Raw genomic sequence first — 72,089 nt, forward strand, 5'->3', positions numbered from 1 at the left:
CGCCGTCGACCCTCCTGGACGTCCTATAGTGTCTGGCATTGAAGGTCTATCTGACCCTATATGTAAATTTATAGACTATTTTTTAAAACCTTTAGTAGAAAGTTTACCATCTTACGTGCACGACACTACGGACGTCCTCATGAGGGTCGACGGCATCTCAGTGGATCAACATGTGTTGCTGGTCAACGCTGATATCCAAACCCTATACACGTGTATTGATAACACCCACGGTCTGAATGCGGTCCGTTTCGTCTTGGGGACCTCCGACCTGGACAGCTCTGTATGTGAACTAATCCTCGAGCTCTTGCGTTTTGTCCTCACCCACAATTTTTTTGTTTTCAAAGATGTTTTTTATTTACAGAAGCGCTGCACAGCCATGGGTGCGGCCTGTGCGCCCTCGTACGCTAATCTCTTCCTTGGCTTTTGGGAGAGATTGCTTTTGGCGACGGGGGCACGGGGGCTGCTGACCATGTGCTTTGCTGTGCTGGCTTCGTTATATTGATATTTTTTTCATGTGGGGGGGAACTTCGCAGCAGCTCGAGGATTTTATGTTTAAATTAAACATGAATCCATTTAACATTAGGTTGACTTACCATTATCATCCCACTAGGGTTGACTTTTTGGACGTCACTCTGGAACTCGACATGGCTCGATGTATCCAGACTGACGTCTATCGAAAACCAACTTCTGTTAATGCTTTGATTCGTGCTGACTCAACTGACAATCCTGCCACTATCAGAGCTGTCCCGGTCGGACAGTTCCTGAGAGTGAGACGAATCTGCTCATCCGACCAAAAATTCTGTACTCAAGCTGCTGATCTGCAGTCCCGCTTTCAAGCACGCGGCTATAGCCGCAGGAGCATTAAGCGTGGCTTTGATAGGGCTAGGAAAACTCCGTGTAGTGACCTGTTATACACAACGAAAAAACAGAAAGCAGGAGCTAACAATGACATGATCTGATTCACTGGTACATATAACCATGAATGGCAAAATATCAGGGGCATTCTGAATAAACACTGGTCTATTTTGAAGACAGAGCCCGCCCTGGGGACCAGTTTGGGAGATTATCCCGCCATGACCGCCAGAAGAGCCCCGAATATCGGCAATCTTCTGGTCAGGAGTCACTATGTTCCACCTACCAAGAACATTTTTGGCACTCGGGGACCCCTTCTGGAGTGTTTTGAGTGTGGCCACTGCCTGGCTTGTGCGAATGTCCAGCGCACCTCTACTTTTGAAACATCAGATGGCCTCAAGCAATTTAAAATCAGACAGCACATTAATTGTGGCACAAGCAATGTCATCTATTATGGCACATGTGCTTGTCCTCGGATTTATATTGGCCTCACATCTAGGGAACTGAGTGAGGGTGCGCGAGCATGTCCGGGACATTCATGCAGCCAGGACGGTTGTCAATCCCTCTGAGCTGAAGACAATCCCGCGTCACTTCAGGACTTTTCACAATTGTGACGCGGGGTCTCTTCGAGTCAGGGGGATCGAAAGTCAACACCTGGGGGTGAGGGTTGGGAACTACAAAAAACTTTTGGCCCAACGAGAGACAAGCTGGATAGTGCGCCTCAATACTATGGTGCAACATGGGTTAAACGAAGCATTGAGTTTTACCTCGTTTTTATGAATCGGCTATTTCCTGAGATTCATGAAATCGTCCCCCTTTTTCTTACCAATGTGCTCTCTCCCCGATCATGGTTTTGGATCCGAATATTGTTCTTAATGTGTTAATTTTTAAATCTTCTTTATTATCTTTACAGTTTTTTAAATCTTATGACACGGACCGGAATATTCCCATATATATCTACATATGTTTCTAGCTACATCCTATGTTTTTTCAATTCAGTCCAGCACATTGGTGATCTTGTATTTAACATCCAACATGAACGGATTACTTCAGCATGAGAACTTCCTGTCACGGATACCCCTCAAAGACTAATAGTGACTTGTGGATTACCACTATATCGGATTATTTTCTAATGTCATGTATTTGAATATGGGGTTAAACCTTGTACTGATATGTATCTTCTGTACTTACTCGGCTGTGCGTGTGTGCGCTGTTCTTGCTGCAGCTCCTCCCCCTGCCACGGCGTTTCCACAGCCCTCTGCGTGTGCGCTGTGAATTTCATTCCCGCGCATGCGCGGTCGTGCTTGACGCCGGCAGCCGGTGTAGGACCTGCGGCTTGCAGTGCGCACGCGCCGCATATGCTGATGTGATAGGCCGGGCCACAACATGTGACCGGCCCTAAATGATTACTAATGGGATAGAAAGGTCCTTGCCTGGTTATAGAGTTATCCCCTTGAAAAAGCTAGATACCAACAGGCGAAATGTGCGTTGGGGCGCTCGTGGATGCAATTCGGTGCCCTCAACCCCATTGATTGTTTGCTGGTAAGCGTTGCTCTGGAAATATATATATATACATATGTATGCACAGACCATTTGGTCATGATATGTTTGCACTTTATTTAGAGCACGCTTTATATACCTCAGAGACTTTGCTCATTACTGGGGGGTGGGTGGCGCTTGTGATCTTGCACATCATCCTTTTTCTCTTTTACTTTTTGTATTGTATGTATGTCACCTGACTAGTCTACTATATAAAGCTGAATGTGTGTGTGTGTGTGTGTGTGTGTGTGTGTGTATGTGTGTATGTCCGGGATTGGCATTTGCACCGTCGCAGCTACAGCCACAAAATTTTGCACAGTCACACGTCTGGACCCCGAGAGCGTCATAGGCTATATTGTGAGGTGAAATTTTAACTCCGCGCATTCCAATTCACCAAACAATTTTGCCCCTATCTACATAATGGGGAAAAAAGTGAACAAATTGACAGCTGCCAGATGTGAACAAGGGGGACTTAAAGAATGAGAGCGATGGCGCCAAAGAGTATATACCGTACAGTTGCTAAGGTGGGACCCCGACATGGGATACTCACCACACACGGGGATATGAACACACACACAAAATGCGCCACACACTACCACGAGCTTGAACACATATACCACCCTCAGCACACATTTCACCACACATACACCAACCTCGCCACATAAACGTCGAAACACAAAAGTCGCCGCTCAAAACTCACCACGCGCAAAACTCGCCACATGCAAAAAATAGGCTCATGCAAAACTCGCCACAAGTGCAAAACTCACCTCATGGAAAACTCGCCACACGCAAAACTTGCACATGCGGAAAAATTGCCACATGCACAAAATTTGCAACACATGCAAAAGTTGCCTCACACAAAACTTGCACATACTCAAAAGGCACCAGACATAAAACTCACCACGTGCAAAACTCGCCATGCGCAAAACTTGCTGCACACAACTTGCTACACTAACCTGTCACATGCAACTCGACACACAAAAAGTTGCTACACGCATGTTGCCACACAAAACTCATCTCACAAAAGTCGCTACATGCATGTCTCCACACACAACTCAACACACACAACTTGACAAACGAAACTCGCCCTAAAACACACACAAGTCTGGTATTAGCCTTCAAAAATAAAATTCTGATTAATAAGCAGACAAACTACAAGAGCAACAAATGTACCATATAGGAAATACGGCAGCTGTCAGTCACATAACCTGTCTATTATGTGTATGTGTGAGCTAATATATACTGCCAGGGGGAGGGCTTCCTGTTGGCTGGGGATTTATCAGGCTGCCAATTTATCTTACAAATACTGAGGTAAAAATACTGAGCAAATAACGTGTTAACGAGGTCTAATACAGGAGATCACACAGGTATATACTATATACAGGGGAGATGACACACAGGTATATACTATATAAAGGAGGAGATGACATACAGGTACATACTATATACAGGAGGAGATGACATACAGGTATATACTATATGCAGGAGGAGATGACACACAGGTATATACTATATACAGGAGCAGATTACCTACAGGTATATACTATATACAGGAGGAGATGACATACAGGTATATGCTATATATAGAAGATGACATACAGATATATATTATATACAGAAGGAGATGACACACAGATATCTAATATATAAAGCTGAATGTGTGTGTGTGTGTGTATGTATGTGTGTATGTCCGGGATTGGCATCTGCACCGTCGCAGCTACAGCCACAAAATTTTGCACAGTCACACGTCTGGACCCCGAGAGCATCATAGGCTATGTTGTGAGGCAAAATTTTAACCCCGCGCGTTCCAATTCACCAAACAATTTTGCCCCTATCTACATAATGGGGGAAAAAAGTGAAAGGAAAAGTGTTGGAGGCGTCGCAGCTACAGCTACAAAATTTTGCACAGTCACACGTCTGGACCCTTAGAGCGTCATAGGCTACGTTGTGAGGTGAAATTTTAAACCCGTGCTTTCCAATTCACCAAACAATTTTGCCCCTATCTACATAATGGGGAAAAATGAAAGGAAAAGTGTAGGAGGCAAATTGACAGCTGCCAGATGTGAACAAGGGGGACTTAAAGAATGAGAGCGATGGCGCCAAAGAGTATATACCGTACAGTTGCTAAGGTGGGGCCCCGACATGAGATACTCACCACACACGGGGATATAAACACACACACAAAATGCGCCACACACTACCACATGCTTGAACACATATTACCCTCAGCACACATTTCAACACAAATACACCAACCTCGCCACATAAAAGTCGAAACACAAAAGTCGCCACTCAAAACTCGCCATGCGCAGAACTCGCCACATGCAAAAACTAGGCTCTTGCAAAACTCGCCACAAGTGCAAAACTCACCTCATGGAAAACTCGCCACACGCAAAACTTGCACACGCGGAAATATTGCCACATGCACAAAAGTTGCAACACATGCAAAAGTTGCCTCACACAAAACTTGCACATACTGAAAAGGCACCACACATAAAACTCGCCACGCGCAAAACTCGCCATCCACAAAACTTGCTGCACACAACTTGCTACACTAACCTGTCACATGCAATTTGACACACAAAAAGTTGCTACACGCATGTTGCCACACAAAACTCATCTCACAAAAGTCGCTACATGCATGTCGCCACACGCAACTCAACACACACAACTTGACACACGAAACTCGCCCTAAAACACACACAAGTCTGGTATTATCCTTCAAAAATAAAAATCTGATTAATAAGCAGACAAACTACAACAAATGTACCATATAGGAAATACGGCAGCTGTCAGTCACATGACCTGTCTATTATGTGTATGTGTGAGCTAATATATACTGCCAGGGGGAGGGCTTCCTGTTGGCTGGGGATTTATCAGGCTGCCAATTTAGCTTACAAATACTGAGGTAAAAATACTGAGCAAATAACGTGTGAACGAGGTCTAATACAGGAGGAGATGACACACAGGTATATACTATATACAGGGGAGATGACACACAGATATTTACTATATACAGGAGAGATGACACACAGGTATATACTATATAGAGGAGGAGATGACATACAGGTGCATACTATATACAGGAGGAGATGACATACAGGTATATACTATATACAGGAGGAGATGACACACAGGTATATGCTATATATAGAAGATGACATACAGGTATATACTATATACAGGAGGAGATGACACACAGATATATACTATATACAGGGGAGATGACACACAGGTATATACTATATACAGGAGGAGATGACATACAGGTATATACTATATATAGGAGGAGATGACATACAGGTATATACTATATACAGGGGAGATGACACACAGCAGGTATATACTATATGCAGGCGAGATGACATACAGGTATATACTATATACAGGAGATGACATACAAGTGTATACTATATATAAGGGAGATGACACACAGGTATATACTGAGGTGAAAATGAGAGGTGTGAGGTGAAAATGAAAAGGTGTGAGTGCAAAATGAGAGGAGTGAGGGAAAATAGTGGAGTGATCAGAAAATGACAGATGTGAGGTCGAAATGACAAGTGTTAGGGGGGAATGAGAGGAGTGAGGGAGAAAATGAGAGGTGTGAGGGAGAAAATGAGAGATGTGAGGCGGAAAATGAGAGGCATGATGGGAAAATAAGAGAAGTGAGGTGCTATAACTAACCACAGATATTTACTATGCCCAGGCAACGCCGGGCTCTTCAGCTAGTATACTATATACAGGGGAGATGACACACAGGTATATACTATATACAGGAGGAGATGACATACAGGTATATACTATATATAGAAGGAGATGACATACAGGTATATACTATATATAGGAGGAGATGACATACAGGTATATCTACTATATAAAGCTGAATGTATGTGTGTATGTCCGGGATTGGCATCTGCACCGTCGCAGCTACAGCAACAAAATTTTGCACAGTCACACGTCTGGACCCTGAGAGCGTCATAGGCTACGTTGTGAGGTGAAATTTTAACCCCGTGCTTTCCAATTCACCAAACAATTTTGCCCCTATCTACATAATGGGGAAAAAAGTGAAAGGAAAAGTGTTGGAGGCGTCGCAGGTACAGAAACAAAATTTTGCACAGTCACACGTCTGGACCCTGAGAGCGTCATAGGCTACGTTGTGAGGTGAAATTTTAACCCCGCGCTTTCCAATTCACCAAACAATTTTGCCCCTATCTACATAATGGGGGAAAAAAGTGAAAGGAAAAGTGTTGGAGGCGTCGCAGGTACAGAAACAAAATTTTGCACAGTCACACGTCTGGACCCTGAGAGCGTCATAGGCTATGTTGTGAGGTGAAATTTTAGCTCCGCGCTTTCCAATTCACCAAACTTTTTTTCCCCTATCTACATAATGGGGAAAAGTGAAAGGAAAAGTGTTGGAGGCAAATTGACAGCTGCCAGATGTGAACAAGGGGGACTTAAAGAATGAGAGCGATGGCGCCAAAGAGTATATACCGTACAGTTGCTAAGGTGGGGCCCCGACATGGGATACTCACCACACACGGGGATATGAACACACACACAAAATGCGCCACACACTACCCTGAGCTTGAACACATATACCACCCTCAGCACACATTTCACCACACATACACCAACCTCGCCACATAAAAGTCGAAACACAAAAGTCGCCGCTCAAAACTCACCACGTGCAAAACTCGCCACATGCAAAAAATAGGCTCACGCAAAACTCACCTCATGGAAAACTCGCCACACGCAAAACTTGCACATGCGGAAAAATTGCCACATGCAGAAAATTTGCAACACATGCAAAAGTTGCCTCACACAAAACTTGCACATACTCAAGGCACCAGACATAAAACTCACCACGTGCAAAACTCGCCATGCGCAAAACTTGCTGCACACAACTTGCTACACTAACCTGTCACATGCAACTCGACACACAAAAAGTTGCTACACGCATGTTGCCACACAAAACTCATCTCACAAAAGTCGCTACATGCATGTCTCCACACACAACTCAACACACACAACTTGACAAACGAAACTCGCCCTAAAACACACACAAGTCTGGTATTAGCCTTCAAAAATAAAATTCTGATTAATAAGCAGACAAACTACAAGAGCAACAAATGTACCATATAGGAAATACGGCAGCTGTCAGTCACATAACCTGTCTATTATGTGTATGTGTGAGCTAATATATACTGCCAGGGGGAGGGCTTCCTGTTGGCTGGGGATTTATCAGGCTGCCAATTTATCTTACAAATACTGAGGTAAAAATACTGAGCAAATAACGTGTTAACGAGGTCTAATACAGGAGATCACACAGGTATATACTATATACAGGGGAGATGACACACAGGTATATACTATATAAAGGAGGAAATGACATACAGGTACATACTATATACAGGAGGAGATGACATACAGGTATATACTATATACAGGAGGAGATGACACACAGGTATATACTATATACAGGAGCAGATTACCTACAGGTATATACTATATACAGGAGGAGATGACATACAGGTATATGCTATATATAGAAGATGACATACAGGTATATACTATATACAGAAGGAGATGACACACAGATATATACTATATACAGGGGAGATGACACACAGGTATATACTATATACAGGAGGAGATGACATACAGGTATATACTATATATAGAAGGAGATGACATACAGGTATATACTATATAGGAGGAGATGACATACAGGTATATACTATATATAGGAGGAGATGACATACAGGTATATACTATATATAGGAGGAGATGACATACAGGTATATACTATATACAGGGGAGATGACACACAGCAGGTATATACTATATACAGGGGAGATGACATACAGGTATATACTATATACAGGAGATGACAAACATGTATATACTGAGGTGAAAATGAGAGGTGTGAGGTGAAAATGAAAAGGTGTGAGTGCAAAATGAGAGGAGTGAGGGAAAATAGTGTAGTGATCGGAAAATGACAGATGTGAGGTCGAAATGACAAGTGTTAGGCGGGAATGAGAGGAGTGAGGGAGAAAATGAGAGATGTGAGGGAGAAAATGAGAGATGTGAGGGGGAAAATTAAAGATGTAATTGGGAAAATGAGAGGCGTGATGGGAAAATAAGAGAAGTGACGTGCTATAACTAACCACAGATATTTACTATGCCCAGGCAACGCCGGGCTCTTCAGCTAGTTTATAATAAAGTACCCGTTTTTAACCCTATATACTCCATTTTCCTCCAATTTTTCTAGGCTTTCATATGTGTTGCACTGAGAAGAGGCATCCGTTGGGCCACTCTGCCATAAAGGCCCGACTGGTCGAGGGCTGCAGTGATAGTTGACTTTGTGGAATTATCGTCCATCTCCCTACTGCATCTCTGGAGCTCAGCCACAGTGATCTTGGGGTTCTTCTTCTTTCAACAAGGCTCTTCTCCCACGATTGCTCAGTTTGGCTGGGTGGCCAGGTCTAGGAAGACTTCTGGTGGTCCCAAACTTCCTTCCATTTAAGGATTAAGGAGGCCACTGTGCTCTTAGGAACCTTGAGTACTGCAGAAATTCTGTTGTAACCTTGGCCAGACCTGTGCCTTGCCACAATTCTGTCTCTGAGCCCCTTGGCCAGTTCCTTTGACCTCATGATTCTCATTTGGTCTAACATGCACTGTGAGCTGTCAGGTCTTATATAGACAGGTGTGTGCCTTTCCAAATCAAGTCCTATCAGTTTAATTAAACACAGCTGGATTCCAATGAAGGAGTAGAACCATCTCAAGGAGGATCACAAGGAAATGGACAGCATGTGACTTAAATATGAGTGTCGGAGCAAAGGGTCTGAATACTTATGACGTGATATTTCAGTTTTTATTTTTTTTTAAATATGCAAAAATTTCTACATTTCTGTTTTTTTTCAGTCAAGATGGGTGCAGAATGTACATTAATGTGACAAAAATAAACTTTTTTGAATTTACCAAATGGCTGCAATGAAACAGAGAAAAATGTATATAAACGAATGATGACTGTGTTCATGTAGTTGTCCCTCCTGGAAGGGGGGATAAATATTTCTCAAACATTTATGGCATATTCCGATATAGTCTGTTGTAAGACAGTCATTGGTAATCTTGGATGCCATGGCTTTGTCCAAAGACTATGGCTATAGGGGAGACATATAATCTGTGTCCGTGAAGCCACAGTTATCCAGATTAAAAAAGAGAGGAGTGCGGTGAATTCTGGGCGCTGCCCTTGATAACGGTTAATCCAGGCGATTAAGTCCAATTTATTGCAACGTGTTTAGAAGTAGCCTTCCTCAATCATAAGCTACTCCGAAACGCATCGAAATACAATGTAAGTTTTATATACCGTACTTACCTCCTGGACTAACCTTTGACATCTGCAGCGCCCAGGATCCTCCGCACTCCTCTCTCCTTTACTAATTTTGTCCTCTCTCCGTTTTTTGTTATCACAGTGGCCGGAGCAGCAGCCACGATTGGATTATACATCCTCTTTACCTAGTTGTGCCTGATCAGGTGAGCGCCCGACCCCCCAACTCACCCTGTCCTGTTACAAACTGTGTTACACAGGGGGGCGCTTCATTTTTATCTCTCCAAGTTATCCAGACTAGACTTTGTCGACCGCATCTTATGATATTACACAGTAAGATTACTACTCTGTTAGTGCAGCTGTATTTATTAGGAGTATCTCACCCATCAGGTCTGAGAAGGGAATTTACATAGAGACTTTTCGTACCTTCCGTTACTTTCCAGTGCAGCAATCATTCATTTCCTAAATGTAAACTGTGCCTTTAGACTGTGATTGAAATAATGAGAGAAGCCTGCATTACCAATATCGCCTGCCGGCACACTTTAGTTTTGGTTTGTTTTACATGCGGTATAATGTGCATATTTACTGACAGCCTGAGGTTTGTGTTAAAATCCCTGTGGAAAGAATCCGCTCTTTGCAAATAAATAGCTGCGCTAATAAACCCGGCAGCACATTGTATTTAAAGACAGGTGTTATATATTGCCGGTGTCAACCTCATTTTGCAGGACACATCTCGCTGGGGTGCGCTAAGTAATACCTCCCTCATATAAGCATATTACTCAGCAATTTATCATTATTTACTGACACACAACGCCGCCAGACTTGTTCGTTCCGGCTTGTATAAGACCGTAACCTTGAAGTGATTGGCCTGGTAGAATATGTCACTCATCCTATTATTTAATGGTGTTTTCATAGGTATTGTTCGCCTCCTAAAGCCGCTGTCTGCATATGGCGGTGACATCCGTGGCAACTGTTGGACCTTGTCACCGATTCCACTTATATGTGCAGAATTCCTGACTAATGAGGGTTTTTTTCCTCTCTGACATGAGAAGCGGCATCAGTCATGCACATGTATAAACAGACACACATGTAACCCTAAACTGAGCAGAGGCTCCATGCTCCAGTCAGGCCTGTCATGAAAATGATTAATGGCCAAAAGGCTCCAAATTACCTTCATTGTCAGCTCTGTATTGTTAGTTCTGACAACTAATGAGCTCCGACAGCCCTTCCTTTCTCACACAGCACTTAAAGAGCGTGTGATTTCTCTCTCCAACCTTTAACTCCTATGCAGCCAAGAAGTCACAGCTTTCCCCTTCACTATTTAATGCCGTAAAAAAAAGGCCTTTCTTGGCACCGAGGAGTTGCGTTCCCATTGCTTGGCTGGAAAAAATCATAACTGCATCACTGTCATCATTTAATTTTAAAAGGTGAGGATAAAGATACTTAAGGCTTGATTTGGCAATGATAATAGAGACATACACAGATGGGGCATAATTAATTCAAAATGAGCTCTGTCTCTCGGTGCTAGATCTTGCCTTCTTTCAAAGACCACCATTGTAGATTTTTGGACAGAGAAATTGTAGATTTTCGGATGAGAAATTACCTATGCATAGTTGCCCTACCTGGTGCCATGCACTTGCGTTCCCCGCTCAGATCAGCACTATTTCGTCCAGATTCCATGATGGTTACTGCGATGGAATGGGGAATGCAGTTGTGAGTCTAGACCACTATTATTCAAACTCCAGTCTTCACAGCCCACCAACAGATCATGTCTTCAAGATTTCCATAGTATTGCACAGGTGAGGGAACCTGTGGCAATTTTTGATGACTTGATACTTCCATCACCTGTGCAATACTAAGGAAATCCTGAAAACTTGATCTGTTGGTGGGCCATGAGGACTGGAGTTTGGGAACCACTGGTTTAAAATATGCCTTCCCTGTGCTATCACTGTACTCTTCATGCCCCATTGATGGCGATTTTGGAAGCTGGAGGAAAGGAACATTGATCTGAGAGGATAGGCACCAGGTAGGATGACTATACATGAGAAATACAAATTACCTCTTCAGAGAGGAAGATAACTAGAAGTCTAGTGTCTCCTACTGGAAGTGGCAAGCCTAACAGTCCATATCAATTCTTTAATGAGCTTTGCCACATGACTTAGGATAAAAGTCAAACCAGAATCTCAATTTGCGCACTCGTGTTTCATTGTGTTGCCCCTCATTAGTGTAAAGTATGAGATCTTTGGTTTACGAGAGGATTATGTCTGATGTGTAAGATATTTCTCCTTTTGGAGAGTGACATGCTTAACATGACAGCATAAGGAGTCTTCAAGGCAATGCTCCTTTCTCTAGTACCAACTACATGCGAAATATACTTTTCAAGTGAAATGGTTACTTTTCAGTTCCAGAGTGGAGGGTTGCTTTAAATTGTAGATCTGATTTAAAGCTACTTGGACTACCTTTAACATAAATACAATACTTTAAAGCTATAACCACAAGTATATTTTCTGTGGTTGCTTCTGCATCCTATCGGACCACTCTTTAAGGTGGTCCATATATTAAATATTAAAGTGTAGGCTACAAATTTTTGTTAAACAGCCCCCCCCCCCCACTATAAAGATCCTCCACTTACATTTGATTAAAGTTTACCAAGCCCTTTTAAAGGTAACCTGTCACCTGAAAAATGCTATTAAAATGCACATATGGGTTTAATCTGCAGGTTAATAGCATTGTGGACCTACCTGCCCATCACCGATAGTTAGAGCCCCATTGCTGGGAGGAAATTAGCTTTATTCCTTCTGGCAGCGTTCGAGTTTCAGTCATGTGGGGGATGCTGACAAGGGTTCAGTCACAGCTCTGTAAATAGACAGCGCCCTCTGACTGACAGCAGGATCATCATCAGGGTTGGCTGTCAGTCAGTGCTGGAGGTGCAGTTACAGCTGCCGGCGCTCACTATACACAGAGCAGTGACTGAAGTCCACCCTATGACAGAAACCCGAAATGCTACCGAAAGGAATAAATATCATCTCCTCACGGCAGCGGGGCTCTAAGTACCAGTGCCGGGCAGGTTCAGAACACTATTAACCCCTTAATCCCATTGGACGTACTATCCTGTCAAGGTGACCTGGGGCTTAATTCCCAGTGATGGGATAGTACGTCCAGCACGAGCAGCTACGCTCACGGACTATAGCAGCTCACATTCGGCACTATGTGCCAGGAGCGGTCACGGACCGCCCCCGCCACATTAACTCCCGGTACACTGCGATCAAACATGATCGCAGTGTTCCGGCGGTATAGGGAAGCATCGCGCAGGGAGGGGGCTCCCTGCGGGCTTCCCTGAGACACTCGGAGCAACGCGATGTGATCGCGTTGCTCCGAGGGTCCCCTACCTTCCTCTCCCTGCAGGCCTCGGATCCAAAATGGCCACGGGGCTGCATCCGGGTCTTGCAGGGAGGTGGCTTACCAGTGCCTGCTCAGAGCAGGCATCTGGAAGCCTCCCTGCTGTGCATGTCAGATCGCTGATCTGACACAGTGCACAGCTAAGTGTCAGATCAGCGATCTGTCACTTTACTGTGATGTCCCCCCTTGGGGCAAAGTAAAAAAGTAAAAGAAAAAAATTTACATGTGTGAAAAAAAAATAAATTCCTAAATAAATAATAATAATAAAAAAATATTGTTCCAATAAATACATTTCTTTATCTAAATAAAAAAAACAATAAAAGGACACATATTTAGTATCGCCGAGTCCGTAACAACCCGACCTATAAAACTGTCCCAGTAGTTAACCCCTTCAGTGAACACCGTAAAAAAAAAAAGAGGCAAAAAACAACCCTTTATTATCATACCACCGAACAAAAAGCATGCAATCAAAAAGACTGATATAAATAACCATGGTACCGATGAAAATGTCATCTTGTCCCACAAAAAAACGAGTCGCCATACAGCATCATCAGCGAAAAAATAAAAAGTTATAGTCCTCAGAATAAAGCGATGCAAAAATAATTATTTTTTCTATAAAATAGTTTTTATCGTATAAAAGCGCCAAAACATAAAAAATTATATAAATGAGGTATCGCTGTAATCGTACTGACCCGCAGAATAAAACTGCTTTATCCATTTTACCAAACGCGGAACGGTATAAACGCCCCCCAAAAGAAATTCATGAATAACTGTTTTTTGGTCATACTGCCTCACAAAAATTGGAATAAAAAGCGATCAAAAAATGTCACGTGCCCAAAAATGTTACCAATAAAAACGGCAGCTCGTCCCGCAAAAAAGCAGAGACCTCACATGACTCTGTGGACCAAAATATGGAAAAATTATAGCTCTCAAAATGTGGTAACGCTAAAAAAAACATTTTTTTGCAATAAAAAGCGTCTTTTAGTGTGTGACGGCTGCCAATCATAAAAATCCGCTAAAAAAAACACTATAAAAGTAAATCAAACCCCCCTTCGTCACCCCCTTAGTTAGGGAAAAATAAAAAAAATAAAATTTATTTCCATTTTCTCATTAGGGCTAGTGTTAGGCTAGGGTTAAGGTTAGGGCTAGGGTTTGGATTACATTTACGGTTGGGATTAGGGTTAGGGGTTTGTCAGGGTTAGGGGTGTGGTTGGGATTAGGGTTAAGGGTGTGTTTGGGATAGGGTTTCAGTTTGAATTGGGGGTTTCCACTGTTTAGGCATATCAGGGCTCTCCAAACGCGACATGGCGTCCGATCTCAATTTCAGCCAATTCTGCGTTGAAAAAGTAAAACAGTGCTCCTTCCCTTCCGAGCTCTCCCGTGCGCCCAAACGGGTTTACACCAACATATGGGGTATCAGCGTACTCAGGACAAATTTGACAATAACTTCTGGGGTACAATTTCTTTTGTTAACCTTGGGAAAATAAAAATTTGGGGGGCTAAAAAAACATTTTTGTAGGAAAAAATGATTTTTTATTTTCACGGCTCTGCGTTATAAACTGTAGTGAAATACTTGGGGGTTCAAAGTTCTCACAACACATCTAGATAAGTTCCTTGGGGGGTCTAGGTTCCAATATGGATTCACTTGTGGGGGGTTTCTACTGTTTAGGTACATCAGGGGCTCTGCACATGCAACGTGACTCCTGCAGACCAATCCATCTAAAGGTACCGTCACACTAAGCGACGCTGCAGCGATACCGACAACGATCCGGATCGCTGCAGCGTCGCTGTTTGGTCGCTGGAGAGCTGTCACACAGACCGCTCTCCAGCGACCAACGATGTCGGTAACCAGGGTAAACATCGGGTAACTAAGCGCAGGGCCGCGCTTAGTAACCCGATGTTTACCCTGGTTACCATCGTTAAAGTAAAAAAAACAAATGCTACATACTTACCTACCGCTGTCTGACCCCGGCGCTGTGCTTCTCTGCTCTGGCTGTGAGCGCCGGGCAGCCGGAAAGCAGAGCGGTGACGTCACCGCTCTGCTTTCCGGCCGCTGTGCTCACAGCCAGAGCAGAGAAGCACAGCGCCGGGGACAGACAGCGGTAGGTAAGTATGTAGCGTTTGTTTTTTTTACTTTAACGATGGTAACCAGGGTAAACATCGGGTTACTAAGCACGGCCCTGCGCTTAGTTACCCGATGTTTACCCTGGTTACCAGCGAAGACATCGCTGAATCGGTATCACACACACCGATTCAGCGATGTCTGCGGGGAGTCCAGCGACGAAACAAAGTTCTGGACTTTCTTCCACGACCAGCGACAGCACAGCAGGGGCCTGATCGCTGCTGCCTGTCACACTGGACGATATCGCTAGCGAGGACGCTGCAACGTTACGGATCGCTAGCGATATCGTCTAGTGTGACGGTACCTTAAGTCTGCATTCCAAATGGCGCTCCTTCCCTTCTGAGCTCTGCCATACGCCCAAACAGTGGTTCCCCCCACATATGGGGTATCAGTGTACTCAGGACAAATTGGACAACAACTTTTGGGGTCCAATTTCTCCTGTTGCCCTTGGGAAAATACAAAACTGGGGGCGAAAAAATAATTTTTGTGGAAAAAAAAATAATTTTTATTTTCACGGCTCTGCGTCATAAACTGTAGTGAAACACTTGGGGGTTCAAAGCTCTCACAACACATCTAGATAAGATCCTTAGGGGGGTCTACTTTCCAAAATGGTGTCACTTGTGGGGGGTTTCAATGTTTAGGCACATTAGTGGCTCTCCAAATGCAACATGGCGTCCCATCTCAATTCCAGCCAAATTTGCATTGAAAAGTCAAATGGCGCTCCTTCCCTTCCGAGCTTTACCATGCGCCCAAACAGTGGTTTACCCCCACATATGGGGTATCGGCGTACTCAGGATAAATTGCACAACAACTTTTGGGGTACAATTTCTTCTAGTGCCCTTGGGAAAATAAAAAATTGGGGGTGAAAAGTTCATTTTTGTGATGAAATATTATTTTTTATTTTTACGCCTCTACATTATAAACTTCTGTGAAGCATTTTTTGGGTCAAAGTGCTCACCACACATCTAGATAAGTTCCTTAGGGGGTCTACTTTCCAAAATAGTGTCACTTGTGGGGGGTTTCAATGTTTAGGCACATCAGTGGCTCTCCAAAAGCAACATTGCGTCCCATCTCAATTCCAGTCAATTTTGCATTGAAAAGTCCCATCTCAATTCCAGCCAAATTTGCATTGAAAAGTCAAATGGCGCTCCTTCCCTTCCGAGCTTTACCATGCGCCCAAACAGTGGTTTACCCCCACATATGGGGTATCTGAGTACTCAGGACAAATTCTACAAAAACTTTTGGGGTCCATTTTCTCCTGTTACCCTTGGTAAAATAAAACAAATTGGAGCTGAAGTAAATTTTTGTGAAAAAAAATTAAATGTTCATTTTTTTTTTAAAACATTCCAAAAATTCCTGTGAAGCACCAGACGGGTTAATAAACTTCTTGAATGTGGTTTTGTGTACCTTGAGGGGTGCAGTTTTTAGAATGGTGTCACAATTGGTTATTTTCTATCAGAGACCCCTCCAAATGACTTCAAATGTGATGTGGTCCCTAAAAAAAATGGTGTTGTAAAAATGAGAAATTGCTGGTCATCTTTTAACCCTTATAACTCCGTAACAAAAAAACATTTTGGTTCCAAAATTGTGCTGATGTAAAGTAGACATGTTACTTATTAAGTATTTTGTGTGACATATCTCTGTGATTTAATTGCATAAAAATTCAAAGTTGGAAAATTGCGAAATTTTCAAAATTTTCGCCAAATTTCCGTTTTTTTCACAAATAAACGCAGGTAATATCAAAGAAATTTTAGTACTATAATGAAGTACAATATGTCTCGAGAAAACATTGTCAAAATCACCAGGATCCGTTGAAGCGTTCCAGAGTTATAACCTCATGAAGGGACAGTGGTCAGAAATGTAAAAATTGGCCCGGTCATTAACGTGCAAAGCACCCTCGGGGCTTAAGGGGTTAATCTGCAGTTTACCCCAATATCTGCAGGTTAATCGCATTTTTTCATGTGACAGGTTTCCTTTAATTTCTGTGAGACAGGCCCACTATCTAATGTGTATTCAGGCTACTGACTCTCTAAAAAGATATCAGGAGAGAGATCGGGCATATTTTAAATTAAACCACTCAATCAGTGACCACTTGCAGAGCACTGCATTCATGTATGTAGGGTGTCAATTGAGATGATCACTATCTGATATGAATAGCCATGGATTATACCCATTTTTTTTAATGATCATTTATACAAAGGATAGGAAATAACTTGCTGATTGGGGTTACAATCTCTGGGAAAGCACCGACCCCAGGAGCAGGGCTCTCCTTTGAAAGAAGCCATGGCCAACGCCACGCCATGAATGTTCGCCAACGCTCTATTCGTTGTCTTTTGATCTGAAAGCAATTAGCGCTTGACCTCCTCCAGCAGTCCTGTATATAATAAATCAGAGGCGTGCATGTGTTCTTTGGGTTCAGAGGGGAACCTTGCCAACCCTTTAAACGGTTTTTTTAGTAAATTGTTTTGGAGAATTGCATATAGCGAAATTGCCCAGAATAGATCAGATGCCTTCTGTCCCAATCCTAGGTCGTTCAAAGAGCAAAATCAATGCTGTGACAAAGATGCAACTTGGAACCAACCTCAATAATCTATAGCGCCCAAAAGGACAGCCGAACCTACCGCTGTAGTGGGCAAGGGATGATTGAACACTACACTATTAATAATAATAATAATAATTTTATTTATATAGCGCCAACATATTCCGCAGCGCTTTACAAATTATAGAGGGGACTTGTACAGACAGTAGACATTACAGCATAACAGAAATACAGTTCAAAACAGATACCAGGAGGAGTGAGGGCCCTGCTCGCAGGCTTACAAACTATGAGGAAAAGGGGAGACACGAGAGGTGGATGGTAACAATTGCTTTAGTTATTCGGACCGGCCATAGTGTAAGGCTCAGGTGTTCATGTAAAGCTGCATGAACCAGTTAACTGCCTAAGTATGTAGCAGTACAGACACAGAGGGCTAATACTGCATAAAGTGTATGAGAACATGATGCGAGGAACCTTTTTTTTATTTTTTTTTTTATTATAAATAGGCCACACAGGGATCGTTAGGTTAATGCATTGAGGCGGTAGGCCAGTCTGAACAAATGAGTTTTTAGGGCACGCTTAAAACTGTGGGGATTGGGGATTAATCGTATTAACCTAGGTAGTGCATTCCAAAGAATCGGCGCAGCACGTGTAAAGTCTTGGAGACGGGAGTGGGAGGTTCTGATTATTGAGGATGCTAACCTGAGGTCATTAGCGGAGCGGAGAGCACGGGTAGGGTGGTAGACTGATACCAGGGAGGAGATGTAGGGTGGTGCTGAGCCATGGAGTGCTTTGTGGATGAGGGTAGTAGTTTTGTACTGGATTCTGGAGTTGATGGGTAACCAGTGTAATGACTGGCACAGGGTAGAGGCATCGGTGTAACGGTTGGTGAGGAATATGATCCTGGCTGCAGCATTCAGGACAGATTGGAGCGGGGAGAGTTTTGCAAGAGGGAGGCCGATTAGTAGAGAGTTACAATAGTCCAGACGAGAATGAATAAGTGAAACAGTAAGAGTTTTTGCAGAGTCGAAATTAAGAAAAGGGCGAATTCTAGAAATGTTTTTGAGATGCAGGTAAGAAGAGCGAGCCAGTGATCGGATGTGGGGGGTGAATGAAAGGTCAGAATCAAGGATGACCCCAAGGCAGCGGGCATGTTGCTTTGGAGTAATGGTGGAACCGCTATTCATCACTATTACATATTTTATAGTACTGGAGTAATTTATTTTAATATCTATAAACAATTACATACAGTGTGACTGCTCACAATCTATGGATACCGCGATTTGTGTCCTCTCTCCAGTAATTACTTGTAATCTTAAGGAAAACCTAGTAAGACATGTTAAATTCCCTACAATGTCTCTATAGGAGAAATGGAGAATTACACAGCTACCGATCTAAAGTCTGTCCATATCATAATGTAAATACTGGCTCCACCAGTGTCCCTGTCTCCTCTTTCACCTTTATTAAGCCATAAGTCTAATGGCATATGTGAAAATGGATTTTCTAGACTAAACAACCCTTTGAATAACTTAGTTAATAATTGTAAGCAGGCAGTTGCTATTCCATATGGGTGATTTAAAAGAAGGGGGTATACAGACCCATATTGTTCCAGTCATGTGGTTTCTCTGTTTCCTGCTCTCTTGTAGTTTATGCTGACTTGTGTCTATTTGTTTTGGGGCGATTCAGGTATGATGAGATACAGAACTGTAGAAACATAAGTGTTGTTGGATTCATCTCTTTGTCTGAACTGCCAGTTGCTCCTAATAGGCTGTTAATGGCTTTCATCAGGATCGGAGCGCTGCCTTGACAGTTCCTATGATGGATGTCTTCTATGGAGACCAGCAGCATTATTTAACTGGTTGAGTTCACAAACAAGGGCCTGCATTGATGTTCTGCCTAGGTGAAGGTTGTTGATGTCTCCAGAGTGCTTTGCTGAAGTTTTGTCAGTGCCATTTGGGAGTACCAGTCTCATGCATGTAAATTACTAGTCCTCTGGTCAAAAAAATAAATGAAAAGGTAAACTACTGACTAGGTTTGTTCTAATGCTTGTAAAAGGGGTAATAAATTCTGATTTTAAAATATATCTATGTATTAAATTATGTTCTAGAATAATAAACCAAATTGCCCTACTTATACACCACCATTCTTCAATACTGTCTAGGTCCATTGCCAATTACATTACTTCCTTTTGAGATTGCACGGAGGAAACCCGCCCAAACACGGAGAGAAAATACAAACTCCTTGCAGATGTTGTCCTTGGGGGGGATTTTAACCAAGGACCAGTGTGCTGCCCACGGCTTTTATCTTAAGTCATGTAGCAAGGCTCATTGAAGGGTTGATATTGACTTTTAGGTTTGCTACTTCCAATACGTGGTACTAGAGTTCAAGTCCTCTTCCTTTCTGAAGAGGCATTTTGCTTATTAAATTTCCCCGAGTAGCATTGAATGGCCTATTATTCTCCTTACAGAAAAAGAGAAATGTTACCTCTTAGACTCCAGTCAGAGGCCTCTCCTACGTCCAAACTAGATCTAATGATTTGCACCGAGAAGGGTCAACACCCTGAATCACGGGTTTGTAAATTGAGATTCTTATTTGACTTTTATCCTAATTTATGTGGTTTGTTAAAGGGTGGATATTGCCTTTTATGATTGCCACTTCATATGGGTGGGCACTAGATTTCAAGTCTTCCTCTCTGAAGAGGCAATTTGCATGGTTAGTACACACTATTTCTGACCTCATCGGACCAAAACTGATTGCAAAGTTTACCAGTATTAGAAGCAGTAAGCGATGCAGGTGGAGCGACCACCATTAATGTGTTGCTGCCAATACATAGTGACAGAGGATGTCCCATCTGCAGCACATTTTACTCTTTTTGCTTCTAATCCTGATAAACTTTGCAATCAGTTTTGGTCTGACAAAGGTCTGAGATTGTGGACTGAAATGTTACATATGTTCTGTTTTTGAATTGCAAGAATTAAAACTGGTCTCACTTCAAATCTTTATATATTGGAGTTTTGCGTTCTTCATTATTTATCTATATATGGAGTAGAATAATAATAATAATAATAATAATTTTTATTTATATAGCGCCAACATATTCCGCAGCGCTTTACAAATTATAGAGGGGACTTATACAGACAATAGACATTACAGCATAACAGAAATACAGTTCAAAACAGATACCAGGAGGAATGAGGGCCCTGCTCGCAAGCTTACAAACTATGAGGAAAAGGGGAGACACGAGAGGTGGATGGTAACAATTGCTTTAGTTATTTGGACCGGCCATAGTGTAAGGCTCGGGTGTTCATGTAAAGCTGCATGAACCAGTTAACTGCCTAAGTATGTAGCAGTACAGACACAGAGGGCTATTAACTGCATAAAGTGAATGAGAACATGATGCGAGGAACCTGATTGTTTTTTTTTTTTTTTTTTTTTTTTTAAATAGGCCACACAGGGATTGTTAGGTTAATGCATTGAGGCGTTAGGCCAGTCTGAACAAATGAGTTTTTAGGGTACGCTTAAAACTGTGGGGATTGGGGATTAATCGTATTAACCTAGGTAGTGCATTCCAAAGAATCGGCGCAGCACGTGTAAAGTCTTGGAGACGGGAGTGGGAGGTTCTGATTATTGAGGATGCTAACCTGAGGTCATTAGCGGAGCGGAGGGCATGGGTAGGATGGTAGACTGAGACCAGAGAGGAGATGTAGGGTGGTGCTGAGCCATGGAGTGCTTTGTGGATGAGGGTAGTAGTTTTGTACTGGATTCTGGAGTGGATGGGTAGCCAGTGTAATGACTGGCACAAGGTAGAGGCATCGGTGTAACGGTTGGTGAGGAATATGATCCTGGCAGCAGCATTCAGCACAGATTGGAGCGGGGAAAGTTTGGTAAGAGGGAGGCCGATTAGTAGAGAGTTACAATAGTCCAGACGAGAATGAATAAGTGAAACAGTAAGAGTTTTTGCAGAGTCAAAAGTAAGAAAAGGGCGAATTCTAGAAATGTTTTTGAGATGCAGGTAAGAAGAGCGAGCCAGTGATCGGATGTGGGGGGTGAATGAAAGGTCAGAATCAAGGATGACCCCAAGGCAGCGGGCATGTTGCTTTGGAGTAATGGTGGAACCGCACACGGAGATGGCAATGTCAGGCAAAGGTAGGTTAGTAGAGGGAGAGAACACGAGGAGTTCAGTTTTTGACAGGTTTAGTTTCAGATAGAGGGAGGACATGATGTTAGAGACAGCGGTAAGACAATCACTGGTGTTTTCTAAAAAGGTCGGCGTGACAACAGGAGAAGAGGTGTATAATTGGGTGTCGTCAGCATAGAGATGGTACTGGAAACCAAATCTACTGATTTTTGTCCAATAGGGGCAGTATACAACGAGAAGAGGAGGGGGCCTAGGACTGATCCTTGAGGAACCCCAACAGTAAGGGGAAGGTGAGAGGAGGAGGAACCAGCAAAACATACAGTGAGTAGAACCCATGAACCAGGAGTGCCGTATACAACCCCTGGCTGAAATAGTTGGAATAGTGTATGCTCAAAGGATCAGAGTGCAGAAAGATTGTGCTGCTACCATAGAAAAGGAGGAGTCAGCATAAGAGCTGTAGACACAAATCGGTCAGGGAGAAGTCTCGTACTGCAGATTTGTTGCAGAAATTTCTGCGACTGAAAATAAGTTCCAGCTTCAGTCTTTTACAACCCCTGGCAAAAATTATGGAATCGCTTGTCTTGGAGGATGTTCATTCAGTTGTTTAATTTTGTAGAAAAAAAGCAGATCACAGACATGGCACAAAACTAAAGTCATTTCAAATGGCAACTTTCTGGCTTTAAGAAACACTAAAAGAAATGAAGACCAAAAAATATGGTAGTCAGTAATGGTTACTTTTTTTTAGCCAACCATTATGGAATCACTCAATTCTGAGGAAACTATTATGGAATCTTTAAAAACAACAAAACATCACTAGTATTTTGTTGCACCACCTTTGGCTTTTATAACAGCTTGCAGTCTCTGAGGCCTGGACTTAATGAGTGTCAAACAGTACTCTTCATCAATCTGGCTCCAACTTTCTCTGATTGCTGTTGCCAGATCAGCTTTGCAGGTTGCAGCCTTGTCATGGACCATTTTCTTCAACTTCCACCAAAGAGTTTCAATTGGATTGAGATCTGGACTATTTGCAGACCATGACATTGACCTAAAATGTCTTTTTCCAAGGAATGTTTATGTTTTCACAGTTTTTGCTCTATGGCAGGATGCATTATCATCTTGAAAAATGATTTCAACAGCCCAAAACATCCTTTCAATTGATGGGATAAGAAAAGTGTCCACAATATCAAAATAAACTTGTGCATTTATTGAAGTAGTAATGACAGCCATCTCCCCAGTGCCTTTACCTGACATGCAGCCCCATATCATCAATGACTGTGGAAATTTGCATGTTCTCTTCAGGCAGTCATCTTTATAAGTCTCATTGGAACGGCACCAAACAAAAGTTCCAGCATCATCATCTTGCCTAATGCAGATTTGCGATTAATCACTGAATATGACTTTCATCCGATCATCCACAGTCCACGATTGCTTTTCCATAGCCCGTTGTAACCTTGCTTTTTCTGTTTAGGTGTTAATGATGGCTTTCGTTTAGCTTTTCTGTATATAAATCCCATTTCTTTTAGGTGGTTTCTTACAGTTAGGTCACAGATTGACTCCAGTTTCCACCCATTCGTTCCTCATTTGTTTTGTTGTGCATTTCCTGTTTTGGAGACATGTTACTTTAAGTTTCCAATCTTGATGCTTTGATGTCTTCCGTGGTCTACCAGTATGTTTGCCTTTAACAACCTTCCCATGTTGGTTGTATTTGGTCCAGATTTTAGACAGAGCTGACTGCGAACAACCAACATCTTTTGCAACATTGCGTGATGATTTACCCTCTTTTAAAACTTTGATAATCCTCTCCTTTGTTTCAAATGACATATCTCGTGTTGGAGCCATGATTCATGTCAGTCCACTAGGTGCAACAGCTCTCCAAGGTGTAATCACTCCTTTTTAGATGCAGACTAACGAGCAGATCTAATTTGATGCAGGTCTTATTTTTGGGTATGAAAATTTACAGGGTGATTCCATAATTTTTTCCTCAGAATTGAGTGAATCCATAATTTTTCCCCGGTACTTGGTTTAAAAAAGTAACCATTATTACTGACTACCACATTTTTTGGTTCTTGATTTCTTTTAGTGTTTCTTAAAGCCTGAAAGTTGCCATTTGAAATGACTTTAGTTTTGTGCCATGTCTGTGATCTGCTTTATTTCTACAAAATTAAACAACTGAATAAACATCCTCCAAGGCCGGTGATTCCATAATTTTTGCCAGGGGTTGTAAAAGACTGAATCTGGAACTTATTTTCAGTTGCAGAAATTTCTGCAACAAATCTGCAGTACGAGACTTCTCCCTGACCGATTTGTGTCTACAGCTCTTATGCTGACTCCTCCTTTTCTATGGTAGCAGCACAATCTTTCTGCACTTTGATCCTTTGAGCATACACTATTCCAACTATCCTAAAGGTACCATCACATTTAGCGATGCTGCAGCGATCCAGGCAACGATGCCGATCGCTGCAGCGTCGCTGGAGAGCTATCACACAGACAGCTCTCCAGCGACCAACGATGCCGGTCCCATGGTAACCAGGGTGAACATCGGGTTACTAAGCGCAGGGCCGCGCTTAGTAACCCGATGTTTACCCTGGTTACCAGCGTAAAAGTAAAAAAAAAAAAACACTACATACTTACCTTCTGGTGTCTGTCCCCCGGCGCTGTGCTTTCCTGCACTGACTGTGAGCACCAGCCGGAAAGCACAGTGGTGACGTCACCGCTGTGCTCCGCTTTCCAGCCGGCCGGCGCTCACAGTGCAGAGAAGCACAGCGCCGGGGGACAGACACCGGAAGGTAAGTATGTAGTGTTTTTTTTTTTTTTTTACTTTTACGCTGGTAACCAGGGTAAACATTGGGTTACTAAGCGCGGCCCTGCGCTTAGTAACCCGATGTTTACCCTGATTACCAGTGAAGACATCGCTGAATCGGCGTCACACACGCCGATTCAGCAATGTCTGCAGGGAGTCCAGCGACGAAATAAAGTTCTGGACTTTCTGCATCGACCAACAATGGCACAGCAGGATTCAGATCGCTGCTGCCTGTCAAACGGAACGATATCGCTAGCCAGGACGCTGCAACGTCACGGATGGCTAGCGATATCGTTCAGTGTGACGGTACCTTAACCTTCTCACTTACTTAGCGGACGTATATTAGCAAGAAATAGACAATGGATGGCAAGGAGTATAATTGCAGGATCAGACTACACAGGGTTTATTTGTTGTCTGTTACTGTGGAGACTCATTAGTCTGCAGGTGAAACCATGCAAACTCTTTAATCAATTAGATGTGCTTAATTTTTGTTACAATAAAATTCTTATTTGTCATAAATGTATGTTAAAACATCTGAGCCAACTTTATAAATGTCCGATCAATTATTTAAATGGACATTTTCTAAGAATATGGTGCTAGACTGGGGTCACAAAGCATTTTCTCATATGTTCAGTGGCTTTGTCGGGGCTTGTGTCCAAACCCAGCCAAATTGAGATTTGAGTGTATGTTCTGATGGGGCTACTGACTATGAAGAGTTAGAGTGTGCTCTGTCGTGTATCATTTAAAGCTTAATTAGAGCGGGCACCAAGCTGTAGTTGACTGCATTGTTTTGCCTGCCTCCAGTAGTCGTATATGGCCGAATATATTCAATGACAGAGCACACAGTGACGCTGTCTGCATCTTTATAGTCTGTGGCCCCATGACAACATACGCCTAAATTTCGATTTGGGAGGGGGTTCGGACGCAAGCCCAATGAGACCACTTACTAGGAGAAAACGCTATGTGGTCCCAGCTTTAGAAGTGATGACCGAGACCTCAGTGGTTGATACATTAGGTGATATTTCAATTACTCATTTAATGTTATCAACCACTGAGGACTTTAAACCTTTATTTCTTTCTATCCGCTGGCTAACACTGTAGAAATATATATTTTGTTTTCCTGTGTTAGTGGTCATAGTTCACGTACATCACCAATGTATTTGTAGATTGTGAGCCCTTGCGGCAGGTTCCTCTCTCCTCCTGTACCAGTCCCTGACTTGTGTATTGTTTAAGATTATAGTATTTGTTTTTATTATGTGTACCACCTTTCATATGTAGTGTGCCGTGGAATAAATGGCACTATAATAATGTAATCCTCTCACATATATCCATGTGAGAACCATGAGAACATTTTAACTGGGTTTCCTCTATAAACACTAAGCTCTTGAACAACTGTCCTATAACACCTGGAGACAATGGTAGGTCTTCACTACCGTATTATGACCACGGGGTGGAATGACCCCGGTGACAGTAGGCCCATCTGTTATAAAAGTTTGGCTGTTTGTTTGCATTCTTTAGGAAAGTTTGATAAAGACCCTTCTAATACAATGGAGAATGCCCTATTGTGAACTGACAACCCTCTGGTCCTTGTTGTCGGGGTCGATTGTAATCTGTTTTTCACAAGTTAATTTTGTAGGAAGGAACATCTATCAAATATATGAAAGGGACAAGTAGACACTTAAGTGCCAGGTGTATGAGCCACCACCAAATGGGCCATATTTGAGGTATGTACGCACATCCCATTTGTTCAGTTAATGGACGGCAATCATTCTTGTCTTCTGTCAGGCGGAGGAAGTGGTTGGAAAAGGGACCCCATGGAAAGTGCCTTATCTACCATGGGAAAGGAAGTCAGGGTTATTCTTATCATTGAGCATCTATGTGCCATTGAGCGTGCACCCAGCTCATCACAGTGTAACACCCGCATAGCACAGCCATGGTATGGACACAGCTAAAGAGCAGATTGCAAGCCCTACATCTGGCTGTCATTATACCAGGGTGATTAGTTTGTCTGACAGTGCTTTGCTTGATATCTAAAACAGAAGAATTTATGTTTTCCCGTAGGCTTTGATAATGAGATATGAATAATATGAATTGGCACGGGATTATATAGCAACAAAGGGTTTATTTAGATTGATGTACTAGCAAGATCACAAAGGTTCAGGAATAAAATGCAGGGGAAGAAAGAACGTTTAGCATATGTGTGCTCAGAAGCTCACCAGAGGGTCGTCCATGTGAAGATATATAGCAGGTTTGGTTTTTTAAATCTAAACAGGCAAATAAAAAAAACAACAAAATAAGGTTTATAAGGTTTCTGCACATTATCCTATTCCATTGTCTATCATGCTGTTTTTCAAATAACGCTTTGAGGTCCATAGAATTTTTCGTTTCTGCGCTTTTGTTTTTTCCTCGTCTTCTTTCAAGAGCCATAACTTTTTTATTTTTCCCTCAACATAAACATGTCAGTGCTTTGTTTTTTTTTTTCTGGTACTAGTTGTAGTTTTGAATGGCACCATTCATTTTACCATAAAATTTACTATAACATGGGGAAAAAAATTGCAAGTGTGATGAAATGGTGAAAAAAAATGCAATTCCACCATTTGTATTTGACGTTTGTTTTCACGACGTTCATTGTGCGGTAAAAATTACCTGGAAACCCGATTCTAAATGTCAGTCCAATTTACGACAATACCAAATATGCATAGATTTTTCTGTTTAAATAATTGTAAAAAAAAAATAATATTTTTTTCCATGTGTCCGAATTTTCCGAGACCCTTCTATATTTTTATTTTGTTGACAAAGCCTAGAGTGAGGGCTTGTGTTTGATGCAGTGAACTGATGTTTTTATTGATACCAATTTTGTGTACATAATACGCTTTGCGTATTATTGTGTTTTTTTGTGTTTTTTTTTTAACCCCTCCCTTCCCTAAAAAAAAAAGTAATAAAAAAAAAGTCACATTTTGATTTTATTTTCTTTAGAGTTTACCAATTTGGTTATTTAATTCCATATTTTAATAGACTGGACTTTTACAAACGTGGCAATACCAAATATGATTATTTTTTCCATTCTTTATTTTTGGTGGGGGTGGTGAGAAGGGTTAGATTTGAATTTTTATATATTTTCATTTACTTTTTATGTTTTTAAAAACTTTTTTCTTTGTTTTGTAATTTTTTTAGTCCTCTTAGGGGACTTTAACCTGTAATCGCTTGATTGCTAAGGCTAGGGTCACATTGCGTTAGGGCAGTCCGTTTAGCGCATAGCGGTCCGTCACTCAAATGACGGCACATCGCTAGCGCACGCCCAATGTGGGCGTGCGGTAGCGATGCGTTCGCCATTACAATCAATGGCGGCGTTAACAGACTACGTTACACCGCGTTATGCCGCGGTGTAACGTAGTCCGTTAAACGCGGTCACATAACGCAATGTGACCCTAGCCCTATTCAATAAAGTAGTATATATACAGTGGGGCAAAAAAGTATTTAGTCAGTCAGCAATAGTGCAAGTTCCACCACTTAAAAAGATGAGAGGCGTCTGTAATTTACATCATAGGTAGACCTCAACTATGGGAGACAAACTGAGAAAAAAAAATCCAGAAAATCACATTGTCTGTTTTTTTAACATTTTATTTGCATATTATGGTGGAAAATAAGTATTTGGTCAGAAACAAAATTTCATCTCAATACTTTGTAATATATCCTTTGTTGGCAATGACAGAGGTCAAACGTTTTCTGTAAGTCTTCACAAGGTTGCCACACACTGTTGTTGGTATGTTGGCCCATTCCTCCATGCAGATCTCCTCTAGAGCAGTGATGTTTTTGGCTTTTCGCTTGTTAACACGGACTTTCAACTCCCTCCAAAGGTTTTCTATAGGGTTGAGATCTGGAGACTGGCTAGGCCACTCCAGGACCTTGAAATGCTTCTTACGAAGCCACTCCTTCGTTGCCCTGGCGGTGTGCTTTGGATCATTGTCATGTTGAAAGACCCAGCCACGTTTCATCTTCAATGCCCTTGCTGATGGAAGGAGGTTTGCACTCAAAATCTCACGATACATGGCCCCATTCATTCTTTCATGTACCCGGATCAGTCGTCCTGGCCCCTTTGCAGAGAAACAGCCCCAAAGCATGATGTTTCCACCACCATGCTTTACAATAGGTATGGTGTTTGAAGGATGCAACTCAGTATTCTTTTTCCTCCAAACACGACAAGTTGTGTTTCTACCAAACAGTTCCAGTTTGGTTTCATCAGACCATAGGACATTCTCCCAAAACTCCTCTGGATCATCCAAATGCTCTCTAGCAAACTTCAGACGGGCCCGGACATGTACTGGCTTAAGCAGTGGGACACGTCTGGCACTGCAGGATCTGAGTCCATGGTGGCGTAGTGTGTTACTTATGGTAGGCCTTGTTACATTGGTCCCAGCTCTCTGCAGTTCATTCACTAGGTCCCCCAGCGTGGTTCTGGGATTTTTGCTCACCGTTCTTGTGATCATTCTGACCCCACGGGGTGGGATTTTGCGTGGAGCCCCAGATCGAGGGAGATTATCAGTGGTCTTGTATGTCTTCCATTTTCTAATTATTGCTCCCACTGTTGATTTCTTCACTCCAAGCTGGTTGGCTATTGCAGATTCAGTCTTCCCAGCCTGGTGCAGGGCTACAATTTTGTTTCTGGTGTCCTTTGACAGCTCTTTGGTCTTCACCATAGTGGAGTTTGGAGTCAGACTGTTTGAGGGTGTGCACAGGTGTCTTTTTATACTGATAACAAGTTTAAACAGGTGCCATTACTACAGGTAATGAGTGGAGGAAAGAGGAGACTCTTAAAGAAGAAGTTACAGGTCTGTGAGAGCCAGAAATCTTGATTGTTTGTTTCTGACCAAATACTTATTTTCCACCATAAAATGCAATAAAAATGATAAAAAAACAGACAATGTGATTTTCTGGATTTTTTCTTCTCAGTTTGTCTCCCATAGTTGAGGTCTACCTATGATGTAAATTACAGACGCCTCTCATCTTTTTAAGTGGTGGAACTTGCACTATTGCTGACTGACTAAATACTTTTTTGCCCCACTGTATATTATATATATATACGTATATGTGTGTGTATGTGTGTGTGTGTGTATATATATATATATATATATATATATATATGTGTGTGTATGTATGTATGTGTGTATATATATATATCCAAAAGCTTCAAGTCACATCACTGGCACCAACAGACAGTCACCCCTTTAGGCAAAGGGACATTCTATTCACGTCCTGGGAAGAGGTCCATATTTATATATATATAAATCTCGGTCTGCTATAGTGCTCGGCCTATGTCTGAGCTTCATTGACAGTGGTCCTCAGCAGACCCTCAGTTGTCAAAGTAATTCATCGAATGTCCATTTAAATACTGCTGTCAGAGATTGACAACCTCATTTAAATGGTTAACAGCCAAAGTCAGAACTCTGTGCCAGACGCAGCTGTTAAAGACAGATGTTGGCTATACAATATAGCTGATATCTGCTGCATGTGGATGGAGCTCAGTCCCCTTCATACCTAAGGACCTCTTCCCAGGACGTGAATAGAATGTCCCTTTGCCTAAAGGGGTGACTGTCTGTTGGTGCCAGTGATGTGACTTGAAGCTTTTGGATCCCAATACAAAATATCCAACAATCCTCCAACAACTGTTTAATAGTATTGGTCTTTTTTTAGCAAACGGGACATTTTGTGTTTGAAAAGTCTCCAGGGCCAGGTGTAACTACAGCCCCGCCCCCACTGTCATTGTGTTGCCTGCAGCAACAGGTGGCATTGGATTTAAGTAGTGATGAGCGAGTATACTCGTTGCTCTGGTGGTCTCCGAGTATTTGTAACTGCACGGAGATTTAGTTTTCCTTGCCTCAGCTGCATAATTTACGTCTGCTAGCCAGCCGGAGTACATGTGGGGGTTGCCTGTTTGCTAGGGAATCCCCACATGTATTCATGCTGTCTATCAGCTGTAAATCATGCAGCTGAGGCAAGGAAAACTAAATCTCCGAGCAGTTACAAATACTCGGAGCTCACCCAAGCGTGCTCAAGAAAACCCGAGCAACTAGTATGCTCGCTCATCACTAGATTTAAGTAACAGCCCCAGTGTGCATTGCATCTCCTGTGCCTGGCCTGCACCTCAAATGTTGGTTGCAAGGGATTAGAGCTGCTTTTCAGGCACAGAGGGTGTTACTATTAGGGTGCGTGTCCACGGTCTGGAGCGCCGCCCCCTTCTGTACGGGCGGTGATTCCGGATGTGTTCATTGCACACATCCGGAATCACTGTTATTTAAGGTAAACAGACATGCTGCGGTCTAAAAAGACGTGCTGCATGTCCGTAAATGCAGGGCCGCCGGATGCGTGTTCGCACGCATAGTGGAGACGGGATTTCATAAAATCCCCTCCACTATGCTGTAACATCTGGATGCTGCAGGTTGAATGCTGCTGTTGTACGCAGCGTTCAATCCGCGGCTAATCCGGATGTAATGCGGCCCGTGGAGACATACCCTTACACTGGTATACAATGATTTTGGTGCCAACGATGTCTGAATGGTTTTATATTAAGTTTTTATTTTGCTGATTAAAAATATGACTTCGGTTTTGCCTGATTTGGTTCTAGTTTCTGAGCATTCAGAGTTGCAAGAATATTATTTTTGTTACAACTAGTAAGGAAACAGTCCAAAATCATACAAACATTTTTTAAATATCTAACAGTGACAGGAAAAGTTATGTATGATTTGCTTAATTAATACAATAATGATTGTGATTAATGTCATTGTTTCCAAAAATGCTGTTTTTCCGATTTCCTTTAAGGAGTGTGATCAGGACAATCACATTGGAGACTCCAATAGTAGTCTGCCATCATGTGTATGTCCCATGTGCATTGACATCTCTCCTCCAGCACCATCATATCCTGGTGGAACTTCTTGCCTTGTCCCCCGCTGAAGCCTCAAAGGTTATCTGGAAACTGTCATGCCGCTGCCGCTCCCTGCGCCCTGTCATACTTACCTGTCCTCGACGTCCTGGCGCGGCTCCTCTGCTGAAGCGTCTTCTCTCCAGCGCTCGCTCCCGGCTTCTGCAGCTCGTCGGGTGCGCGCGCACGCCGCATTCAGCTCTGCGCGTGCGCACCTTTAATTCCCCTGCTGGCGCTCCTTCCCGTCCTCTCCGTCATCCTGGAGGACTGTAACCCGGAAGTGTCTCCCACGCTGGTATGTAAACTGCTTCCTGCCACTCCTCAGTGCCTGATGTTCTTTTGTGCTTCTGGCCGCCCGTGGTCTCTGTGCGTTCCTTGCCCTCTGACCTTGGGTCTCTTTTCTCTACAGTGCTTTGCCTGTCTCCTGTGTTCCTGCCTTGCTCCCGTCAGCCTCTGTGTCTCCGCAATGTTCCCGCCAGTCTCTGTGTCACCGTAGTGTTTCTATCAGCTCCCTCATCTCTGTAGTACCCTGCCATTCCCTGTGTCTCTTCCCTGTTCCCCTCGGTCCCTGCGTGGCTGCAGTGTTCCCACCAGGCCTTTGTCTCCATCATACCCGCCAGTTCTTAGACTCTGCAGTTCCCAGCCATCCTGAGTTCCTGCCGTCATCGTCGGTCCGTTATTTTCCCCTTTTTCCGTCTTGATCCTCCAGCTTCCGTGGCGATAGTCCCTCAGGGGTCTGCCCCTAACTCTCCCTGTATAGGGGGCGTTCCATCTGGTCAGCTCGTCCGTGAGGGGTTCGTCGTCACGGTCCAGAGGGTCCACTTCCCGTTTTTTATCTACGAATCGTCATAGAAATCTGTTAAATGGCTATCGAGATAGTGCATCTTTATGCAACTCATATTAACTCCTAAATTTCTGAAGGTAGTGAGCATATCTAGCATTAATTCTAAATCATTGTCTGGTCTGTGATTACCCAAGTAGTTCTTCACAACGGAGACAAAACTCTTCCAAGTCGAGGCTTCATTGTCATTCTTGCATGTGGTAAAATTGGAATCGTTCATGTGTTTATGAATATGAAGACCATCAAACATTCCAGCTTTTAGTTTTTCCATAGGGAATGATCTACAAATGTACTTGAAGCAATTAACCGATTTCTCCAAAGCCCTAGCAAATTGCTTTGCTAATCCTATCTTGACAGCTTTCCCAACCTTGGACCTACCCAGTACATCAGTACTTACCGACCTTGGGCATACTGGGTGCATCATGCCTAAAATGCAGCACTGCGACCACAGTAGTGGCGATCGCATTAACCCCTTCCCGACCCATGACGCCACGTAGGCGTCATGAAAGTCGGTGCCAATCCGACCCATGACGCCTATGTGGCGTCATGGAAAGATCGCGTCCCTGCAGATCGGGTGAAAGGGTTAACTCCCATTTCACCCGATCTCGATCTGCAGGGACAGGGGGAGTGGTAGTACAGCCCAGGGGGGGTGGCTTCACCCCCCCGTGGCTACGATCGCTCTGATTGGCTGTTGAAAGTGAAACTGCCAATCAGAGCGATTTGTAATATTTCACCTATTATAACTGGTGAAATATTACAATCCAGCCATGGCCGATGCTGCAATATCATCGGCCATGGCTGGAAACACTAATGTGCCCCCACCCCACCCCACCGATCGCCCCCCCAGCCCTCCGATCTGTCCGGTACACTGCTCCGGCTCCCCTCCGTCCTGTGCTCCGCTCCCCCCGTGCTCCAATCACCCTCCCCGTGCTCCAATCACCCCCCCTGCACTCCGATCCACCCCCCCGTGCTCCGTTCCACCCCCCTGTGCTCCGTTCCACCACCCCCGTGCTCCGTTCCACCCCTCCCGTGCTCTGTTCCACCCCACCCCATGCTCCGATCCCCCCCCCCCGTGCTCCCCCCCACCCCATCATACCTACCGATCCTGCCGGGGTCCGTCCGTCTTCTCCCTGGGCGCCGCCATCTTCCAAAATGGCGGGCGCATACCCAGTGCGCCCGCCGAATCTGCCGGCCGGCAGATTCGTTCCAAAGTGCATTTTGATCACTGAGATAGATTATATCTCAGTGATCAAAATATAAAAAATAATAAATGACCCCCCCCCCCCTTTGTCACCCCCATAGGTAGGGACAATAAAAAAATAAAGATTTTTTTTTTCCCACTAACGTTAGGGCTAGGGTTAGGGCTAGGGTTAGGGGTAGTGTTAGGGTTAGGGCTAGGGTTAGGGGTAGGGGTAGGGCTAGGCTTAGGGCTAGGGTTAGGGCTAGGGTTAAGGTTTCGGTATGTGCACACGTATTCTGGTCCTCTGCGGATTTTTCCGCTGCGGATTTGATAAATCCGTAGTGCTAAACCGCTGCGGATTTATGGCGGATTTACTGCGTTTTTTCTGCACATTTCACTGCAGTTTTACAACTGCGATTTTCTATTTGAGCAGTTGTAAAACCGCTGCGGAATCCGCACAAAGAAGTGACATGCTGCGGAATGTAAACCGCTGCGTTTCCGTGCAGTTTTTCCGCAGCATGTGTACAGCGATTTTTGTTTCCCATAGGTTTACATTGAACTGTAAACTCATGGGAAACTGCTGCGGATCCGCAGCGTTTTCCGCAGCGTGTGCACATACCTTTAGAATTAGGCTATGTGCACACGGTGCGGATTTGGCTGCGGATCCGCAGCGGATTGGCCAGTGCGGATTCACAGCAGTGTTCCATCAGGTTTACAGTACCATGTAAACCTATGGAAAACCAAATCCGCTGTGCCCATGGTGCGGAAAATACCGCGCGGAAACGCTGCGTTGTATTTTCCGCAGCATGTCAATTCTATGTGCGGATTCCGCAGCGTTTTACACCTGTTCCTCAATAGGAATCCGCAGGTGAAATCCGCACAAAAAACACTGGAAATCCGCGGAAAATCCGCAGGTAAAACGCAGTGCCTTTTACCCGCGGATTTTTCAAAAATGATGCTGAAAAATCTCACACGAATCCGCAACGTGGGCACATAGCCTTAGGGTTAGGGTTGGAATTAGGATTGTGGTTAGGGTTAGGGGTGTGGTTAGGGGTGTGTTGCGGTTAGGGTTGTGATTAGGGTTATGGCTACAGTTGGGATTAGAGTTAGGGGTGTGTTGGGGTTAGTGTTGGAGGTAGAATTGAGGGGTTTCCACTGTTTAGGCACATCAGGGGTCTCCAAACGCAACATGGCACCACTATTGATTCCAGCCAATCTCGTATTCAAAAAGTCAAATGGTGCTCCCTCAATTCCGAGCCCCGACGTGTGCCCAAACAGTGGTTTACCCCCACATATGGGGTACCAGCATACTCAGGATAAACTGCACAACAATTACTGGGGTCCAATTTCTCCTGTTACCCTTGTGAAAATAAAAAAATGCTTGCTAAAACATCATTTTTGAGGAAAGAAAAATGATTTTTTATTTTCACGGCTCTGCGTTGTAAACGTCTGTGAAGCACTTGGGGGATCAAAGTGCTCACCACATATCTAGATAAGTTCCTTGGGGGATCTAGTTTCTAAAATGGGGTCACTTGTGGGGGGTTTCTACTGTTTAGGCACACCAGGGGCTCTGCAAACGCAACGTGACGCCCACAGAGCATTCCATCAAAGTCTGCATTTCAAAACGTCACTACTTCACTTCCGAGCCCCGGCATGTGCCCAAACAGTGGTTTACCCCCACATATGGGGTATCAGCGTACTCAGGAGAAACTGGACAACAACTTTTGGGGTTAAATTTCTCCTGTTACCCTTGGGAAAATAAAAAATTGCAGGCTAAAAGATCATTTTTGAGAAAATAATTTTTTATTTTCACGGCTCTGCGTTATAAACTTCTGTGAAGCACTTGGGGGTTCAAAGTCCTCACCACACATCTAGATTAGTTCCTTTGGGGGTCTAGTTTCCAAAATGGGGTCATTTCTGGGGGATCTCCAATGTTTAGGCACACAGGGGCTCTCCAAACGTGACATGGTGTCCGCTAACGATTGGAGCTAATTTTCCATTTAAAAAGCCAAATGGCGTGCCTTCCCTTTCGAGCCCTGCCGTGCGCCCAAACAGTGGTTTACCCCCACATATGGGGTATCAGCGTACTCAGGACAAACTGGACAACAACATTTGGAGTCCAATTTCTCCTATTACCCTTGGCAAAATAGGAAATTCCAGGCTAAAAAATCATTTTTGAGGAAAGAAAAATTATTTTTTTATTTTCATGGCTCTGCGTTATAAACTTCTGTGAAGCACCTGGGGGTTTAAAGTGCTCAATATGCATCTAGATAAGTTCCTTGGGGGGTCCAGTTTCCAAAATGGGGTCACTTGTGGGGGAGCTCCAATGTTTAGGCACACAGGGGCTCTCCAAACGCGACATGGTGTCCGCTAACAATTGGAGCTAATTTTCCATTCAAAAAGTCAAATGGCGCGCCTTCCCTTCCGAGCCCTGCCGAGTGCCCAAACAGTGGTTTACCCCCACATATGAGGCATCGGCGTACTCGGGAGAAATTGCCCAACAAATTTTATGATCCATTTTATCCTATTGCCCATGTGAAAATGAAAAAATTGAGGCGAAAATAATTTTTTTGTGAAAAAAAAGTACTTTTTCATTTTTACAGATCAATTTGTGAAGCACCTGAGGGTTTAAAGTGCTCACTAGGCATCTAGATAAGTTCCTTGGGGGGTCTAGTTTCCAAAATGGGGTCACTTGTGGGGGAGCGCCAATGTTTAGGCACACAGGGGCTCTCCAAACGCGACATGGTGTCCGCTAACAATGGAGATAATTTTTCATTCAAAAAGTCAAATGGCGCTCCTTCCCTTCCGAGCCTTACCATGTGCCCAAACAGTGGTTTACCCCCACATGTGAGGTATTGGTGTACTCAGGAGAAATTTCCCAACAAATTTTAGGATCCATTTTATCCTGTTGCCCATGTGAAAATGAAAAAATTGAGGCTAAAAGAATTTTTTTGTGAAAAAAAAGTACTTTTTCATTTTTACGGATCAATTTGTGAAGCACCTGGGGGTTCAAAGTGCTCACTATGCATCTAAATAAGTTCCTTGGGGCGTCTAGTTTCCAAAATGGGGTCACTTGTGGGGGAGCTCCAATTTTTAGGCACACGGGGGCTCTCCAAACGTGACATGGTGTCTGCTAAAGCGTGGAGCCAATTTTTCATTCAAAAAGTCAAATGGCGCTCCTTCCCTTCCAAGCCCTGCCGTGCGCCCAAACAGTGGTTTACTCCCACATATGAGGTATCAGCGTATTCAGGACAAATTGGACAACAACTTTCGTGGTTCAGTTTCTCCTTTTACTATTGGGAAAATAAAAAAATTGTTGCTAAAAGATAATTTTTGTGACTAAAAAGTTAAATGTTCATTTTTTCCTTCCATGTTGCTTCTGCTGCTGTGAAGCACCTGAAGGGTTAATAAACTTCTTGAATGTGGTCTTGAGTACCTTAAGGGGTGCAGTTTTTAGAATGGTGTCACTTTTGGGTATTTTCAGCCATATAGACCCCTCAAACTGACTTCAAATGTGAGGTGGTCCCTAAAAAAAATGGTTTTGTAAATTTCGTTGTAAAAATGAGAAATCGCTGGTCAAATTTTAACCCTTAGAACTTCCTAGCAAAAAAAAAAATTTTGTTTCCAAAATTGTGCTGATGTAAAGTATACATGTGGGAAATGTTATTTATTAACTATTTTGTGTCACATAACTCTCTGGTTTAACAGAATAAAAATTCAAAATGTGAAAATTGCGAAATTTTCAAAATTTTCGCCAAATTTCCGTTTTTATCACAAATAAACGCAGAATTTATTGACCTAAATTTACCACTAACATGAAGCCCAATATGTCACGAAAAAACAATCTCAGAACCGCTAGGATCCGTTGAAGTGTTCCTGAGTTATTACCTCATAAAGGGACACTGGTCAGAATTGCAAAAAACGGCAAGGTCTTTAAGGTCAAAATAGGCTGGGTCATGAAGGGGTTAAGCTGCCTGCTGTTTCTAGGAGCATGGCACCTGGGCACGTCGTCATGGGGGTAGGTTGCAATACCCCCCCCTGAAAATACAATTGCTGTGATTGTTTGCTCATTTCTGAACAGCCAATCACAGAGTTTTCAATGTTTATGGCTATTAAATTGCTGTGAGGTACGTTCCCCAAGAGGACATCTCCGTGGATGAGTCCCTAATATATTTCAAAGGGAGATTAAGGTTTCGACAATACCTGCACAGTAAAAAGTAAAAGGGCCAGGTATGGAATTAAACTGTACAAACTGTGTGAGAGTACCTCAGGGTACAACAGGCTTAGAGTTTATGAAGGGAAGGACACCCAGATTCAACCCCCTGAGTCCCCCCCCCCCCTGTCCTGGGAGTGAGTATGAAAATTGTGTGGGATTTCAGACACCCACTGCTGGATCAAGGTTATCACCACTATGTAGTTAACTTTTATACCAGCATCCCACTCTTCAAGTCCCTCTCTGTGCAAACTATTGCAACCTGTGGGACTGTCTGCAAAAATCAGAATGGCCTCCCAAAGACGCTGATTGGGCAGCTACTCAGAAAGGGTGAGAGCAGAGCCCAATGTAGCTACAACATTCTGGTGGTCAAGTAAAAGAACGAGGGATGTCCTTAGCTTGACCTCCTTACACGGTGATGGCAGTACCCCTACCATTGTACCACTTGCCTCTACACAGGTCCGCAAGCCAAACTGCACTGGGGTACAAAAAGAACATGGGAGGAGTTAATCTCTCTGATCAAGTACTCCAGCCATACAGTGCCAGAGAAAAGCCAAAGTGTGGTACAAGAAGCTGGCTGTGCATATCATAAAGATGGCAATGTACAACGCTTTTGCGCTATAATGATGTGCAGGCCAGATCGGTACGTCTAACCTTCAGTTCCACGAGGTAGTGATCAAGGCACTAGTCTTTGGAAGTCAGGAAGAAGCGGGCCCCAGTTCTTTCCGGAACTGAAGGTGCTTGTATTGTAACTGGCCACCATTCCGAAAGGACACCATTTGGCAAAGCAACACCTGGCCCAACAAATGCTCCCAATTATACCACACATCCATGGACTACTAAAGTCATTTCTGACTGGCACAACTCATGCCAACCTGAAGTACACTACACAACTTGCATATGTAATCCTGACACACACTATGCAACTTGTATATGCCAACCTGATGAACTCTACACTACTCACGTAAGCCAACCTAATGCACTCTACACTGCTCATGTATGCCAACCTTATGCACTCTACACTACTCACATGAGCCAACCTGATGCATGCTACACAGCTCATGTATTACAACCTGATGCACTCTACACAATTTATCTATGCCGCCACTTTATAAAATTCACACACCAGGAAAACACTAGATCAATCCCAATATAGCGTCACTTATGGGGGGTTTGTACTGATTAGGCATATCAAGGGCTCTCCAAAAGCGACATGAAACCCGCAGACAATTCCAAACCGTCACTCCTGCATTTCCGAGCCTTGCCGTGCGTACAAACAGTAGTTTTCTCCCACAAATTGGGTATCTGTGTGCTCAGGGGAAAATGTACAACACATTTTTTGGTCCATTTTCTCCTGTTACCCTTACGAAAGCAAAAACATTTGGATCTGAAGTAAACTTTTTGTGAAAAAAAGTTAAATGTTAATTTTTTTCCTTTCACATTGCTTCAGTTCCTGTGAAGCACCTGAAGGATTAATAAACTGTTTGAATGTGGTTTTGAGCACCACAAAAAGTTTATTAACCCCTTCATGACCTTGGGATTTTTCATTTTTCCGTGTTCGTTTTTCACTCCCCTCCTTCCCAGAGCCATAACTTTTTTATTTTTCCGTCAATTTGGCCATGTGAGGGCTTATTTTTTGCGAGACGAGTTGTACTTTTGAACGATATCATTAGTTTTAGCATGTCGTGTACTAGAAAACAGGAAAAAAATTCCAAGTGCGGTGAAATTGCAAAAAAAGTGCAATCCCACACTTGTTTTTTGTTTGGCTTTTTTGCTAGGTTCACTAAATGCTAAAACTGACCTGACATTATGATTCTCCAGGTCAGTACGAGTTCATAGGCACCTAACATGCCTAGGTTATTTTTTACCTAAGTGGTGAAAAAAATTCCAAACTTTGCTTAAAAAAAAAAAAAATTGCGCCAATTTCCAATACTCGTAGCGTCTCCATTTTTCATGATCTGGGGTCGGTTGAGGGCTTATTTTTTGCGTGCCGAGATGACGTTTTTAATGATAGCATTTTGGTGCAGATACGTTCTTTTGATCGCCCGTTATTGCATTTTAATGCAATGTCGCGGCGACCAAAAAAACGTAATTCTGGCGTTTTAAATTTTTTTCTCGCTACGCTGTTTAGAGATCAGGTTAATGCTTTTTTTAATTGATAGATCGGGCGATTCTGAGCGCGGCGATACCAAATATGTGTAGATTTTATTTTTTTTATTGATTTATTTTGATTGGGGCGAAAGGGGGGTGATTTAAACTTTTATATTTTTTTTATTTTTTTCACATTTTTTTAAACATTTTTTTTTTACTTTTGCCATGCTTCAATTGCCTCCATGGGAGGCTAGAAGCAGGCACAGCACGATCGCCTCTGCTACATAGCAGTGATCTGCTGTTCGCTGCTATGTAGCAGAATTGCAGGTGTGCTGTGAGCGCCGACCACAGGGTGGCGCTCACAGCTACCGGCGATCAGTAACCATAGAGGTTTCAAGGACCTCTATAGTTAGAATGGAGAAGCATCGCCGACCTCCGATCATGTGACGGGGGTCGGCGATGCCGTCATTTCCGGCCGCCCGGCCGGATGCGGTAGTTAAAAGCCGCTGTCTGCGTTTGACAGAGGCATTTAACTAGTTAATAGGTGCGGGCAGATCGCGATTCTGCTCGCGCCTATTGCGGGCACATGTCAGCTGTTCAAAACAGCTGACATGTCCCGGCTTTGGTGCGGGCTCACCGCCGGAGCCCGCATCAAAGCGGAGCTTCTGACCTCAGACGTACTATCCCGTCCGAGGTCAGAAAGGGGTTAATCCTTCAGGTGCTTCACAGGAACTGAAGCAATTTTGCAGTTTTTACAATGGTGTTTCTTGGGGATTTTTTTGTCATCTAGATCCCTCAAAGTCACTTCAAATGTGATGTGATTCCTAAAAAATGATTTTGTAAATTTTATTGCAAAACTGAGACATCGCTGGTCAACTTTTAACCCTGCTATCTCCCTAAAAACAATTGTGTTTCAAAAATTGTGACGATTTAAAGTAGACATGCGATAAATGTAATTTATTAACTATTTTGTGTGACATATCTCTCTGGTTTAAATGCATAAAAATTGAAAGTTTGTAAATTGCTAAATTTTCACTTTTTTCTCCCAAATTTCTGTTGTTTTTTTTTTGCACATTGAACAAATTATACCACTATCATGAAGTACAGTATGGCACTAAAGAAATCTCCAAATGAGTGGGATCTGTTGTAGCGTTGCAGACCACATAAAGTGACACTGGTCAGAATTGTAAAATTTGTTGACCATATTTGCAGTGCCAACAATTATTTCTTCCCTTGTAAGCCATGACAGTTTTGTGCAATGATCTTGCTTAGCCCTGCTGTCCCAGAGGCACATGAAGCATGGGTATTCTGTGTAACCATATTGTTGTCCAAGCAAGACGTTCACCATCTTAAGATCAACACAAATCGATCACTGATGGTCATGATAATGGATTTTCTGTAATGTGACTTTTACATTTTCGTATTCTTCAAGTTTTGAGTGAGCAATAGGAAGAGATGCATAACGGTTACCATTGTGCATGACAACACATTTCAAGCTTCTAATGAAGCTGGAGCTGTCTATAAAAAGCCGCCAGTCTTCTGGTCCATATTCCGTTGGTCCCATTTGAAGTAAAATTCCTGGGATTCCATTGCAGTATGCAAGTTCTTCATCTTGGTTGAAATATTAGAGAAGCCTCTCTTTCTTCTTTTAGTTCCTTAAAGAGGTTTTTCCATAAACAAAAGTTCATTTTAATAAATTTATCTTGGAATCATAATAAGTTTCACAATTGGATATGCTTAAGTAAAATGTTCCCTGTGGTGAGATAATGTTATGAATGTGCCCCTGCTATGTAATGTGTCTGACCGTACAGGAACATGGTCTGATCATACCACAGCTCCTGGGCAGAGGAAGAAGCAAAAGAGAATATACAGACATTACAGCACAGGAGCATAGCTGATTCTTTTAGTGAGGTAAAACATTTCCCAACACTTCTCCTGGTCTCCAAGCTATTCTCCAAAATAAGCCAGGTATACTCGATGCACAAAGTCTGTGATATTTCTTCTTTGTTTTTGAACCATGTAATCTCAGATGTAGCAGAATACATCAGGATTGTTGATGCAGGCTCTTCTTGATGAATTCATATTTTTTCATGTGTTTACTTATTAAGACAGAATATTTTGGGTATAATCCAAGACTGGGTTGACACACTTTTACTTTAGCCGACTTATTTCCTCAGCAAATTCACAGTAGAATTCTGGCTGCAAAAAGTCCCTATTATAGCAATGTAGACCTACAAATTGATGAATAATATTATGGAATATTTAATTACCAAATACAGTGTTAAAGAGTAAAAAGACCAAAAGCTATTGCATTTGTTATCACACACAAGTCACATAACAGTGCATTATTTTCATGGATGTCCATTATCTCAAAAACTTGAACCAATTCAGGATAAGTAATGAAATTTTTGAATTCAGCACCTTCAAAATACCCATTCAAAAAAACCTTGGCACCTTTAAAAAGAAAAAAACTTTTTTTTTTGTAGACCTGTGTTATAGTGGGGGAGACAGAAGTAAGGGGAGCAAAATAATTGTTACTGGATGCACTGTTACATTTGGGCACAGAAGTTTAAGTTGACACTAACTTTATGGGAGCACAAGGGGGTATTATGACATAATGGAACACTAAGGCTATGTGCCCACGTTGCGTTTTTAAAAAACGCTTACAAAACGCATCACATTATTTTTAATGTAATTCCGCATTATTGTGCCCATGCTCCGATTTTCTTTTCCGCAGCAGAAACGCATCGTGGAAAAAAACGCAGCATATTCGTTAATTTTGCGGAATCTCAGCGATTTTGCTGCTATATAATTGTTTTGGGTCGCATTGAAAAAAAAACACATGAAAAAAACGCTAGAAAAACGCGAGCGGATTTCCTGGCAAGGGAGTTTTTGGTTTTGATGAGGAAAATTCTGCTTACATTCTGCAACGTGGGCACATAGCCTAAGTGTTATTTTTTGGGAGCACAATGGTAGATCACTGCTATGGGTCCACAAAGGCAAGGAGTATTACTTTGTGAAGGACATAAAGTGGGTTTAATTACTTTATAAGGTCACAAAGAAGGACACCCTTATTGTGGGGCATAAAGATAGCTTTACAATTTTATGGGGGGCACAAGGATGGGATTTTTACTGTGTGGGAAAACAAAGGAAATTGCTATTACTTTGGGGCAGAAGTAGTGCACAGAGCAAAAATGCACTAAAAGGGCATTACTGTGTTTGGATCTAACTGACAGGCAGAAGGGACGAATTAATACTGAGTATGACGAGGCACAGGAACTATCTGGGACCACTGAAAATGGCATTGGCAGTAGCAACTGAACTGGGAGTTTGTGTGTTCAAATCCGGGCTTTCAGAAGTCTTTTGCGTATAGAGATGAAAATGAAAAGTGGACTCCTACAGTCTTTGTGTAGAGCTGGTATCTGACAATTATTTTGGTGCCTGCATTATATAGAGCTCTACTATTGAACCCAGCTGAGCCACGGTATCTGAGCCTGCCATGATACAAGGCTTGTCTTATAGATACACTCTCTACAATATATTTTTTGGGTGCGTGGTTAGACAAAGCATCTCGTGTGGCTTGGTCACTGTTTCTACTAGGAAAATAGATTATGGCACACTAAGCATGCTGATGAGAATGGTTTCTGTGTAGCCATGCCTTCTTTTTTTCACTTAAATCCCCACTTTCTCCATGTCTTGACTACTCTCCATCCAGGCACCTTGAATGTCTAGGTGCTGCTGCGGCTCAAAGAACTTTCTTTTCAGAGCAGTTTAGTAGGCTTCCACAGCACCTGGAAGATCTATCCATTCCTTCATGAGTCCAGGAGGTCTTTCCTTTTTATGGAAACCTCCTAGACATTCAAGAGAGTTGGCAACTGGTGCCTTTTCATTCTTAGGATTTGTCAGGGGTTCCAGCTGTTGGACCCCTACCATTCAGAAAATGCAAGATTGCAATATGGCCCAACATTTTCTAGATGTGAAACACATTTTTACAGAAATATTTGCAGGAGTCTGGGGAAGCTGAACAACAAACTCTTTGGAATCTCATCATATTCATATTTGACATCTGTATTTTAGCGAATCAGTATAGAATAATTTCTCAAGCGTATATTTTGTGGTGATTTTATTTGAAAGGTGGAAATATCTTTATCTTTCTGAATTTATTAGCTGTCTTTCCTGTGCTGTACTCGTTTTTCTTTCCCCTGATTACTAATGGAGGGTTTAAATTGATCAGTTCCTATGATGCACAAAGTTCATGTGTATAGTTACAGCTGTGTCTGTTCTTTCTCATCCTTTCCCTGTTTCTTGTATGTGTGTACCAAAAGCCCCAATACAAATTCCTGACTGTTGAAGTATGCTATTTCTGCTTTACCAGCATCCTTTGACCGGCTTATCAGTCTCAGCATGTATATCTTAAATCAGGCAATGCAGCAATAAACCTTGGAACAGATCGTGCTCATAGATTCCGCTGGATAGAGATCTCAGTGAGTTTAGTTCCAAAAACGTAAAAATGTTAATGATTATCTTTAATGGTGATTATGTCTGTACTGGGGGAAACTGCTGATCTGATAAAAGGGTAGATAATTGGGCTTTTAAAATGATACCATCCCATGTGTGCTTCCCTTAGGACTACAATGTGGCATATTATGCGTGGTCAAACAATTCAATATTGAGTATAACAACTTTATTGTTCGAAGGATTGTCCATCACAAGATATTGATGACCTGTCCTTTTGGAGAGGTCATCAATATCAGATTGGTGGTGATATTTAATCTGACACCACAACCAATAAGCCACTAGCAGCTCCAGTGGTGGCTGAGCGTAAACACTAAAGAGAGCTGCACCGAGTACTGCAGAACAGCTGCCGTTCTTTTTTTTGTACTAGCGCTGCCAGGTTCTGCAGAACAGATCCCATTCGTTTGAATATGAGCAGTTTTTCAGTACTTGGTAGCAGCCACTACACATTGCAAAGACCCGTGCATTGCATCTCGGTTTAATGTCCTTATTCGGCCAGCGTCTGAGCTGCTAGCAGATGATTAGGTTGGTATTCTGGGTGTAGTTCCTCCACCTTTCTGATATTGATTACCTGTCCTTAGGATAAGTCCTCAATATCTTGTGACAAGACAACCTCTTTAAGTGCAAATGCTCATTTGTGCTCAGGCTGACCAGTCATTTATGTGTTCTCAATCGAAACACGTAAGTCATAGTCAGGCTCTCCTAGCAGCGGCTTATCGGAACTTAGAACAAACAGATTTTCATGTTGAAACCCAACATTCAAATCCTTCTTTTCCAATATATGCCATTGTCAGGAGTTGTGAAGCATGTACATTAGATGACTGACTGACTGTTTCCCCCACATTTCGGTTTGCAAAATAATAACTGGATATAGTCACCTTTATATTGTGATATGTCATTGACTACAGGGGACTTAAAATTTACTGCACTGCTTACCATCAGGGTCCACATGCTAAAAATGATTCTACCAGATAGTATATGTACCAATAGCTTGTGTACTTATGAAAGGGCTCTTAACTCCTATGAGCTCTATGTTGAAAGACCTAGCACTGTACAACTTGACATGACAAAGTCAAAGCAACAACTAAAAATCAGAAGGAGCTCCCTCAGTTCTTACAGATTCATGCAGTTCCCATTGTGATTACAAATAGCTGTAGAAATCCGTGTACGTTTAGTTTCCCCTAGTGGTAATGACCTGCTGAGAGAATTACCGTATGTTCGTTGCCATATCGGGTAAGCAGAGATATTAGAGAGCACTCGTCGTTGATGATCGGCCGCAGCTCTGCTTGTTTGTGTTGATGGTCACAAGTGCTGAAGTCGTGACGTTTGCCTTCGGGCCCTAAACATTGTAGTTATGCCCTTTACCATTGCCCAAGGGAGAGTGATGGGTGCAGGACCCTGTTTCTGAAATCAGGATTCTCATGTACATTTATTCTGTATGAATGTTATGGCTTTGTGAAAACAATAACTTGCCTTGTATAAAACCCCTAGACAAATAAGGAACAGTGCGCTAGTACAACAAGTATATAGAACACATCCTTATTAGACCTTGCTTAGTTCTTTCCTTGGAGTACTGCACCTATCACACAAGCTGAGATATAGAAGATAAAGTAACTTTCCTTTGGCTGGGAAATTAGGAAAAGCTAAATAACTGAGTTACTGACCTATTTCTTTTCCAAAGTTAATGAGGAAGTTAAAGCTGATATGTCTTCAGACAATTATACTCTGTTAAAAGGCTGCACAGTATGGGGACAGCTTCCCTCCCCAATTAGATGTAATGGTACCATACAATGTTGTGTGTTTGGCTGCTAGGAGCTATAAAATAATACATAGATTGCCTCATCCTGAAAGGAGCACCACATACATGTCTCCCAGCCTCCCTATCACCACTGATTGGCCAGCATTAAAATAATGGGGCATAGATATTAAAAGTGTCTAACTTTTAGTCAGTGCAAATGTAGACTAGACAAAAATGTGCCAGATTTATCAGTGGTTCGTGTTGTATGATATCCTCAGCATATCTTTAGACTGTCTAGTCCACGTTTATGCCACCTGCCTTAGGTTGTGCAAAAAATTTGCACCAAAATTTTTGCGCATAGCGTCACATGTTAATCCATGCCCTTTTATAAGCAAAATCTCTTCCATTTCAGAGAAGCCAGCCCCATTTTGTAGAACATTATGCAAAAAGTGTGTACAGATCAATAACTTTCTCTTTAAATTAGCCATAAATTGCCAATATTGCTAAGTCCTTAATTGTCCAGACATGACTTTGAGGTCCCCTAGGACAGTATTAAACCCCTTTCAGTCTCTATAATGCCAGCACAGTCTTGGGAACATCAAAATGACTCCACCATATAAATGGATGGTAACCAGTGTTAACTAACAGGATGTTTAATAACACACATCACTAACTGACTTTTTAGTTGTTGTTTTTTTTTGCAAAAATGGTGCAAAAAAGATCCCTTTTTTGGGGCAAATGCCTAACATACATGTTGTAGCGCCTCCGTCCTGTTCCCGTCCTCTCCTTGGGCCTCATCTGTTGCCTCGGGGCTGCCGCTTCGGCGTGGTGCCCGGCGGGGACACCAGTCTCCTGAGGTTCACCTACCATGTCCCACGCTGCCTGCTTTTCCTGCTGCTTCCGGGATGCTGCGCGTGTCCCGCACGCCTCCTAGCATGCCACTAAGGGCACGTGCGCACTTCCGGTCTCTTAAAGAGACAGCGCACCATTTTCAAAGATACGATTCAGCCAGTGGCTGAGTGTCTCATACTATTTCAGGCACCTCTGCCCTTAGGGAAGTGCCTGAGCAACAAGTGTTCCCTGTGCCTGTGTGTTATGCTCTGCTTGCACCTCTCTAAGGCTACGTTCACATTAGCGTTACGCTAATGTGCGTCGCTGTTGCGTCGGCGATGCAGCGGCGACGCGCCCCTATGTTTAACGTAGGGGACGCGTGCGTCTTTTTGCACGCGTTTTCCGACACGTGCGTCGTTTTAGACGCTAGCGTCGGACGCAAGAAAACGCTACAAGTTGCATTTTTCTTGCGTCCGATTTCGGCAAAAAACGACGCACGCGTCGCAAAACGCGCGCGTTTTTGCGCGCGTTTGCGCGCGTTTTTCCGTGCGTCGCCGACGCAACGGCAACGCGACGCTAATGTGAACGTAGCATAATACTGTTTTGTTTCCTCAGTGTTTCTACTGTGCTTTCCCACACTCACTTGAACCGCTTATCTCCTGCCTGGTTCTCCGTCGAATCAGCTACCATGTTCCCAGAGTCTAACTGGAGGTAGCGCCTTGTGTCTCCCGAACTTTCCATTTTGGCCCTGTTTGAGGGGTCTTACTACGGGAGTCCAGGGTTCACTTAGTCATGCCCTCTTCGGAGGCCCCTGGGTAGTGGTGCCGTGGTTTCATGAAAATTTCAATAAACGAATGTGCACTTCACCATCTGTGCCTCTGTTTTCATTCGTTACACATGTGCTTTGAATACTTTCTTTTCCCGTGTTAGCATGGATTTCCTCTGGGTACTCTTGTTTCCTCCCAGACTCAAAGGCATACTGATAGGGAATTTAGGCTGTGAGCCCCAATGGTGACAGTGTGGTTAATGTGTGTAATAGACTGTGGAATTAATGGCCTAGATAAATGAGAAAAAAAATACAAGCAGTGCATACAGAAAAAGCTGTGGCTGTGGGGATGCAAAAATTATTACTGTCACAGGAGTATCAAGAGGTTTGTTCCTTGCAAAACAAAGAAGCAATGGCTGTGGGGCTACCACCAGGAATTTCAGGGCCCCATACTGGCAAAATTTCCAGGACCCCTTGAGACTTTGCCCAGGCTCCACTCCAGATCCACCTTCACTCCTTGGACCTTCCACAGTCCCACCACCCACTCTTGGAAAAGCTCCACTTTTTCACCTCATCTTTACCAATCACACATTAAGGCTATGTGCACACGTACAGGATTTCTTGCAGAAATTTCCTGAGCAAAACCGTACATTTTCTGCAAGAAATCTTCATGCTTTTTTTCGCCTTTTTTTTGCGTTTTTGACGCGTTTTTTTTGTGCACTTTTGAGGCGTTTTTTCCCGGAGCTTCCCAATGCATTATATAGTGGGAAAAACACAAAATTAATGAACATGCTGCGTTTTTTACCGCAATGCGTTTTTTCACGGAAAAAAACGCATCGTGCACAAAAATTGCAGAATGCATTCTAAATGATGGGATGCATAATGTATGCGTTTTTTATGCGTTTTTATAGCGAAAAAAACGCAAAAAATCCACAACGTGTGCACACAGCCTAACAGTTCCCATCTAACACCATATTACATACCTAGCTATCAGCTTTTGTTTTGGCCAAAATAAATTTTAAGCTGCCACCAAGACAAGGTAGACTCTTTTGGCCAGGCCCTACTCTCCTCTAACCTATTACTAATTTGTTAAAATATCTAATACTCTTTTTAGGTATATTTTTCTTTAAGGGAATGTGTCACATACATTTTTAAAATGAACAATAATGAACATATATGGGGGAACAAATACTGTCACACCAAGACCAGACCACTTATTACCACCACATATGTTATGATCTGGTAATTCAGTACCACAATGGACATAGAAGTCAGAGCACATACAGTGACCTGACAAACCCAAAAACATAGGACGAGCTCTGAGACGTGGGAACTCTGCTGACCGCAATCCCTAATCCTCTCCAACCACACTAGAGGCAGCCGTGGATTGCGCCTAATGCTCCCTATGCAACTCGGCACAGCCTGAGAAACTAGCTAGCCTGAAGATAGAAAATAAGCCTACCTTGCCTCAGAGAAATACCCCAAAGGAGAAGGCAGCCCCCACATATAATGACTGTGAGTTAAGATGAAAAGACAAACGTAGAGATGAAATAGATTTAGCAAAGTGAGGCCCGACTTTCTGAACAGAGCGAGGATAGGAAAGGTAACTTTGCGGTCAACACAAAACCCTACAAACAACCACGCAAAGGGGGCAAAAAGACCCTCCGTACCGAACTAACGGCACGGAGGTACACCCTCTGCATCCCAGAGCTTCCAGCAAGCAAGAAAAAACAAAAAACAAGCTGGACAGAAAAAAACAGCAAACAAAATAGCAAAAGCGGAACTAGCTATGCAGAGCAGCAGGCCACAGGAACGATCCAGGAGGAAACAGGTCCAATACTAGAACATTGACTGGAGGCCAGGATCAAAGCACTAGGTGGACTTAAATAGAGCAGCACCTAACGACTTCACCACATCACCTGAGGAAGGAAACTCAGAGGCCGCAGTACCACTCTCCTCCACCAACGGAAGCTCACAGAGAGAATCAGCCGAAGTACCACTTGTGACCACAGGAGGGAGCTCTGCCACAGAATTCACAACACACATAGTGACCAAATAAAACCACGTACAAGGCACAAATACCACCTCACCATGACCAGACCATATATTACCACCACATGGTGAATATATAATACTACATACAAGGAACAAATACTGTCACACCAACACCAGATCACATAGTGACGGAATACTACAATACTGATTGTTCTGTCCAGCAATAATTGCTGTCTAAAGTTTAGTCACTTTTTTATGTCTCAGTTATTACAGAAATTGCACTTTCTGTGTATATTAATCATTCCTAAATTTTTATATTGTAAGGTAACAGCACCATCTGCTGGCGGTTTTGATGTACAGTATACATTTTAGTTTAGTTTACAATGTATTATGGGAAGTTCCTAGGGCATTGTGGGATTTGTTCCTGTTGCATTGTGGTCTTATTATGACACTGTGAAGGGAAGAGCAGCCATTGTTCCTGTATGTTCTTGAGGAGAAACCAGATCACTCGTTTTTCTGCATGCTCCTTGTAAGCAGCCTGCAGGGCCGGCGTTAGGGACTGGCAGACTAGGCAGCTGCTTAGGGCCCCTGCTGCCCTAGGAGCCCCAGCCAGGGGTGGACATACCGCTGGTGCCACTGCTCTGGGGCCGAGAGGTGGAGGGTGGTCTCTGCAGGCAGGCCCCGCATCATGTAGCATCGGGCCCCTCTCACTCCCTCCTGTAATCATGCTAACACCCAGTGCCAGTGAGAGAGCGGTACGGAGTGCAGGAGTTCAAAAGGGGTGCGTGTCATGCAGGGAGAGGCGCTGGCCAATGAACGCTTTCCTCACCAGACTGAGGAGAGCGCTCATTGGCTGCTGTCTCTCTGCTCTCCTGCATGGCGCGTCCCAATGGAGACTGGTGAGTACTCGCCTAAAGTCAGGGGCCCTGCCGCACAGCACACAGGGAGTCAGGGACAGCAGTGGAGGAATAGCAGGACTTAATTTGTATATCTGCTCCCTCCACTGTTCTGTTCCCAGAAGGCTGTGGCATCTCCTCACTGTGAAGAGATGGGGGAGGAGGCTCACTGCACGGGACAACAGGGCAGCACCAGGGGGCTGATATCAGTCCTGTCTGCTCTGTGCCCCATCCCCCACAGTGAGTTTTGCAGCCCTCTCCAACTGAACTGACCTCCTCCAGGGCTCAACTGATCACCTGATATACAAGATTAGTATGTGTGTATGTATATGCTTGTAGATGTATGTATGTGCATCTGTGTATGTACAGTGTGTGTGTGTGTGTGTCTGTATATGCATATACAGTATATGGGTGTGTCTGTGTGTATAATATGTGTATATGCAATATATTTGTATGTATATATGGTATATATGTACAGTTGTGGCCAAAAGTATTGACACCCCTGCAATTCTGTCAGATAATACTCAGTTTCTTCCTGAAAATGTTTGCAAATACAAATTCTTTGATATTATTATATTCATTTAATTTGTCTTAAATGAAGAAACACAAAAAGATTTGTCCTAAAGCCAAATTGGATATAATTCCACACCAAACATAAAAAGGGGGTGGACAAAAGTAGTTGCACTGTTCGAAAAATCATGTGATGCTTCTCTAATTTGTGTAATTAACAGCACCTGTAACTTACCTGTGGCACCTAACAGGTGTTGGCAATAACTAAATCACACTTGCAGCCAGTTGACATAGGATTAAAGTTGAATCAACCTCTGTCCTGTGTCCTTGTGTGTACCACATTGAGCATGGAGAAAAGAAAGAAGACCAAAGAACTGTCTGAGGACTTGACAAACCAAATTGTGAGGAAGCATGAGCAATCTCAAGGCTACAAGTCCATCTCCAAAGACCTGAATGTTCCTGTGTCTACCGTGCGCAGTGTCATCAAGAAATTTAAAGCCCATGGCACTGTGGCTAACCTCCCTAGATGTGGACGGAAAAGAAAAATTGACAAGAGATTTCAACGCAAGATTGTGCGGATGTTGGATAAAGAACCTCGACTAACATCCAAACAAGTTCAAGCTGCCCTGCAGTCCGAAGGTACAACAGTGTCAACCCGTACTATTCGTCGGCGTCTGAATGAAAAGGGACTGTATGGTAGGAGACCCAGGAAGACGCCACTTCTTACCCCGAGACATAAAAAAGCCAGGCTGGAGTTTGCCAAAACTTACCTAAAAAAGCCTAAAACGTTTTGGAAGAATGTTCTCTGGTCAGATGAGACAAAAGTAGAGCTTTTTGGGCAAAGGCATCAACATAGAGTTTACAGGAGAAAAAAAGAGGCATTCAAAGAAAAGAACACGGTCCCTACAGTCAAACATGGCGGAGGTTCCCTGATGTTTTGGGGTTGCTTTGCTGCCTCTAGCACTGGACTGCTTGACCGTGTGCATGACATTATGAAGTCTGAAGACTACCAACAAATTTTGCAGCATAATGTAGGGCCCAGTGTGAGAAAGCTGGGTCTCCCTCAGAGGTCATGGGTCTTCCAGCAGGACAATGACCCAAAACACACTTCAAAAAGCACTAGAAAATGGTTTGAGAGAAAGCACTGGAGACTTCTAAGGTGGCCAGCAATGAGTCCAGACCTGAATCCCATAGAACACCTATGGAGAGATCTAAAAATGGCAGTTTGGAGAAGGCACCCTTCAAATATCAGGGACCTGGAGCAGTTTGCCAAAGAAGAATGGTCTAAAATTCCAGCAGAGCATTGTAAGAAACTCATTGATGGTTACCAGAAGCGGTTGGTCGCAGTTATTTTGGCTAAAGGTTGTGCAACCAAGTATTAGGCCTCTTTCACACGTCAGTGTCTCCGGTACGTGTACTGACAGTTTTCTCACGTACCGGAGACACTGACACATGTAGACCCATTTAAATGAATGGGTCTATGCACATGTCCGCTTTTCTCCGGCAGCACGGTCCGCAAAGCATCCCACACATGTGCACACGGAGAACAGTGTGCACTTACCGCGGTAGGAGAGACAGCGCTGTCCCCCCCTGCGTGTGGTGCTGAAGGCGGCATTCATCTCTTCTCCCCTGCAGGAGAGAAGAGATGAAAAATCAAGGTTTTTTTTGTTTAAAATAAAGTTTGGGGGTCACCTCCCACCTCCCATCCCCCATGCACCCGCCCGCTTGCCGAGAAATACCCAGCTCCTGCGATGTCTGCTCTCAGCACCGACAGCCTGTCTTGTGTGAGCGGTCACGTGGTACCGCTCATTACAGTGAGGAATATGCGCATATTCGCTGGTTTCTGAGCAGGGATCAGAGGGTACGAACAGTATGCGTTATGCATACTCCCGTGCAGAACCTGGCTAGTGGGCATGGTCTCACTCAATATAAATGTATGGAGAGAGGCAGCGTCCACTAGTCGGGCTCTGGCCGGGCATATGTACCCGCCAGTCGAAGCTCAGAAACTGGCGAATCCTTACAGTGCAAAGTCTATAGTGAGATCTCTGCTCAATGATGAAGGGAGATCTTAGGCTTAAGGAAAATGGCGCAGATTATCTGGTAAGTTAATGTGCGCATGCGCCGTCGCCATTTTACTGAAGCATGCAACCAGATTGATCTGCGCAAGAGCCGCCTGCGGCAAGGACTGCTTCGGCAAGGAATTTTAAACACTACACAGATACTTACATCAGAGACAGCTGAGGGGCAGATATGAAGACCCTAGTCACTGTCCCCACCCTCCACATGCCCGCCTCGATACGCGAACAACTTATGGCTTCCAAACTTCTAATGATTAAAGAATAACCAGGCAGCGGATTTCACCAGTGAAGGTACATATTAAATCAGCAGCGCAGTGCCTTTATGTACATAACTTTTATAATGCCTTATCCTGATGACAGGTTCTCTTTAAGGGGCTGAAAAGTTACAGATGTCCCAGATGGAATTAAAAATTCCACTATGTAAAATATTAAATGTTAAGACAGAGGAAGGACGAGCAGAAAATGTAAGAAAAATATAAATATAAGCTTATCGAGATCATCTTATTGAGAAAGAAGTATCCAATATACGGTAGTTTACACAACATGATTATTTGTTGGATGACGCACATTTGGTTATATAGCAGAGAAAAACAATTCCAGCACTTGTCTTCAAAGTAAAATATTTATATCCTTTATGGTATGAAATTAAAATTCAATATGATAAACATGCAAAAAAAATCCAAGTTGAGATTATAGTCTTACAAGCCTACGCGTTTCGATCCAATATTGTCAGATGGTTATTCATAGTTTTCCCATGGAAGATGTGGTAACAGGTGAAAGTATTGTTGTGACGTGTACAGTTGTTGAATTGGACTATTAAAAAGATGTACAAAAAGTGAAACTTCTTTTTTTCTTCTTTTTTTCAATTTCCACCTTGACCAAAAATTCCATAACTAAAAGAAGTGCAAAATAAATATTTACCTTTTTTTAAAAAATGCACACTTTGTGAGGAAGACACTTGCATTTAAGCTTCTGGAATTTTGGAAAGTTTGTCTTTTAGGCCTCTTTCACACTTTCGTCTTTGAGCTCCCGTTGAAATCCGTCGATTTTTGAAATAACAGGATCCAGCAAATGTTTCTGCTGGATCCTGTTTTTTCTCATAGACTTGTATTAGCGACGGATTGTGACGGATGGCCATCCGTTTCATCCGTCATGCACTGGATTCGTCGGAAAATTGCTGTCCGTCAGGCGGGAACAACGCACAGAGGAACATTTTTTCTGTACGTCGGAAAATCGCTCAGCGACGGCTCCTGTGCTGCCCATCGTTGGCTATAATGGAAGCCTATGGACGCAGGATCCGTCGCTGACTGTCAAAAGCAGGAATCCAGCGACGGGTTCCGTCTTTTGAAACTGAGCATGCGTGGAAGAATTTCCAGTCAGGGAAATTCTCGCTCGCTCTCTCTCTATTTTTACTATTGATGCTGCCTATGCTTGTTATGCTGGAAGATCCAACCACAACCCATCTCCAATGCTCTTACTGAGGAAAGGAGGTTGTAGGCCAAAATCTCATGATACATGACCTCATTGCCCCACGGGGCAAGATTTTGCATGGAGCCCTAGACTGAGAAAGATTGACAGTCATCTTGTGTTTCTTCTATTGTGCAAACTGTTGTTGCCTCCTCACAAAGCTGCTTGTCTATTGTCCTGTAGCCCATCCCAGCCTTGTACAGGTCTCTGATTTTGTCCATGGTGTCCTTAGACAGCTCTTTGGTCTTGGCCATGGTGGAGAGGTTGGAGTGTGATTGAGTGTGTGGACAGATGTCTTACACAGGTAACGAGTTCAAACAGGTGTAATTAATACAAATAAGTGCAGAGTAGGAGGGCTACTTAGAGAAAAACCAACAGGTCTGCGAGGAGAATTCTTGCCGTTTGATAGGTGATCAAATACTTATTTCATGCAATAAAATGCAATTTAATTATTTTAAAATCATACTTTATTTATTTTTTTAAGACTCTGTCTCTCACAGTTGAAGTGTACCTACGATAAAAATTACAGACCTCTCCATTCTTTGTAGGTGGGAAAACTTGCAAAATCAGCAGTGTATCAAATATTTGTTTACCCCACCATATCTTTATCTGAGAGTGCTGCATTGGGACCCCTTAACTAATAATTCCCCAACACAATTTTATTACATGTCCTAACTGGAAATACTGCCATTATCAACATTCCTGTAATGTGCAGGGATTTATACACTTTCTTGAGGCCTGTTGGATCTGAAGTTTGGATGTGCCTAATGGAGCATTTTCAGTGTTGAAACTACCTTAGGTAATTGCTATTTATGCAGTTCACAGATATATTCATTAAACCAACACCAATTGTGATGCTTTAATTATATGTAATATGATGGAAGATGGTTCTTTATTTTACTTTTCTGTGCATTTTAGCTGTGGCTAGTTTATCTTTTGAATTGGAAAGAATCTAGGGTCTAATTTTTATTGTTTTAAGAAGAAAAAGAAAAACTCTTTGAAGATTTTCCCATGATCGTCTTTTTATCACTTAAGGATTTCCTTCAAATTTTATAAGGAAATTGCAAAATTTATAAGAATTTTTAGCACATATGTAGACAATCATTTTTCAAGACTTCAAATTTAGCCCTTTATTTGTAGACAGCAATTTTTGCAATATATATTTTAAAAGGTTTGTCTGGTTTAGAAAACCAATTTCACATACCTTATTAGCGGATTCTAAGTTTCTCCATTCTGGATCCTTATTTGGCTCTGTGTGACCAGGCTGTCCATGCATTTTAAGAACATCCCATTGATTTTAATATAAATTGTGTAATGTGTTATTTATCCTGCAGTGAAATTGAACACTCACATGCATTACTACCTAGCTGTGAACCCAGCTATATCCTAAATACGATACAAATTTGCTGTGATTTTTGTCATTGACCTTGTCTCTCTGGTTTTGAGTTGCCTTCTTCACACTTCTTCTCTCCACTCCCTCCACCATCCAGCAGCTACTCTATGGACACAACCCAAGGGCCCTTGCAAAGGCAAGGTCCTTGTATTGGTGTGAAAGGTTGAACACCAAAAAGCAATTGAGACCCATTAAGGAGTGTAGCTGGTGCCAGGTTTGTCTCTTGCAGCAGTTTTAGGTTGATAGATCAGTTGCTGCTTTTCTCTGTTTTTAAATCATCCGCAGGGTCTCCACTTTGGATCATCCCTCTTTGTTAAAAAGGTCTTCCAACGATACGCTGATCACAGGGTAGTCAGCGGCTGTATACTCCAGCAACCAGTTAAATACTGAAGAAGAACCAAGCAGCGCTACTACAAAGGAAATGACATATTATTCTGGGGCTGTGGAGTCGGTAAGCCAAACCTCCGACTCCTCAATTTCCATGACACCGACTCCGACTCCTCCAAAATGGGCTCCAACTCCTTGAACTCCAACTCCACAGTCCGGCATTATTCCACCCCTGAAGAAGCCACAGCTGCTCATGAAATGCGTGGGTAATTTGCCCTTCTACCTATCTCCTCAAACCTCCTTGGATAGAACCGTAAGTCACATGATTATATAAGCCCTGATACAGTTAGGGCCAGAAATATTTGGACAGTGACACAATTTTCGCGAGTTGGGCTCTGCATGCCACCACATTGGATTTGAAATGAAACCTCTACAACAGAATTCAAGTGCAGATTGTAACGTTTAATTTGAAGGGTTGAACAAAAATATCTGATAGAAAATGTAGGAATTGTACACATTTCTTTACAAACACTCCACATTTTAGGAGGTCAAAAGTAATTGGACAAATAAACATAACCCAAACAAAATATTTTTATTTTCAATATTTTGTTGCAAATCCTTTGGAGGCAATCACTGCCTTAAGTCTGGAACCCATGGACATCACCAAACGCTGGGTTTCCTCCTTCTTAATGCTTTGCCAGGCCTTTACAGCCGCAGCCTTCAGGTCTTGCTTGTTTGTGGGTCTTTCCGTCTTAAGTCTGGATTTGAGCAAGTGAAATGCATGCTCAATTGGGTTTAGATCTGGAGATTGACTTGGCCATTGCAGAATGTTCCACTTTTTGGCACTCATGAACTCCTGGGTAGCTTTGGCTGTATGCTTGGGGTCATTGTCCATCTGTACTATGAAGCGCCGTCCAATCAACTTTGCAGCATTTGGCTGAATCTGGGCTGAAAGTATATCCCGGTACACTTCAGAATTCATCCGGCTACTCTTGTCTGCTCTTATGTCATCAATAAACACAAGTGACCCAGTGCCATTGAAAGCCATGCATGCCCATGCCATCACGTTGCCTCCACCATGTTTTACAGAGGATGTGGTGTGCCTTGGATCATGTGCCGTTCCCCTTCTTCTCCAAACTTTTTTCTTCCCATCATTCTGGTACAGGTTGATCTTTGTCTCATCTGTCCATAGAATACTTTTCCAGAACTGAGCTGGCTTCTTGAGGTGTTTTTCTGCAAATTTAACTCTGGCCTGTCTATTTTTGGTATTGATGAATGGTTTGCATCTAGATGTGAACCCTTTGTATTTACTGTCATGGAGTCTTCTCTTTACTGTTGACTTAGAGACAGATACACCTACTTCACTGAGAGTGTTCTGGACTTCAGTTGATGTTGTGAACGGGTTCTTCTTCACCAAATTAAGTATGCGGCGATCATCCACCACTGTTGTCATCCGTGGACGCCCAGGCCTTTTTGAGTTCCCAAGCTCACCAGTCAATTCCTTTTTTCTCAGAATGTACCCAACTGTTGATTTTGCTACTCCAAGCATGTCTGCTATCTCTCTGATGGATTTTTTCTTTTTTTTCAGCCTCAGGATGTTCTGCTTCACCTCAATTGAGAGTTCCTTTGACCGCATGTTGTCTGCTCACAGCAACAGCTTCCAAATGCAAAACCACACACCTGGAATCCACCCCTGACCTTTTAACTACTTCATTGATTACAGGTTAACGAGGGAGACGCCTTCAGAGTTAATTGCAGCCCTTAGAGTCCATTGTCCAATTACTTTTGGTCCCTTGAAAAAGAGGACGCTATGCATTACAGAGCTATGATTCCTAAACCCTTTCTCCGATTTGGATGTGGAAACTATCATATTGCAGCTGGGAGTGTGCACTTTCAGCCCATATTATATATATAATTGTATTTCTGAACATGTTTTTGTAAACAGCTAAAATAACAAAACTTGTGTCACTGTCCAAATATTTCTGGCCCTAACTGTATTTGAGCTGGTTTCTTAGGTGACTGGTACCTCTCTATACGCCACTATTTTTTCATTTATTGGCAATGATGCATAGCACATTACCAATGATAATCATTGGACTACTGTAGTAAAGCCACAGATGTTCTGTAGCCTCTGGTAGTCCCTCTGTTTTGGCTCACAAATGAGGGTCCTAAATTGGGGTGCTTCCCTCTATTAAATTAGAAACTCAATATGGCATTTGAAAATCGAATTTCAGCATGAAAGCTAGTAACCGCAAGGTAATTGGTTGCATTTATTTTTATTTATTTTTTTAAGGTGTAAAAAAGTGCTTAAAAGATAAGTTTAACTCTTGAAACCTTTGGCCCTTCCATAAAAAAAGAATCACATTTTTACTCCGTGGACAGGTGATATGGGCTGGAAAATGAGAATTTAGATGGAAGTGCTTAGACTTATAGAGGAATCACCTTAGGCCACATGTACATCTTTCCTAACTGTTCTACTTACGTTCTTCACCAAAATAGGATCTTAATGTTACAGATATACTAAGGATGATGCCAGTTTCATAATTTTTTAACATCGTTTTGACCTGTGCCCCTGAAGTATCACAAATTCAAGATTAACTTTAAGAAATATGAGTTTTGATTTGGCGGATTGATTGCTTCCCTTCTCTCTGAACGGTGTTTTTTTTTTTTCAATTCCAGCTTTTCTTAAAGGTCTGAGTGACTAATTTCTTAAGACACACGATACACAAAGGGACTTAGCCAGAAGAGTGGTGGTTACAAATGCTAATGGCCGAAAGAGAAAATTCTTTACAAAGCCGAGACCTCAGGGCTAGAAATAAATTCTGACCCAAGTTCAATACAATTACTGCACCTGACTCCGCCACTTAATGATTCTTTCTTAAAAAGAATTCTAGGTGTGCGCTTTGAACCTGCACTCCATAGAAATCCATCTACTTGTCCACCGGCATTTCCATCTGACACCGAGAATAAAAACTGGTTAGTGTTTTTGAGCAGCTAATTAATCAAGCTCATTATGCTCCTCTCTTAGGAGCCGCTTGTAGATCTGTCCCATACTGATTCCAACCATATGTTTCTTGGTACCATAACGCAGTCATCCTTCACATGACTTCTGGAAGGCAAATAAAAGATGAAATATAAATTTCATTGCAGCTGAGATACCGTATTACATGCTGTGGATATCTCAGCTTGTCAGGACTGATATATACGGGAGTTTATGGCCTAAGTGTGTATAATACTAAAATGGGTTTACACACAGGCATTTAGGACCTGACTACCAGCCAAGAATTGAATATCAAATTAACCTGCAGCACAGAGAATCACCCTTTTATATTTAAGCCTTTGCAAATCAATAGTATTTAAAGGGGTACTAAACCTTGGCATTGAAATTTTAGATATGAACCTTGGAGGGTTGGATATAGTTCATTGTCTAAAGATCACATAAAAGTTTACTGCAGCTATATTAAAGGGGCTTCATTTGTAGGAAATATAAAGTTTCTTCCCTTATGGTATCTATACAAGGCTCAGCTCATGCTACTCTGCCCTTATGTATTTTTACATCTGCTGACACATAATGAGGTGAACTACAAGAGTTCCTGACCATCCTAATTGGGTACGCCTTGTTGTGGTGGGATGGTTTTTTTCATTAAACAATGTTAACATAGTACATATAAATAACATAGGATATTATCATTATTTATTTACTTACTGCATGGTATCATTTTGTTTTTATGTTAGGGTCTGTTTGCTAAATGGCCACAGTGTGAATTCGCACTTATACCAACATATGCTCTGGCTACATTTTTTTATTTTAGTATTACTGGTTGGCAGATGAATGCCTCCTCTGTAAAAAATAAAAAAATAAAATGGTAAGTTACATCTACCCATTTGGGTGATCATCTGGCCCAGAGATTTGAAAGAGATTCTGTCCCTTATTACTTTAATAAGCAAGAGTCCTTTTTGGAAGCTTGGGGAGAACCAGGAGACCATGTTTATGGTCGCTCTAATAGTGTCCATATTGGTAGTTACAAGTTTTTCCACGAGCTCCAAAGCTTAACCTTATTTCTGCTGATCCAGCGATATATGAGGTTTGTATTGCAGGTTGTTTCGGCGACCTGCTAGTCAGCTCAGGTCCAGGTAAAAGTTTGTAATTACCCACCTAAAAACCCATACAGGAAATTACTCTAAGTAAAAGATGGACTTTGGGCAGGCTGAAAGAGGGTTAGTTATTGATGTGTGGCCTATGAGTTTTATCTCAGTAACTGGTCACCATGCCTCACAAGGACTCAATAGGGGTTGCAGGCTCTCCAGGAAGATATTTATTATTGGCAGTTATTCCAGAATGCTGTAGATAAGCCCCTGATTCCGGTGGGCTTAGCTCACTTTCGATTTTGGGGGTGACAGGTTCCCTTTAAAGTGTGAGTGCTTGTTTAGGTACCTTCCATGGTTTATGGAGTTGTGTGTCTACATGAGGAATAACACACAATAATACTTTTATTCTGCATTATTTTCCATTTTTTTCCTCTGCTGCAGCAGTTTCTTTACTGTACACAGCGTCTTTCTCACTCCAGCTCCTCCCTTCTCCCCTCTCCATACACTTCTATAGGCAGCAGGTCTAATTTGATCGCTCATTAAAGATTTGTAGACCGATTTGTGTAGTATTTGAAATTGAGTACAAGGACAGAAATGACTGATAAGTGGGGAAAGATGCACTTTTGTACTAATAAAATATATTAAAAAGTCTATCTTCAATTGTACATTTGGTTTGTGAAATACAGCCCCAAGAATGGGACTCTCCGGCCGCATCCTGAATGAATTGGACATTCACATACTCGGCATTCGCTTCATTCATTGTCTATTGGACTGCCGGAGAAAGGTGGGTATACCGCTAGGCTATTTCCAGCAGACCCATCGACAGTGAACATAGTTAAGGTTGAGCATGCACACCTCTGCTCTATTAAAGTCAAGACTGCGCAGCACAGTTCTCACAATTATGAAAACTGTTGTGAATTCTGTTGTCGAACTCCCTCCTGTGGTCGTGAATGGTACTTCGGTGAGTTCTGTCTATGGGCTCCCTCTGGTGGCTATGAGTGAAGCTGCTGCTTCTGAGGTTCCTTACACAGGTGACGTGGTTTATCCTTTGGTTGGCTTCTCTATTTAACTCCACTCAGATCGTTACTCCATGCCAGCTGTCAATGTTTTAGCATTGGTTCAGTTCGCTCCTGGATCTGCCTGGTGACCTGTCTTCTCCTGCAGAAGCCAAGTTCCTTATTGTTATTTTTGCTCATTGTTTCTTTGTCCAGCTGGTTATCCTGATTTTGTCTTGCTAGCTGGAAGCTCTGGGATGCAAAGTGGCCCCCCCCCCGCACCGTGAGTCAGTGCGGAGGTCTTTTTTGCACACTCTGCGTGGTCTTTTGTAGGTTTTTGTGCTGACCGCAAAGATTCCTTTCCTATCCTCTGTCTATTTAGTAAGTCTGGCCTCCCTTTGCTGAAACCTATTTCATTTCTGCGTTTGTGACTTTCATCTTTACTCACAGTCATTATATGTGGGGGGCTGCCTATTCCTTTGGGGAATTTCTCTGAGGCAAGGTAGGCTTTATTTTCTATCTCTAGGGCTAGCTAGCTCTGAGGCTGTGACGAGGCGCCTAGGGAGCGTCAGGAGCGCTCCATGGCTATTTTTAGTGTGTGATAGGATTAGGGCTTGCGGTCAGCAGAGCTCCCACATCCCAGAGCTCGTCCTGTATGAGTTTAACTATCAGGTCGGGTGCTCCTAACCACCAGGTCATAACAGTACAGCTGGCCCAAAGTATTAATGCATCTCAATAGAGGGATAAGAGGACTTCTGAGACCATTTTTTTTTCTTTGCACTGTGTTTTGTCTTTCTTTTCCCCTAGACCTTTGGGTGGTTCAGGACACAGGTGTAGAGATGGACATTCAGGGTCTATCCTCTTGTGTGGATCATCTCACTGCAAGGGTACAAAACATTCAAGATTTTGTGGTTCAGAATCCTATGTTAGAGCCTAGAATTCCTATTCCTGATTTATTTTCTGGGGATAGATCTAGATTCTTGAATTTCAAAAATAATTGTAAACTGTTTCTAGCTTTGAAACCCCGCTCCTCTGGTGACCCCGTTCAACAAGTAAAAATCATAATTTCTTTGTTGCGTGGTGACCCTCAAGACTGGGGATTTTCCCTTGCGCCAGGAGATCCTGCATTGCAAGATGTAGATGCGTTTTTTCTGGCGCTTGGATTGCTTTATGATGAACCTAATTCAGTGGATCAGGCAGAGAAAATCTTGCTTGCTTTGTGTCAGGGTCAAGATGAAGCGGAGGTGTACTGTCAGAAGTTTAGAAAGTGGTCTGTGCTTACTCAGTGGAATGAATGTGCCCTGGCGGCAATTTTCAGAAAGGGTCTTTTTGAAGCCCTTAAGGATGTCATGGTGGGATTTCCCACGCCTGCTGGTCTGAATGAGTCTATGTCCTTGGCCATTCAGATCGATCGGCGCATGCGTGAGCGCAAAGCTGTGCACCATCTGGCGGTAATCTCTGAGCATAGGCCTGAGCCTGTGCAATGTGATTTGACTAGAGCTGAACGGCAAGAACACAGACGTTGGAATGGGCTGTGTTTTTACTGTGGTAAATCCACTCATTCTATCTCCGATTGTCCTAAGCGCACTAAGCGGTTCGCTAGGTCTGCCACCATTGGTACGGTACAGTCTAAATTTCTTTTGTCCGTTACTCTGATTTGCTCTCTGTCGTCCTATTCTGTAATGGCATTTGTGGATTCAGGCGCTGCCCTGAATTTGATGGACTTGGAGTTTGCCAGGCGCTGTGGTTTTTTCTTGGAGCCCTTGCAGTATCCTATTCCATTGAGAGGAATTGATGCTATGCCTTTGGCCAAGAATAAGCCTCAGTACTGGACTCAATTGACCATGTGCATGGCTCCTGCACATCAGGAGGATATTCGCTTTTTGGTGTTGCATAATCTGCATGATGTGGTCGTTTTGGGGTTGCCATGGCTACAGGTCCATAATCCAGTATTGGATTGGAAATCTATGTCTGTGTCCAGCTGGGGTTGTCAGGGGGTACATGGTGATGTTCCATTGCTGTCAATTTCGCCTTCCACTCCTTCTGAAGTCCCTGAGTTTTTGTCGGATTACCGGGATGTATTTGAAGAGCCCAAATCTGGTGCCCTACCTCCTCATAGGGATTGCGACTGTGCTATTAATTTGATTCCTGGTAGTAAGTTTCCTAAGGGCCGTCTGTTTAATTTATCTGTGCCAGAGCACGCCGCTATGCGGAGTTATATAAAGGAATCCTTGGAGAAGGGTCATATTCGTCCGTCGTCGTCACCATTGGGAGCAGGGTTCTTTTTTGTGGCCAAGAAGGATGGTTCTTTGAGACCTTGTATTGATTACTGCCTTCTTAATAAGATCACAGTCAAATTTCAGTATCCTTTGCCGCTGCTGTCTGAATTATTTGCTTGGATTAAGGGGGCTAGTTGGTTCACCAAGATAGATCTTCGAGGGGCATATAATCTTGTGCGAATTAAACAGGGTGATGAATGGAAAACAGCATTTAATACGCCCGAGGGCCATTTTGAGTACCTGGTTATGCCATTCGGGCTTTCTAATGCTCCATCTGTGTTTCAGTCCTTTATGCATGACATCTTCCGAGAGTACCTGGATAGATTTAAAATTGTATATTTGGATGACATTTTGGTCTTTTCGGATGATTGGGAGTCTCATGTGAAGCAGGTCAGAATGGTGTTCCAGGTCCTTCGTGCGAATTCCTTGTTTGTGAAGGGGTCAAAGTGTCTCTTTGGAGTTCAGAAGGTTTCATTTTTGGGTTTCATTTTTTCCCCTTCTACTATCGAGATGGACCCTGTTAAAGTTCAGGCCATTTACGATTGGACTCAGCCGACATCTGTGAAGAGCTTGCAGAAGTTCCTGGGCTTTGCTAATTTTTATCGTCGCTTCATCGCTAACTTTTCCAGTATTGCTAAACCGTTGACTGATTTGACCAAGAAAGGTGCTGATGTGGTCAATTGGTCCTCTGCGGCTGTAGCGGCTTTTCAGGAGTTGAAGCGTCGTTTTGCATCTGCCCCTGTGTTGTGCCAGCCAGATGTTTCGCTCCCTTTTCAGGTGGAGGTTGATGCTTCTGAAATTGGAGCAGGGGCTGTTTTGTCGCAAAGAAGTTCTGATGGCTCGGTGATTAAACCCTGTGCCTTCTTTTCTAGAAAATTCGCGCCTGCTGAGCGCAATTATGATGTGGGCAATCGGGAGTTGTTGGCCATGAAGTGGGCATTCGAGGAGTGGCGACATTGGCTTGAAGGAGCTAAACATCGCGTGGTGGTCTTGACGGATCACAAGAATTTGACTTATCTCGAGTCTGCCAAACGGTTGAATCCTAGACAGGCTCGATGGTCGCTCTTTTTCTCCCGTTTTGATTTTGTGGTTTCATACCTTCCGGGATCTAAGAATGTGAAGGCTGATGCCCTGTCAAGGAGTTTTGTGCCTGACTCTCCGGGTGTTCCGGAGCCGGCGGGTATTCTTAAAGAAGGGGTCATTTTGTCTGCCATTTCCCCTGATTTGCGGCGTGTGCTGCAAAAGTTTCAGGCTGATAGACCTGACCGTTGTCCTAAGGAGAAACTGTTTGTCCCTGATAGATGGACTGGTAGAGTTATCTCGGAGATTCATTGTTCAGTATTGGCTGGTCATCCTGGAATCTTTGGTACCAGAGATTTGATGGCTAGATCTTTTTGGTGGCCTTCTTTGTCACGGGATGTGCGTTCTTTTGTGCAGTCCTGTGGGATTTGTGCTCGGGCTAAGCCCTGCTGTTCTCGTGCCAGTGGGTTGCTTTTGCCCTTGCCGATTCCGAAGAGGCCCTGGACGCATATTTCCATGGATTTTATTTCTGATCTCCCGGTTTCTCAAAAGATGTCGGTCATTTGGGTGGTTTGTGATCGCTTTTCTAAGATGGTCCATTTGGTACCCTTATCTAAACTGCCTTCCTCCTCTGATTTGGTGCCATTGTTTTTCCAGCATGTGGTTCGTTTGCATGGCATTCCGGAGAACATCGTCTCGGACAGAGGTTCCCAGTTTGTTTCGAGGTTTTGGCGGTCCTTTTGCGCTAAGATGGGCATTGATTTGTCTTTTTCTTCGGCTTTCCATCCTCAGACTAATGGCCAAACCGAACGAACTAATCAGACTTTGGAGACATATCTGAGATGCTTTGTTTCTGCTGATCAGGATGATTGGGTGTCCTTCTTGCCTTTGGCTGAGTTCGCCCTTAATAATCGGGCCAGCTCGGCTACTTTAGTTTCTCCTTTTTTCTGCAATTCTGGTTTCCATCCTCGTTTCTCTTCAGGGCAGGTTGAGCCTTCGGACTGTCCTGGTGTGGATGCGGTGGTGGACAGGTTGCAGCAGATTTGGACTCATGTGGTGAACAATTTGACATTGTCCCAGGAGAAGGCTCAACGTTTCGCTAACCGCCGGCGTTGTGTTGGTCCCCGACTTCGTGTTGGGGATTTGGTTTGGTTGTCATCTCGTCACATTCCTATGAAGGTTTCTTCGAAGTTTAAGCCTCGTTTCATTGGACCATATAAGATTTCTGAGGTTCTTAATCCTGTGTCATTTCGTTTGGACCTTCCAGCTTCTTTTGCATCCATGATGTGTTCCATAGGTCGTTGTTGCGGAGATACGTGGCGCCTATGGTTCCCTCCGTTGATCCTCCTGCCCCGGTGTTGGTCGAGGGGGAGTTGGAGTATGTGGTGGAGAAGATTTTGGATTCTCGTGTTTCGAGACGGAAACTCCAGTACCTGGTCAAGTGGAAGGGTTATGGTCAGGAAGATAATTCCTGGGTTTTTGCCTCTGATGTTCATGCTGCCGATCTTGTTCGTGCCTTTCATTTGGCTCATCCTGATCGGCCTGGGGGCTCTGGTGAGGGTTCGGTGACCCCTCCTCAAGGGGGGGGTACTGTTGTGAATTCTGTTGTCGAAATCCCTCCTGTGGTCGTGAATGGTACTTCGGCGAGTTCTGTCTATGGGCTCCCTCTGGTGGCTATGAGTGAAGCTGCTGCTTCTGAGGTTCCTTACACAGGTGACGTGGTTTATCCTTTGGTTGGCTTCTCTATTTAACTCCTCTCAGATCGTTACTCCATGCCAGCTGTCAATGTTTTAGCATTGGTTCAGTTCGCTCCTGGATCTGCCTGGTGACCTGTCTACTCCTGCAGAAGCCAAGTTCCTTATTGTTATTTTTGCTCATTGTTTCTTTGTCCAGCTGGTTATCCTGATTTTGTCTTGCTAGCTGGAAGATCTGGGATGCAGAGTGGCCCCCCCCCCGCACCTATTTCATTTCTGCGTTTGTGACTTTCATCTTTACTCACAGTCATTATATGTGGGGGGCTGCCTATTCCTTTGGGGAATTTCTCTGAGGCAAGGTAGGCTTTATTTTCTATCTCTAGGGCTAGCTAGCTCTGAGGCTGTGACAAGGCACCTAAGGAGCGTCAGGAGTGCTCCACGGCTATTTTTAGTGTGTGTGATAGGATTAGGGCTTGCGGTCAGCAGAGCTCCCACATCCCAGAGCTCGTCCTGTATGAGTTTAACTATCAGGTCGGGTGCTCCTAACCACCAGGTCATAACAGAAGATCTAATTTTAGGATTGCTGACAGTAGCAAGATATAGGGGCAGAAAGCCAGATTCCAGCAATTTTCTCTTTCTAGGCTCTTTTTTGTTGCTTCAATAAATCAGCATATTATCAGCAGGAGATTATCACTAGAGGACTATTTGTTTTGTGCAATGTAGATGTTCTCTGCATAACCCCACCACAACACTGATTAGCAGCTTTCTGCCTATGCACAGTGTAATATCAAATCTGAAGCACATCACTTTTTTTTTAGCACTTTATCAGTGTTTTTCAATCATTCAAATGCATGAGATAAAAACGCACCAAGAAGCACATAAAAAATGTGTCAAAAATGTACATAATTTATGCCGTACTTTTAATGCCAACTCGCCGGTATCTGCAGTAGATTATCCTTTAGGTTAGTGGGCATGTTCAGTATTTGCAGCTGAAAAATCTGCTGAAAATACTGGAATATTGGTTGGAAAAATGCTGCTTAACGCCTTAGCGACCGCCGATACGCCTTTTAACGGCGGCCGCTAAGGGTACTTAAACCACAGCGCCGTTAATTAACAGCGCTGTGGAAAAAGTAAATAGCGCCCCCCAGAGTCGGATTTTCTCCGGGGTCTCGGCTGCCGGGGGTAGCCGAGACCCCAGAGAACATGATTCGGGTTTTTTTTTACCCACCCCGCATTTGCGATCGCCGGTAATTAACCGTTTACCGGCGATCGCAAAAAAACCCAAAAAACGCGATCTCTTTTTAATTTCTCTGTCCTCCGATGTGATCGCACATCGGAGGACAGAGAAAAGGGGTCCCAGGTAGCCCCCCAATACTTACCTGTCTCCCCCGGTGCTCCTCGTGGCTCCCGGTGGGCGCCGCCATCTTCAAAATGGCGGGCACATGCGCAGTGCGCCCGCCGGCCGGCCCCGCGAGCATCTTTGGGGTCTCGGCTGCCGGGGGTAGCCGAGACCCCAAAGAGTATGATCGGGGTCGGTTTTACCGACCCCTGTTTTGCGATCGCCGGTAATTAACTGTTTACCGGCGACCGCAAAAAAAAAAAAAAAGTAAAGTGTAATTCTCTGTCCTCTGATGTGATCGCACATCAGAGGACAGAGAAATAGGAGGATTCGGGGACCCTATCATACTCACCTGTGTCCCTGGATCCTCCTGCTGCTCCTCCTGGCCGCCGGCAAAAGAAAATGGCGGGCGCATGCGCAGTGCACCCGCCATCTGTCTCCATCTGCTGGCCGGCAGGAGAACAGCAGTTGAGGCTAAGATTAGGGTTAGGGCTAGGGCTAGGGTTAGAGTTAGGGCTAGGGTTAGGGCTAGGGTTAGGGCTATGGTTGGGGCTAAATTTAAGGTTAAGGGTGGGGCTAAATTTATGGTTAGGCTTCTTTCACACTTACGTCGGTACGGGGCCGTCGCAATGCGTCGGCCCAAAATACCGACGCACGTTGTGAAAATTGTGCACAACGTGGGCAGCGGCTGTAGTTTTTCAACGCATCCGCTGCCCAATCTATGTCCTGGGGAGGAGGGGGCGGAGTTACGGCCACGCATGCGCGGTCAGAAATGGCGGATGCGACGTACAAAAAAACGTTTCATTGAACTTTTTTTTGTGCCGACGGTCCGCCAAAACACAACTGATCCAGTGCACGACGTGTGGCCATCCGTCACGATCCGTCGGCAATACAAGTCTATGGGCAAAAAACGCATCCTGCGGACACATTTGCAGGATCCGTTTCTTGTTCAAAACGACGGATTGCGACGGAATGCCAAACGACGCAAGTGTGGAAGTAGCCTTAGGGCTAGGGTTAGGGTTGGGGCTAAAGTTAGGGCTAGGGTTGGGGCTAAAGTTAGGGTTAGAGTTGGGATTAGGGTTAGGGTTTGGATTAGGGTTGGTATTAGGGTTAGGGTTGGCATTAGGGTTACGCTTGGGATTAGGGTTAGGTTTGGGATTAGGGTTAAGGTTAGGGTTGTGATTAGGGGTGTATTGGGATTAGGGTTAGGTCTGAGGTTAGGGTTGAAATTAGGATTAGGGGTGTGTTGGATTTAGGCTTTTGATTAGGGTTATGGTTAGGGTTGACATTAGGGTTGTTTTGGGGTAAGGGTTGTAATTATGGTTAGGGTTAGTGATTAGGATTATGGATCAGGTTGGGATTAGGGTTAGGGGTGTGTTGGGGTTAGGGTTGGAGCTAGAATTGGGGGGTTTCCACTGTTATGGTACATCAGGGGGTCTCCAAACACGACAGCCAATTTTGCGCTCAAAAAGTCAAATGGTGCTCCCTCCCTTCTGAGCTCTGCCGTGCGCCCAAACAGTGGGTTACCCCCACATATGGGGCATCAGCGTACTCGGGCTAAATTGGACAACAACTTCTGGGGTCCAATTTCTCTTGTTACCCTTGTGAAAATAAAAACTTGGGGGCTACAAAATCTTTTTTGTGGAAAAATATATATATATTTTTTTATGACTCTGCATTATAAACTTCTGTGAAGCACTTGGGCATTCAAAGTTCTCACCACACATCTAGATAAGTTCCTTGGGGGGTCTAGTTTCCAAAACGGGGTCACTTGTGGGGGGTTACTACTGTTTAGGTACATCAGGGGCTCTGCAAACGCAACATAATGCCCACAGACCATTCTATCTAAGTCTGCATTCCAAAACGGCGCTCCTTCCCTTCCGAACTCTGCCGTGCACCCAAACAGTGGTTTACCCCCACATATGGGGCATCAGCATACTCAGGATAAATTGGACAATAACTTTAGTGGTCCAATTTCTCCTGTTACCCTTGTGAAAATAAAAACTTGGGGGCTACAATATCTTTTTTGTGAAAAAATTTTTATTTTTTATTTTCACGACTCTGCATTCTAAACTTCTGTGAAGCACTTGGGCATTCAAAGTTCTCACCACACATCTAGATAAGTTCCTTGGGGGGTCTAGTTTCCAAAATGGGGTCACTTGTGGGGGGTTACTACAGTTTAGGTACATCAGGGGCTCTGCAATCGCAACATAATGCCCACAGACCATTCTATCAAAGTCTGCATTCCAAAAAGGCGCTCGTTCCCTTCCGAGCTCTGCCGTGCGCCCAAACAGTGGTTTACCCTCACATATGGCGCATCAGCGTACTCGGGATAAATTGGACAACAACTATTGCAGTCTAATTTCTCCTGTTACCCTTGTGAAAATAAAAACTTGGGGGCTACAATATCTTTTTTGTGGAAAAATATATATATATATTTTTTTATGACTCTGCATTATAAACTTCTGTGAAGCACTTGGGCATTCAAAGTTCTCACCACACATCTATATAAGTTCCTTGGGGGGTCTAGTTTCCAAAACGGGGTCACTTGTGGGGGGTTACAACTGTTTAGGCACATCAGGGGCTCTCCAAACGCGACATGGCGTCCGATCTCAATTCCAGCCAATTCTACATTGAAAAAGTAAAACGGCACTCTTTCTCTTCCAAGCTCTGCGGTGCGCCCAAACAGTGGTTTACCCCCACATATTGGGTATCAACGTACTCAGGAAAAATTGCACAACAACTGTAGTGGTCTAATTTCTCCTGTTACCCTTGTGAAAATAAAAATTTGTGGGCAAAAAGATCATTTTTGTAGAAAAAATGCGATTTTTTTTTCACGGCTCTACGTTATAAACTTCTGTGAAGCACATGGGGTTCAAAGTGCTCACCACACATCTAGATAAGTTCCTTAAGGGGTCTAGTTTCCAAAATGGGGTCACTTGTGGGGGGTTTCCACTGTTTAGGCACATCAGGGGCTCTCCAAACGCGACATGGCGTCCAATCTCAATTCCCGCCAATTCTACATTGAAAAAGTAAAACGGCGCTCCTTCACTTCCAAGCTTTGCGGTGCGCCCAAACAGTGGTTTACCCTCACATATGGGGTATCGACGTATTCAGGAGAAATCGCACAACAACTTTTGTGGTCTAATTTCTCCTGTTACCCTTGTGAAAATAAGAATTTGTGGGCGAAAAGATCATTTTTGTGTAAACAAAAGCGATTTTTTATTTTCACGGCTCTACGTTATAAACTTCTGTGAAGCACTTGGGGGTTCAAAGTGCTCACCACACATCTAGATAAGTTCCTTAAGGGGTTTAGTTTCCAAAATGGTGTCACTTGTGGGGAGTTTCTACTGCTTAGGCACATCAGGGGCTCTCTAAACGTGACATGGCGTCTGATCTCAATTCCAGCCAATTCTGCATTGAAAAAGTCAAACGGCGCTCCTTCACTTCTAAGTTCTACGGTGCACCCAAAAAGTGGTTTACCCCCACATATGGGGTATTGGCGTATTCAGGAGAAATTGCATAACAAAATTTATGGTTACATTTCTGTTTTTACACTTGTGAAAATAAAAAAAATGGTTCTGAATTAAGATGTTTGAAAAAAAAAGTTAAATGTTCATTTTTTCCTTCCACATTGTTTCAGTTCATGTGAAGCACGTAAAGGGTTAATAAACTTCTTGAATGTGGTTTTGAGAACCTTGAGGGGTGTTGTTTTTAGAATGGTGTCACACTTCATTATTTTCTATCATATAGACCCCTCAAAATGACTTCAAATGTGATGTGGTCCCTAAAAAAAAAATGGTGTTGTAAAAATGAGAAATTGCTGGTCAACTTTTAACCCTTATAACTCCCTAACAAAAAAAAATTTTGTTTCCAAAATTGTGCTGATGTAAAGTAGACATGTGGGAAATGTTATTTATTAACTATTTTTCGTGACATATCTCTCTGATTTAAGGGCATAAAAATACAAAATTTGAAAATGGCAAAATTTTAAAAATTTTCGCCATATTTCCGTTTTTTTCATAAATAATCGCAAGTAATATCGAAGAAATGTTACCACTAACATGAAGTACAATATGTCACGAAAAAAACAATCTCAGAATCAGTGGGATCCGTTGAAGCGTTCCAGAGTTATAACCTCATGAAGTGACAGTGGTCAGAATTGCAAAAATTGGCTTGGTCATTAAGTACCAAATTGGC

Source organism: Ranitomeya imitator, chromosome 4, assembly GCF_032444005.1.
Source record: "Ranitomeya imitator isolate aRanImi1 chromosome 4, aRanImi1.pri, whole genome shotgun sequence".
NCBI lineage: Eukaryota > Metazoa > Chordata > Amphibia > Anura > Dendrobatidae > Ranitomeya > Ranitomeya imitator.